Here is a 71,101-nt window from a genome sequence, read left to right as displayed (position 1 = left end):
TCTACAATGTTTGTGTTAGCTTAAGAATACTATTAACAATTCTAGCAAAGGACCATTGCAGAGCTTCATGACATATTCCCATATGGATGTCATTAAATATAATGCAACAGATTCGTACTGTATGTATTTTATTGTCTGCATCTTGGTTACTGTGATCCGCTTTAAGCAGGGAAGGCTCAGTGGTAGAGCGCATGCTTTGCATGCAGAAGATCCCTGGTTTGCTCCCTGCAATCTCCAGGTAAAAAACCTGGGGGGAAAAACACCCCAGTCTGAGGCTGTGGCAAGCTCCTGCCAGACTGTGCTAGCAACACTGACCTTGCTGGAGCAAGGGCCTGGCTCAGTATATGGCAGGTTATAAATGGTCTTAAAGGACAATGAAACATTTTTGCATTGTTCAAAACATCCCCTCAGTCATTTCTCATTTTCTAAATTCTGCCTCATTCCCTTTCCATGGTCAACAAATGTGCTGCTCAACAGACAAAATTTGCCATTAATGTTGAACTTTATTCTATGCTGCTATCTCTCCTTTTTTCAAGCCCAGTGGTACCCAAATTGGAGAAGCAACCATTTGGAAGAGATTTCCACCAATATCTCCTGCTGCCCCATTTCTCACAGACAGAACTTACTATTGTTCTTTGTTCACGGAGCACAACCTCCCTTACACAGGTTGTTCACGATGGACAATTCAGTTGCCTCTTGTTCACCAGGCCGTGATTCCACTAATTCTTGGTAAATGTGATGAAAAATTTCTCATCTCCAAAAAGGAAAGAAGAACACTGGATGAAGGAAAGAGAACAGAAAAGCTGGGATTTTATGTAAATGTGTCAGAGCAACAGAAAGCAATCCCAAGTGCCTCAGTCTTCTTAAGCTATATCCCTGCATTTCATAATTAAGCATTACATCAACAAGCAATGTGAACACAATCCCTCCAGGGCTGGAATGTCTGTTCTATTGTTATTTTTTTGTTTGTTCTTTAAGTTGGCAGACTATTCTCAACAGGTTCATATTGCTTTAGTGTTCTATGTTTTTAAAAACGTCTGCCGTTCTTTGGGACAACCCACAAATTATAGTATCTCTAAAGTTCTGCTGCATCATGCATGAGCAACAAGTGATCCAGTTTGCTCTTGAATTATAAAGATGGGAAGTCACTTAAACTTCATGTTATCCTCCCCCCAATTTTTCTACTAACTGTGCTGAAGAGATGCAAAACCAAAATAAAAGGTGCTTTCCAGTCTAAACATAAGAACATAAGAAGAACCCAGCTGGATCAGGCCAAAAGCCCATCTAGTCCAGCTTCCTGTATCTCACTGTGGCCCACCAAATGCCTCAGGAAACACACAAGACAACAAGATCCCTGCATCCTGGTGCCTTCCCTTGCATCTGGCATTCTGAGGTAGCCTACTTCTAAAGTCCAGAGCTTGCACATACCCATCACGGCTTGAAACTTGTTGTGAACTTTTCCTTCAGAAATTTGTCCAATCCCCTTTTAAAGGCATCCAGGCTAGATGCCATCATCACTTCCTGTGGTATGGAGTTCCATAGACTAATTTCATGCTGGGTAAGGAAATGTTTTCTTCTGTCGGTCCTAACTCTCCCAACACTCACTTTTAGTGGATGTCCCCTCATTCTGTGTTGTATGAGAGGAAAAAGAACATCCGACTATTCACTTTATCCATCTCCTGCATAGTTTTGTATGTCTCAAACATGTCCCCTCTCTGGAGGCTTTAGACTAAAGAACCCCAAAGACTGTAACCTTTCCTCATAAGGGAGGTACCCCAGCCTAGTAATCATTTTGGTTGTTCTCTTCTGCACCTTTTCCATTTTCACTATATATTTTTGAGATGTGGTGACCAGAACTGGACACAATGCTCCAGGTGTGACCTTACTGTACAAGGCATTATAATATTAGCCGTTTTATTCTCAATACCTTTTCTAATGATCCCAAGCATGGAATTAGCCTTCTTCACCGCCATTGCACATAGGGTGACATTTTCATCTAGCTGTCCACAAGCACCCCAAGATCTCTCTCCTGATCTGTCACAGACACCTCAGAACCCATTAGGCTATAGCAGTGTTTCTCAAGCTTCCCGGGAGATTTACTCCCTGGGATAAGTCTTTGCGGAGGCGGGGGCAGAGGGGCAGCAAAGCGATCCCTAGGATCGCGCCCCTGCGAGGGAAGGGGGGGCTATTTTTCAACTAACCTTACGTGCTCCCAGGGTCCAGGGGGTGTGGGGAGCCCTACAGAGTGCTTTCAGGGTTCCCTGTGGGCTTCTAAACAGTGAAAGTTCCAAACGCAATTGTATTGTATTGGCAACCTTCAGTCTCGAAAGACTATGGTATCGCGCTCTGAAAGGTGGTTCTGGCACAGCGTCTAGTGTGGCTGAAAAGGCCAATCCGGGAGTGACAATCCCTTCCACAACGGGAGCAAGTGCAGTCTGTCCCTGGTCTGTCTCCCTGGCTATGGGCCTTCCTTCTTTGCCTCTTAGCCTCAGACTGTTGGCAAAGTGTCTCTTCAAACTGGGAAAGGCCATGCTGCACAGCCTGCCTCCAAGCCGGCCGCTCAGAGGCCAGGGTTTCCCACTTGTTGAGGTCCATCCCTAAGGCCTTCAGATCCCTCTTGCAGATGTCCTTGTATCGCAGCTGTGGTCTGCCTGTAGGGCGCTTTCCTTGCACGAGTTCTCCATAGAGGAGATCCTTTGGGATCCGGCCATCAACCATTCTCACAACATGACCAAGCCAACGCAGGCGTCTCTGTTTCAGCAGTGAATACATGCTAGGGATTCCAGCACGTTCCAGGACTGTGTTGTTTGGAACTTTGTCCTGCCAGGTGATGCTGAGGATGCGTCGGAGGCAGTGCATGTGGAAAGCGCTCAGTTTCCTCTCCTGTTGTGAGTGAAGAGTCCATGACTTGCTGCAGTGCAGAAGTGTAGTCAGGACGCAAGCTCTGTAGACCTGGATCTTGGTATGTTCCGTCAGCTTCTTGTTGGACCAGACTCTCTTTGTGAGTCTGGAAAATGTGGTAGCTGCTTTACCGATGCGCTTGTTTAGCTCGGTATCGAGAGAATGAGTGTCGGAGATCGTTGAGCCAAGGTACACAAAGTCATGGACAACCTCCAGTTCATGCTCAGAGATTGTAATGCAGGGAGGTGAGTCCACATCCTGAACCATGACCTGTGTTTTCTTCAGGCTGATTGTCAGTCCAAAATCTTGGCAGGCCTTGCTAAAACGATCCATGAGCTGCTGGAGATCTTTGGCAGAGTGGGTAGTGACAGCTGCATCGTCGGCAAAGAGGAAGTCACGCAGACATTTCAGCTGGACTTTGGATTTTGCTCTCAGTCTGGAGAGGTTGAAGAGCTTTCCGTCTGATCTGGTCCGGAGATAGATGCCTTCTGTTGCAGTTCCAAAGGCCTGCTTCAGCAGGACAGCGAAGAAAATCCCAAACAAGGTTGGTGCAAGAACACAGCCCTGCTTCACTCCGCTTCGGATGTCAAAAGGGTCTGATGTGGAGCCATCGAAGACAACAGTGCCCTTCATGTCCTTGTGGAAAGATCTGATGATGCTGAGGAGCCTGGGTGGACATCCAATCTTGGGGAGAATCTTGAAGAGGCCGTCTCTGCTGACCAGGTCGAAAGCCTTTGTGAGATCTATGAAGGCTATAAAGAGTGGCTGTCGTTGTTCCCTGCATTTCTCCTGCAGTTGTCTAAGGGAGAATACCATATCAGTGGTGGACCTGTTGGCTCGGAATCCACACTGCGGTTCTGGATAGACGCTCTCTGCAAGTACCTGGAGCCTCTTTAGTACAACTCGGGCAAACAGCTTTCCTACAACGCTAAGGAGAGAGATGCCGCGGTAGTTGTTGCAGTTAATTGCAAACGCAATTTAATTGCAGTTTAATTGCAGTTTAATTGCAAACGCAATTGCATTAATTGCAAATTAAATTGCAGTTTAATTGCAAACGCAATTAAACCAGTTTAATCCTCAGGGCTCCCCACACTCCGTGGACCCAGGGAGCAAGTAAGGTTAGTTGAAAAATAGCCCCCCTTCCCCCACAGGGGAACGATCCTAGGGATCACTTTGCTGCCCCTGCCGCCTGCCCCCGCCCTTTAAAGGGAACGGGGCATCGTTACACAAACTGGTGGGTCGCGACCCACCAGTTTGAGAACCACTGGCCTATAGTCTTCCTGGACTATTTGCTCATGATGCTCAAAAATTACTGTTGTATATGCTTTGCCACAGTTCTGATGTTAACCCAGGGGTTCCCCATCTATCATACACTATAGCAGCAAATTCAATTCTTGCATGCTGATCAGATTGTAGCGAAAATGAAATAACTCACAAAGAAGATGAAGTTTTCTCAGCACTCATTGCAGGGCAAAAACTTTCCTTGGGACTGTAAGGGTTAAGGGAAAGGGTACACAGAAGCTTCCCAGAGAGGCATCAGTGTTCTCCTTGTGGACTGTGAAAGAGAAAGAACTTTTTAAGTGAAAAAAACTACAGTTGAGTAAAAATGAAAGAAAAGAGACCCACCAGCCTGAGAAGTACTGTCCCTTTCTCTTTAAGAAGCAGGGAAGGGGGGGCGGCAGCAATGCGACCCCCAAGTTTGTGCCACCTCTGGGAGGCAAAATGGATTCATTTACTTACTGTGGGTCCTGCAGGTCCTGGAGGGGGGCCCAGGGAGCCTGCAGAACCCTCTGCACCTCCTTCCCTGCACCTCCAAACAGCTGAAAATACTGATGAACACCGGAAGCGGCTATTTTACAGTATTTTCAGCCATTTGGAGGCACAAGGAGCCTTGCAGAGGGCTTTGCAGGCTACCCGAATCTCACCCCCTGAAGGTGTGCAGGGCCAACAGTAAGTAAAAAAAACAAAACAAAAAACCTTTTGCCCCCTAAGCAGTGGAGTAATCTTGAAGATTGTGTTGCTGCCTTCCCCCCGTGCCCACGAGGACTTACTAGGGTTCTCAAAGTCCCTGGGAGTTTAAGAACCACTGCCCTAGAAAACTGTGGCTGCCCTGCACAGTGGCAGAGGTTTACAACTTCCATTGGGAAAAGGAAGTGCTTCCCTTCTAGGACAGTTGCCAAGGGAAGTTTATTTCTGCCTATTATGTGGACATAACATCTGGAGCTCCTCTTGAAGGACACTTTCCCACCCACCCCCAGTTTTGCTTGTTCTTGTTTGAGCTGAGGGCACTTTCCAGCTCTGGACCCATTTCTCTGTCATACAGTCATTCTTGTCATCCATGGTGGGGTGCAGTTGCATCTGTTACAGCTCTCAGGACAGAGGCAACCCAGCGACCGGATGCTTGAGCTATCAGTATCAGCTTCCCTTCTATCTAAAAAGCCACAGCCTTCTTAACCTCTCTTTGTTCAGGGGAAAAATATTTATTACTAGGTACGAGCTACTGGCCAACATGACTGGCCAACATAGCTATGAATGTTCTGATTTCAACATCTGCAATAATGAACCCATATTAACCTGATTGCAGAACACCAGAAATCATGTCAGAAGCTTCCAAAGCTACCAAATTTCCAAGTTCAGATTCCTTTACTCTATGCTAGAAAGATAAACCCATTTCAAGCTTGTTTAACGCTCTAGGAGCTCTGGGAATTGTAGTTCTGCAAAGGGGCTGGGCATTACCAAAGAATTCTCATCACATCTTTAAAGCCAGAACAAGCATGTTGCCCATAGGTTATAGATGGCCTTTCTGACTTCACCCCACTGTTCCTACTGGTGAGATTGTGATTTATTGGGAAAAATCTATTGCTTTTGCTACCACCACAAAGACCTGACAGTCCAAAAAGGATGAGGCCATCATAGGGAGCCTCCCTCCCTCTTAAACAGGGAGCCCCAAAATTTAAGCTGTGTCCTTTCTTCTAGAAATTACCCAGTAGTAAAATTTAATGCTCATGGAGAGATGGTAAACCCATTCTTTCTCAAATAAACTTGGATCAGATAAGTAAATTCCTTGGAGGCATTTAACTGAACACTGTCTCTGTTCTAGTTTACTTACTCGTACATTGTTTCAGAGTCTTGTCAATGCATCCATGATTCTGCAAGGGGTGTGTGGGTGTGTCATTTCTAAAACAACACCTGTTCGCAAGTGATGGATTAGGGAAAACATATTTGAGCAGCCTTGTATGTGACCTTAAAAAACAGGGGGTTGATGATGTCTTGAGTCCAACCAGTTGAAGGGTTTATGGCCACCTGGAATCCCTACCTTACTTTTTGACCTGGTTAAAGGACTTGTGCTTGGATGCCCATTCAGCTGTGGTTGGTTACACTCTAGTGTTCTGGGAGAAGCCAGGCTATGATGATAGGCAATTCACAAACTGCTTTGTCTGATGTGTCACCCAAGTGGCATCATGGGAATGGGGCTGAACTCAAAGAGTCTCAGGACCATGGCTCCTGGGGCAGGATGTCTCAGCAGCTTTTTGGGAAGCAGAGATATAACAGAAGACTTGGGGGGGGGTGGAAAAAGTCAAAGATAGAGAAGAACAGGCAAAACATAGAGGGAAATTGCAAATATTTCTCACCACAGGAGCTATACAAGATAATTTCAGACCAATATTTCTTGGTTGAAATGGATTATCTGTATTCATTCAATACCACTTTAGTCTTGGCGTTAGGCACCAGGAGGTGTCAAACCTAGTCCCCTTGCAGTCAGTCTCCCAAAACCCCCTTTAGCATGTCAAGTAGCCTGGCTTTTCAGCCAAATCTCCAAGAGAAAGGGTACCCTCTAGGAGTAGTGCTGGGTAATATGGATGTCAGCTGACCCAGCCTAGATTGGTCACTCAAAACTCATCCTCACTCAAAACTCATACTTCCTTCTCTTGAGATCTCCTCCCTTAGGGGTAGATTGGTATTGTAAAGGTTGGGTTACATTTTGCAGCGAGTAATGTTGTCAGGATTTGCAAAACACAACCTCTATGCCACTATCTCTTGTCTATTTTCTATTGCGTTCCTGGCTGAATGGTTCTGGGACCTAGGTCACTAATGTGCCAGTTGGCCTGATCCCTAGCTGCCGTAAGCAGCCCTGTGCCATGCAGGGCAGCCTACGACAAAATTGGGCTGTGGATTTATTTACAAGGGCAGCTTTGGTAGTAATACTTCCCTCAGTTAATGCAATAGTGCAGTCCTGCAGAGGTACAGTTCCATGATTTAGCTCTTTGTTGACCCCCATACTGAGTGGCTTCCAATACTGAGGTGGCTAAGAGCTTGCCCTTATATACGCTTTGAGGCTGCTTAGCTCCTTCCCCCTATCAGTTTGGGAGGGACTTTCAAACCAAACTGCCCTTCCTGAACTTTCAGGAAACCATGTTTAACCTCTGCTCATGAGAGGACTTCTCTGCTTTTTCCATGTAGAAAAAGATCAAGGTAGTTCACTGCAGTCTCTCAACAGCCCTGCATGTCATCATAAAATACATGGCTACTGTGGCCACCTATCGTCACATCATGGTGCTTCTTTACATTGAAGATTGGTTGTTTGTGGGCAATTCCCACACCTACCTCTCGTGAATATTCACTTGCTCAGAAGCCTAGGGATTTTTGCCAACCTCAAAAAATATCAACTTATCCCACCAAGGAACACATTCAGTTCCTTGGGCCAATCTTGAATTCCTTTGGGACAGTTCCTTCTGACCTTGAGACCAGTTGGTAGCATTTTACCATCTTGCCAGAGATGTAGCAGATTTTTCTCCTCATCATACTATGATGCTTTCTTGCCCTCTTGGCCACTACTACATCAATGATCTACCTAGCCTGCCTCAACCTGAAGGCACTGCAGCCTTGGTTCTTCAACCTTTGTTCAACACTGTGCCCTCAATGCCTATTCTAGATTGGATGCTACAGTTGGTCAACCAGTCCTGTGCTCTTTGTTCAGCTGATGCACCCACTCTGCTTCCAAGGTAAGGAAGCTGGCAGTCTCTCATGTGTGTGATTGCACAGAGACCATGAAGAAGATTGATTACCTGCAGCTGATGTTCTTTGAGTGGACAGCTGACCAATCCATCCTCCTCCCTGCTGCAGCAGATTTTTATTGTTCATTCCTGCTTGCCTTTCTCTGCTGTGGTGGCTAAGAGAGAGAGAACTGAGAGCGAATGCACAGACCATGTCCATCTAAGCTTGCCCAGTTCATGAGGATGGTTGGGGTGTGCATCAAAAAACGGAGGCAGAAGAAGATGCTGTATCTGCACAGGGGTAGATCCCATATTGTGACTACCAATGACTTGTCAAATGATTGGGCAGGAGGTCTGGCTCAGTTGGTAGAGCTGCCGCCTTGTATGCCTGAAGATTTGAGGCTGCCAGTTCGAAACAACTGGAAGTACCTGAGAACTGACGACATGCTGATATACTGATGAGCTGACCCTCGGAGCTGGAACGAGGAGTTCTATGAAAGACTAGAACTATTCAATTGTAAAAATCCCTACGGGGGTTTAGAACAGCCTGCCTATGTAAACCGCCCTGGATTAAAGTCTGAGAAGAAATCTGACGACCAAAGAAAGGCGGTATATAAATACCTGTATAAATATAAATAAAAAATAACATTAGGTACAAAGAAGCAACCTGTTCTTGCTGTTTCCCTGCTTTGAAATATTGATGTAGTTTTTTCTTCTGTTCACCTTGCATAGTCTTTTCAAGCATTTGTCTCATAACCCTCAACTTTCCAATGGTCCGTTAAACTATTAGGCTGCAATCCTATCCACACTTTCCTGGGAGTAAGTCTCATAGAACACAATGGGACTTACTTCTGAGTAGACATGAATAGGATTGGGCTGTTAAACCCTCACAGAGAAAACTTCATAAACCAGGGGAAAAGCATTATTTTTATTTTTATTTTTTGCATAAAAGAGTTCTGTCTCTAGCTTCAAAAGGGAAATACAGTTGCTTTTCCAACTCTGATGAACTTCTTTGCTACTCACAAGAGAGTTGTCTTGCTCATAATTACTGGCTGTGACAGTTCCACAGAGAAGGGAATAGGGAACACCCAGAACATCTCATCCAATAATTTATCTCCAGTTGCATCAGATGTAGCAAGGGATGAGCAATCTTCCACTGAATATCACAAACATCCAATTAATAAATATACTGTATCAGAAAATAATTACCCACGAGAGCTAAAGTTCTGAAGTTGTATTCTTCGGGTTAAAACAATAAAGGCTTTTCAAATTCACGTATCTAATTGAACTACTGCAGAACTCCCCATTACAAAACTCTGTGTAAACTGAAGTGCTTACATACTGATTACATGTCAATTTGACATTCAATTAAAATTATTCCCATGCATCCAACTTTTTCTCAGATTTGGCTTTAGAACTACCTTGATTTAGGGCTATTGAAGAGCTTGATAACCATGTGGGTGATCATTCTCACCTAATGGTATGGTTACCATGGCACTCATTGGCTTTTTGTAGGCAATTCACCACTTAACCCACATGAACATGACTTTGGGTTCCATCCATAGGCGGTGCCACAGGCAGCAAGGGGAGCAACACTTTTTAATACTTTATTTTTTTTTTATTCTGTGTAAATAAAAGTGACAAAAAGAAGCATTACATAGATAGGTTCTTATACAGTTACATATTTGAAAAGAAAAAAAGGGGAAGCAACACTTGGGAACATTCACACTTGCGGCTTCGGGTAGTGTTGTAGTTCTTGAAGTGGCAGGAAATGCCTTAGCACTTACTATGTTAAATGAATAAGATTTCCATCAATAAGGATCAGAATACTAGACACTAATAAAAGAAAGGTATTATTGTGGTTTATTTGAAAAAGAGTAAAGCATTTGCTTCTCAATGACACGTAACACAGTGTAAACAAAGTATCAAAGTAACCCTGTTACAGGCAAATATAGTTCTTAGGTTAAGTAGATCTTAAATTGTGTAAGTTTGAATGTTAAAACTGGCCCAAGTTGTTTTGTGGCTTAGATCTTAAATCCAGTTATATGTCAGGCCTTTGACTAAGGTCCCAGTCCTATTACAGCTTTGTGTTGCTAGAACTAGCATTCAGGCACCACAAGGCCTTTTGATGCAAAAGCCAGGCAGCCAACACACACTTCCAGGCCACTGCCACAAATGGGCAATGGTGAGGATGTGCAGCAGCTCCTGAAGTCTCTGCCAACACCAGAACATTGGCAGTGGAGGTGTGTCCAGGGTGCAGAGGGGAAAGGCAGGAGAAATTTCAGGGCGGGTCAAGGGAAGGCATGGGTGGGGAGGAGTGGATCTTGGTGGCAGAGGTATGAGCCAGATATTACCCCATCTTTCCCAGGCTGTCCTGCCCCTTTTCTTGGACCTACACCAGTAAAATGGCTGGCACAAGCTCGAGAAGACCCATAGGCAATCAGGCAGCCTATTGGGGGTAAGCCCAAAGCATTTTTACTTACCTCCCGGCTTTCCAATTGCCCCACCACCACCACCATTGGTGCAGCACATGCTCTGTCAGTATAGCTGCATTGGCACCAATGGTGGGGGGGGACAGAATTGGGCAGTAATTTCCTTCCCTGTCACCAATCTAAAAAATTAATTGATTGGATATCTTCCATGATTTTATGGATCTTCTGTAGATGGCACATGGTAACTTTTAAGACATCTTCTTGCAGAGCACCTGGTGTCTAGACAGTGTACCTACATGAAGCATTGACGCTGCTAGACAAACCTGTAATGGGTATATTTGTCACTAGCTACTAGCCATGCAAAACGTCCACAGGTAGTGTACCTCCGAGTCTGGATGATTGGGATAGAAAACACAGAGAGAGGCTGTAACAGTCCATCATTTTCTGCTTTTGGGCTTCCTACAGGCATCTGATTGGTCCCTGAAGGAAACAGACTTGTGGACCAACTTGACCTTGCTGTCATTCTGCAAGCTCTTGTTTCATTCTTAAAGGCATTTTGTAACTGATTCTGCAGTTGAAAAACCAAAAAGAAAATAATTTCAGTGGAGCAAAAATGGTGATTTCAAGACTCAGACAACATATCTGTTCCTTTCACAAACTGCAGTAATGTTGCTCCACCAGGTGGAATCTGCAACTTGCTTTGCAATTGCATGATGGGGGTCAAATTAGCCATCATTCAGGTTACATTTCTCTGAATCCCATGATCTGGAAAAGTTAAGAAGCATTTGTGACAAGTTTCATGCTAAGAGAGAATTCCACTATACGGAACAGATAATGAAGTTGGAGAAGAAGCACTCCCTGCCCTTGACTTGGTTTCTGGTTTTGAGACACAGAAAAGTAAAAGACATAGGAAATATGCCGCATGAGAACCTCTTGTTTGCAAATAACATGGTACTTTAATACAATCAGTCAGTGGTTAGATGCAATCTTACTTTCAATGATATTAAAGCATTGTCTGCAAAAAACGGAGAAGTGAATATGGACTATAGTGGCAAGTACTATATCCTGTCCAGTGGCATCTCTAGGGGTGTGTGGGCCACACCAGGTGATGCGCAAGAGGGCGGTAACACCACTACTGGCCAAAATTGTTAAGATTGTGAATTTTAGGAATAATATCCTAAATAGGAATAGTTTAGAATAGTTATTTGATTTTTCTCTGTAAACCACTTTGTGAACTTTTAGTTGAAAAGCGGTATATAAATACTGTTAATAACAATAACAATAACAATAACAATAACAATAACAATAACAATAACAATAATGCTATATATTATTTGATGTGTAATTTAATTCAGAATGTAATGGAACAAACAATGTTGAAATATATCTATTCTATCAAAAATTATAACAAAAAAGCCCAGCAGAGGTGGGGTGATGATGTGTTGCCATGCCCACCACCTGAGGCATTGCCATGCCCACTACATGGGAGGAGGTCCATCATGGGGGGTTACATGCTGGTTTCCTGCACCAGGTGATGCAAACCCTGATGATGCCACTGATTATGTCTTTAGACCAGTGGTTCTCAAACGTTTAGCACCGGGACCCACTTTTTAGAATGACAATCTGTCCAGGGCCCACTGGAAGTGATGCCATTAACCTGGGAGTGATGTCATGGCTGGAAGTGACATCATCAAACAGGAAGCGCTTTCCTGAGAATACAGCAAGTACTGAAATTGCCCATGGCAAGCACTGAAATTGTGCCATTTTCCCTAGATAGGCAGGCTATAAATAAATTAAAATGAATAATTATGAATACTTAAATTCAAGTAGAACAATTAAATAAGGAGAGATGAGATGGGAAAGCAAGCCCTGTTCCACCAAGTGAATTCTCTCTGTAGCCTGCCTGCAATAACCTCAAGCCCCACTCCCCCCCCCCCAAATCAGTAAGTTTTTCAGCCCTACCCAGTGCCCTGTTCAATTTTAAGTTCTTATATTTAAGCCAGTTCAATGTGATGTGGGACAAAATCAATTTTAAATCCAACATGTTTTTGTTTAGGTTGGATTGAGATTCAAAGCTTCCCTCTAAACAGCATAAAAGCCCCAGAATGAGGAGGAAAGGAAATGAGGCTCCACTCTCTTGGGGAGAGGGGGAAAGGGAGGAATCTGGAAAAGATAAAAACCCTTTCCAATAAAGCAGTGGTTCCCAAACCTTTTAGCACTGGAGCCCACTTTTTAACTTACCACAACACCAGGACCTACCTAGCTTTACAAGACTAAAACAAAGTAAAAGTCTTATGAGATCAAGCCTCTTTTTACTGTACTATCGGGGGGGGGGGAATGGGAACTGCCTTCTGGAACACCTTTTGAGCTCCACATTCATTGGGTTGGGACCATTCTGATAACCTTGTACTTCCCTTTGCCTGATCTTCAACACAAGCCAAGGCACATTTGCTTACTCACGAGTAAACACAAATATGTAGCTTAGGGCGCAATCCTAACCCCTTATGTCAGTGCTTTTCAGCACTGGCATAGCGGTACCAATGGGACATGTGCTGCAACCTGCAGTTGGGTTTCACTTACGGAGACCTCCTCAAAGTAAGGGAATGTTTGTTCTCTTACCTCAGAGCTGCATTGCCCTGATGTCAGTGCTGGAAAGCACTGACACAAGGTGTTAGGATTACACCCTTAGTTTTGTTAAATTTGGAAGAAGGAACTTCCTTCTCGGGTGTTTCACTTTCCATAGGGCTCAATGCAGTTTCTTCGTCAGCTATCAGTTTGTCAGTTGCAGCTTTGCAACCCACCCACAATTAGGTGGCTACCCACCAAGTGGGTCACAACCACAGTTTGAGAAACCCTGCTTTAGATTTTATTCTAAAGACTATGCACCCTTATTCAGCATTCATGTTCATGTGTTCCTGAAGACATGGAAGTCATCCAATCATACAGGAAACCATTCCGGTACCATAGGAACAATTTTATTGCTTTGTTGTTGTAGCTTGCGTACTACTGTAACTTTGATTTTACTGAGTTCATAAGTAGCAGTTTTATTGTATTTTAATGACTTCTTTGGGGACACATATAATATTTTTATTAACCCAGGTAAAGTTTTCCAAAGAAAAGTAGTGGCATTTCTCATTGAATATCTCCCAGCCACCTAGCGACTCTGTATAGCCTGCAACACATGGACCCATGAAACAATACAGGGCAGAAAGAGTGCACCCTAAAAAATCCCAGAATCCATGGGGAGCTTTCTGACTAGAATCACAATGGAGAGAGGTGAAAAGCGGTGTGCCCCAAGGATCTGTCCTGGGACCCGTGCTTTTCAACCTCTTCATAAATGACCTGGAGACAGGGTTGAGCAGTGAAGTGGCTAAGTGGCTAAGTGGCTAAGACGACACCAAACTTTTCCGAGTGGTGAAGACCAGAAGTGATTGTGAGGAGCTCCAGAAGGATCTCTGCAGACTGGCAGAATGGGCAGCAAAATGGCAGATGCGCTTCAATGTCAGTAAGTGTAAAGTCATGCACATTGGGGCAAAAAATCAAAACTTCACATATAGGCTGATGGGTTCTGAGCTGTCTGTGACAGATCAGGAGAGAGAACTTGGGATGGTGGTGGACAGGTCGATGAAAGTGTCGACCCAATGTGCGGTGGCAGTGAAGAAGGCCAATTCTATGCTTGGGATCATTAGGAAGGGTATTGAGAACAAAACGGCTAGTATTATAATGCCGTTGTACAAATCTATGGTAAGGCCACACCTGGAGTATTGTGTCCAGTTCTGGTCGCCGCATCTCAAAAAAGACATAGTGGAAATGGAAAAGGTGCAAAAGAGAACGACTAAGATGATTACGGGGCTGGAGCACCTTCCTTATGAGGAAAGGCTACGGCGTTTGGGCCTCTTCAGCCTAGAAAAGAGACGCCTGAGGGGGGACATGATTGAGACATACAAAATTATGCAGGGGATGGACAGAGTGGATAGGGAGATGCTCTTTACACTCTCACATAATACCAGAACCAGGGGACATCCACTAAAATTGAGTGTTGGGCGGGTTAGGACAGACAAAAGAAAATATTTCTTTACTCAGCGTGTGGTCGGTCTGTGGAACTCCTTGCCACAGGATGTGGTGCTGGCGTCTAGCCTTGACGCCTTTAAAAGGGGATTGGACGAGTTTCTGGAGGAAAAATCCATTATGGGGTACAAGCCATGATATGTATGCGCAACCTCCTGATTTTAGAAATGGGTTATGTCAGAATGCCAGATGCAAGGGAGGGCACCAGGATGAGGTCTCTTGTTATTTGGTGTGCTCCCTGGGGCATTTGGTGGGCCATTGTGAGATACAGGAAGCTGGACTAAATGGGCCTATGGCCTGATCCAGTGGGGCTGTTCTTATGTTCTTATTCCTATACTGCAACAGTTGGACACTCAGCAAATGAACACACTTGGCCTGGCGGTTCCATATTTTACTGTATAATGCCAAACCCAGAATTTTGGAGCACTATTGGACCGGAAGCTCTGATTTCAGGCTGATTCACAATATTTTGGTGCATGGTTTAACACAGATTTGGGTAAGTAACTGCTACTTATGGAAATCTAAAAGAGAGACTTCTTCTGTGTGTGAAGTGTCCAGCTCCTTTTAACATTTGAACTCACGTATATCCTATTTCTGATGTTCACCAACATGAGGAAGTGAATTGTGGGAACAACATGTGGAGTTACAGGCATAGTTACTGTGTCTGTATAAAATGAGGAACATAAAGGTATGCCCGGGTATGCTCAGCTATGAAGGGAATGCATAACTACTAGGTAGCTTATTAGCAACAATTGTAATACTCTGGTACAGAATGTATTCAGTGTCCCATTTATGCCTCTCAAATACACAGAAATGCTGTGTATACAGGACAAGGTATAAGCTCCTGAGCTACACTTACATTTAAGACACGCCATCACAAGAGCAACTGTCAACATCACCAGAAAAATGAATAGCAGAGTAGCGATGATGAGCAAGGCTTTTCTGTCAATTCTTCTCTGTTGGTCAACCTTGGATTCAAACAGTGCTGTACAAATGACCAACAACAAGTACAGGGGTTATTGAAGGACCAGAGGACTCCAAAAGTAAGATTATTGCAAATTTAAATGGCACAGAACCCACCAACATGTATGAGAAAGGGAGGGAGCTCTCTCTAAGCGTATGAGTAAGGAGGGAAAAAACCGAATTAGGCAGAGAAACAGAAACTGGCATTCATCTGAATTACCCAGAAACTATTGAGGTCTTGGGAACAAATTCCAGGGGGATAGCAGGACACTCTTCTCTCATTATTCATACCTAGTTTATTCCTGAAAATGACCCTTGTAGCAAAAATCTGGATGAGTACAATTGTTACATTAATTTCAATGGGAAAAATTCTAACTTGTTCCAAAACCATTTCAAGTTCACCCCAAAATCACCCTAAATGCCTAATTCCATAAGGAAAGGTTGTGTGGCATGATAAAATGGAATAAACAGCAATTAATAACATTATACAGCATTAATAAAGTGTTAAAGTCAATGATAAAGAGGTTTCAGAACTTCTCACATCACATAATGAGGTTTAGCACCTCAAGCTCTTGTTTCAAACAATGCATAGTATGGATAAATGAAAATCCTTATATTAAGCGCACCAGTAAAGAGGAAAGAGTGTATTCAGCTGTTGCAGCAAAAACAACATTGTGGCACCTCAAAGACAAATATATTAATTTTCGGTAGACGCTTTCATGGACTACAGTCCACTTCATTTGACACATAAAGTGACGCCTGCATTAGGCGGTGCCCACATATACATGCCTAGGGATAAAAAAAGATCAGGTTATAAAAGATGGTTTCAATGGGCTATGACAGTGGTTCCCAAACTTTTTTGATTGGTAGCTCCCTTGACCTACTGGGTCATTGGCCACAGCTCTCCATTACAGCTACAACCCTATACAGATTGTGCCCAAAGAGCGGAGTCTTTATGGAGACCACCAGAACCATGATGCTTCAACTCCCAGTCCTTCAAGGAATCTGAGGCAACCAGAGGGAACTGAGGCATGCAGGGTAAGACTCTCTCTTATGCTACATTTTGGAGTTATTAAGAAGGCATGTTAGGAGATAGATAGGATAGAACCAGATAGGAGAAGCCATTATGTCAAGTTGACCTGCACAAAGAGAACATACATGTCATAGCTTTCCCAAAAGGAAAATTCCAGGATCTTGTGTAATCAAAGTTGTGGGACATAAACTTTGCCTTAGAAGGGTAAAATGACTTCCTAGTTAGAGCTAGAACCATGCACCAGTGTCATGATATGCCAAATAAGGAGATGGAAGTGACATACAGGGTCACATGCTCTGCCTTGTTTGTTTCAAGGTACTAATATGAGGTTCTGGGTGTGGTTCTCTGAGAAACTAGGAAGAAGCAGGGAGTAAATGTCTGTATCCAAAGTGCAAATTAAATTGTAAATAGCTGTGAATAAAGCCTCCAAAACGCTTTTAAAAGGTCTGTGACTGTTTGGCATTGCGTCAGTGAGAAGAATCCGAAATCTTGCCATCAAGAGAGAGTGGTAGCTGACAGACAATGTGTAGCTTGCACTGTCCACTAGAAAAAAATATGCTTATTGGATCAATCAGATTACACAAAATGCCCACATGTTTGAAGAAAGCATAATTTGACTTAAAATAGTTCTTGTGGATATTACATACTGCTTTAATAAAAAATTTTCAAAACATACTGCAAATGAACATTCATTCTTAATCTTGTTGAAAGTGCACTGAATTTGTTATTACCTATCTCTGTTGTCACTCCTTCCTCCAGCAATGTCCTCATCCACAAGTCAGGAAACATGTACTCATAGTCCTCTCCCTTCTCATTTTCATAGCTCTGGTCAGAAGACACTGAAAAGGTATTTTGTGATTCCAGTGTGATCTCAGTGGTCCTACTACATACTTAAGTCTGCACTAGATGAGCGTAGACTAGATATGAGAAACCCCCTGCTGGGACAATCCATTTTGGCTTACACACATTATGTTACTTTTCTATGCAGACAAAATTTCCACACAGGAATTTATTCTGCAAGTGCACACTTATGAATATTCTGCTGCATGTATATCAGTGTGCAACTGTGAGGTGTGAATGACCTATATACCAGCATGTTCTTTCCCATGGCAAAGGTTTTCCACTGAGGAAATGTGATAACATGGATGGGACTTGCAGCAAAATGTTGCTTCTCCCCAGCTCCTGTACCCAATTAGTTCAAGCAGGCCATCATCCACAGTGTTTTGCTTTTGTTTTGTTCCAAATGGCACCATTTGGAACATTCCATGGCTCTTGGGGCTGAATCTGTGTTTTTTATGAGAAGGGGGATTCCTTTTAATTTACCAGCTTATCTACTTTGTGGACCAGAAGTCTCCCAAGTACAAATAAAACTTTGCATGGCATGCAAACAGGAAGGCTGGCAATGATCTGCATCCACTGTTAATATATAGAATGCAGGTATTGAATGCACAAATTCTATACATACTGATCGAATTGTAAAACGTTGTCAAACTGTTTCCTAATAGTCACTTTGGCATGTGATTGCTGACCAGTAGTTTCTAAAGATTTTCAGGCCACCACCCCCTTAGTTCCATATACTGTATAAAAATGATTATTCAAATAGTGGTTTGCACAACCCACTAAGGGCACAATCCTAACCAGGTAATCCTTACTTCTACTCAGAAGTAAGTCCTATTTTGTTCATGGGGCTTACTCTCAGGAAAGTGAGGTTAGGATTGCAGCCTAAGGAAGATGACAACAATAAAATTCAAAACAGTAATAACTTGCACGTTTATTCAAAATCCAATTAAAACTTTTTTGTTTCAGAGGCCAATCCTATTAAACCCCCCACCCCACCCCACCCCACCCCACCCACACACACACCGATGCAGCTATGCCACAGGAGTGCAGTCCCGGAGGTCTCTTCTGGTCAAGGGAGTACATTTGTTCCCTTGGCTGGGAGTAAGCATCTTCCTCCCAAATGGTTTAGCTAGCACAAGAGGACCTGGGAAGATGGTTCAAATCAGAAAAGGGGATAGGATATCATGGCACTATCTAGCCTCCCCACCACCCCAGTTTCAGCCCTTGCTTGAGCTGACTTTAGCTAAGTGAAAATTTCCTTCTAACTATTAATTCACAAGGAAGATCATATCATCAAGTGCACTGGCTGGAAGGCATCCCCATTACACAAAAGGCTGGGAATCCAAGGGATGGAAGTCTTCTTAACTGATGTTGCCATTAAAAATGCCTGTGTTGCTTGCCTAAAGTTTGCAGAACTGCAACTGCTGAGATGTTAATTTGTCCACCTTAATCACTGCTGCTGCTTGTTGAAATCTTAATGAAGAGCCTCACAATGATTTATAAATTCCGTAGCAAGAGGTGAGACTGGCACATCTCTGGAGAATTGTGGCTGCCCTGCACAGTGGCAGAGGTTTAGAACTTCCATTAGGAACAGGAAGTGCCTCCCATCTAACAGTTACCAAGGGAAGGTTATTTTTGCCTGATATGTGAACATAATATCTAAGGCAGCCTTTCAAGAATACTTTCCCACCTTCCCAGTATTACCTGTTCTTGTGTGAGCTGAGGGCACTTTCCAGCTCTGGACCCATTTCTCTGTCATACAGTCATTCTCGTCATCCATGGTGGGGTGCAGTTGCATCTGTTACAGCTCTCAGGACAGAGGCGACCCAGCGACCGGATGCTTGAGCTATCAGTATCAGCTTCCCTTCTATCTAAAAAGCCACAGCCTTCTTAACTCCTCATTGGTCAGGGGAAAAAAATATTTTCTATTACTAGGTAAGAGCCAGTGGCCCACATGGTTCCCCAAGTTGGGTATATCATTTTTTGCAATCTAGCGACAGACAGCCTGTCACCAGCTTATGCACAAAGTCTGCTTCTTTGGCATCTGTCATTCTATTCTACCAGCTTGGCTATGAATCAACATCTGAAATCATAAACCCACTGTTGATGTGATTGCCAAAAACCAAATATGGTGTCAAAGTTTCGAAAGCTATCAAACTCCCAGTTCCAAATCCCTTTACCACTACAAAGGAAAACTCATTCTAAGCCTGTTTAACTCTCTGACAGAACCTGGGAATTTTAGTTCTGTGTAGAGATTAGTCCCTAATTCTTAAAGAATTATAAACTCCTCCATTAATACTACAATTTCTAGGGTTTTCTTGGAGAGAAGCCATGTCATTTAGGCCAAGTTTCAAACCTATTTATCTTTCTTGTTTGAGGAGTCTCTAGATGCATTTCAATATAGGTTGAGTCCTGACATAAAGTACCAGGCAGTCTCAAACTGGTTCCCCCAACAACCAGTCTCCTATACCACCAGGCCCATCCCATCAAGAAGCCTGGTTTTCAAGCCAAATGCCCAGGAGAAAGGATGCCCTCTAAGGAGAAGTTCTGGGTGAGATGTAAGCCAGCTGACCCAGCCTGGATATGATCAGCAGAAACCTCCAGTCCTTGGCTTCCAAGCCAGTTGAGCAGTATGACTTATCTGGGTAGCCAGACTCCCTTGTTCTCCATTGGGATCTCCATGGCAGGGTCTGTTGCATCCACAGGATCCTGAGCCCCATGTCAGGCCTTGTGGCCTGACACAGGGACTCCTTGATCCTTTCCTCCAAGGAGCTGCTGTGGGCTGCCCAGCATGTGCTGGATGCTGTGGTAGCCATTTCGGTGCCGCGGCAGCCTCATGTGCTGGGCAGCTCAGGATTGGGCTGTACGTCTCTGAATCTTGGCACAGAGATTGGGTCATCTTCTGCCTCTGCTTCTCTAACCAGTGAAGGGGGACCAAGTGTCCTGTTCTCCTCAGGATCTTATCAAGCCCTATTCCCATTTAAGCCCATCTTGGAAGCAGAGTGTGCGACGCCATCTTAGAAGAAGCATCCCTCCAAATTGCTCAGTAAGCATTATTCTCAGCCTCAGAATACTCTGCAAACCCTGAAGGTGTCCACAGTTGATGCTCCCATTGCTGCCTTGTCTTCACATGCTGTGATACCATTAGACAGCAAAGGGGGACCAAGGGACCCTTGTGATAAAAGGGATCAAATTGGCCCTCAAGAGAGAAACCTCTTCTTAGGCTCTCAGGGCAGCTGCTACTAACTTTCTGGTGTCTAGAGCTACCTATTTTTTGGGCAGAAGAGCTGGCCAAGACAGACTCCAACCTATCCAAGAGTGCCAAGGATATCCTGAAGAAAATTGCTCTGTGAACAGCCTTTTCCACAGATGCCTCTCCTGATTCTTTTCAATTTACTGTAAGATCCATGGCCTCTGCCTTAGTGACTAGGAGAAACATCTGGCTCCGACCTTGAGATGTTGACGCAGGCTCCTGGGCCAGATTGGCCTTTCAGGGGAATAAACTTTTAGGTGGGGCACTAGATCCCATTCTTGTTGAGAACAGGGATAAGAAAAAGGTTTTGCCTACCCTTCAAAATGACAAATCCAAATATAAACAACACCAGTCCTTTTATGGTCACAAGCAATCCTTTCCTCTTAAGAGTCAATTCAAGTTTAGATTGGTCCAAATTTAAGCCCCATCTTCCCTCATTAGGATGTTGTGACCCCAGAGTTACTGGGAGTCAGACTTGGGGTTTCAACCTGGCTGGGATTCAAACGCTGCATCCTCCAGGGACCAAAGTCTGACAGGGAACATAATGTCTGACACCAGGTTTACTTTGGAGTCAGCCCAAGTAGGTCAGTAGGACCCCATCATAGGTGTCTTGTACTGATGGGGGAACAGAGATTAATATGTGAATTAGTCTTCTGATGGCAATAAATGGGGTGCTTCGGCAGTTCAGGACTTTCTGGTCCTCAACCGTTCAGGTTGCTGATAGAAAAGGAGTGGGATACTCCTTCTAAAAGCAAAGTGGACTGGCCGAGTCACCGGAAGATAGACCAGACCAAATAGCACCTTCACCCCAAGTGTTCTCATTGCTGAACAGGAGGTTCAGGCCACTGACCTGTTTGTGAGCCAGCACTACAACCAGCTGCCAAGATTCTTTTCCAGGGAGAGATGCCAAGACTCAGAGGGGATGGATGCCCTTCATCTCCCTTGGCCCAGAGGCATTCTGTATCCTCTCTCATCAGACTTCTTCCAAAGGTGTCACTAAAGATAATGCTAGAAGTGGCAAAGGTCCTTCTAGTGGCACCCCATTGGCCCTGTTGCTCATGATTTTCCAACCTCAAAGAGCTCTCAGCATACCAGTCTTCCCCTGAGATCAGACCCACTATCTCAGGGTCCCATCATCCATCCTCAGATAGCCATGCTGCAACTAACTGTATAGAGGTTGAGCAACAAACACTGTCCAAATTAGGATATTCAGAGCCAGATCACAAGACCCTGCTAGCTGATAAAAGGGCCTCTACCAACAGAGTTTATAATTCTACCTGGAGGGTGTTGGTAGGTTTGGTGTTCTGAAAACCAGGTCCTACCAGAGAAAATTAAGGTGAGAGAGAGTTCCTTCAGTCAGTTCTGGATAAGGATCTGAGTACAACCCACTCTAAAAAGACAGGTATTGGCAATTTAATCTGATTTGGGGTATTCCAAGAGTAGGTTCCTGTCTTCCCATCCTCATCAGCATGAAAATTCATCAGGGGAGTGACCTTGTTCAATTCCCCTCTAATGACCATGGCTCTTTTGTAGGACTTTGGTTTGGTTCTCAAGACACTAATATGGTCTCCTTTTGAGTCCAAGGCTACCTGTCCTTTATAGATTCTTTCTCAGAAAACTGTCTTTTTAGCAGGAATAACATCAGCTAGATGGGAGTCTGAGAGCCCAATCCTATCCAAATTTCCAGCACTGGTGCAGATGCAGTGCAGCCCAAGGCAAGGCAACAAATGTTCCCTTATCTTGTGAAGGCCTCCGTAAAACCCTCCCACCGCAGGATGCAGAGCTCACCCCTTTGGCCAGGGCTAAACCCTGGCTACCCCTACACCACCCCTACACCAGGGCCACCCCTGGCCACCCCTACACCAGGGCTGGAAAGTTGGATAGGATTGGGCCCTGAATTGGCAGATTTTTCTATAGATAGAACCTGTATCTGTTTCAGGAAGACAGTGTGATTCTCCACACCAACCCTACCTTCCTAACCCAAGGTTAATTCTGCATTCCATAGATCTAAAATAGTTGTACTCCCATCTTTCTGCTCAAACATTTATCATCCTAGAGAGCGGGATTGGTACACTTTGGATGTGTGCAGGGCAGTGAGTTTTTTATATCTCCAGAACCTCTGCCTTCAGACACACGGAAGCTAGGTTTGTGCCTTACAAGGAAAACAAACAGGGACTTAAGGTTTCACCATCCACCAGCTACAGATTGCTCATTCACTCCAGATTGCTCATTCACTAAGCCATGCTGCCCTGCACATGCCTGATCTTGTCTGATATCAGAAGCTAAGCAGGGTCAGGCCTGGTTAGTACTTGGATGGGAGACTGCCTGGGAATACCGGGTGCTGTAGGCTTATACCATAGTCTTTCGAGACTAAAGGTTGCCAACCAACTAAGACATGCTGCTACTTCTGCAACATTCAGGGTGTTTCTGTCCTTGGAGGTGGTGTATACAACCACCACCTGGAGCTCCCCCCATATCAGGCTTTGATACAGAGACAGCCTTGACATAAGAACATAAAAACAGCCCCACTGGATCAGGCCATAGGCTCATCTAGTCCAGCTTCCTGTATCTCACAGCGGCCCACCAAATGCCCCAAGGAGCACACCAGATAACAAGAGACCTCATTCTGGCACTCTCCCTTGCATCTGGCATTCTGACATAGCCCATTTCTAAAATCAGGAGGTTGTAAATGCACATCATGGCTTGTACCCCATAATGGATTTTTCCTCCAGAAACTTGTCCAATCCCCTTTTAAAGGCATCTAGGCCAGACGCCATCACTATTTCCTGTGGCAAGGAGTTCCACAGACCGACCACACGCTGAGTAAAGAAATATTTTCTTTTGTCTGTCCTAACTCTCCCAACACTCAATTTTAGTGGATGTCCCCTGGTTCTGGTGTTATGTGAGAGTGTAAAGAGCATCTCCCTATCCACTCTGTCCATCCCCTGCATAATTTTGTATGTCTCAATCATGTCCCCCCTCAGGAGTCTCTTTTCTAGGCTGAAGAGGCCCAAATGCTGTAGCCTTTCCTCATAAGGAAGGTGCCCCAGCCCAGTAATCATCTTAGTCGCTCTCTTTTGCACCTTTTCCATTTCCACTATGTCTTTTTTGAGATGCGGCGACCAGAACTGAACACAATATTCCAGGTGTGGCCTTACCATCGATTGTACACTGAGCCAGAGAGAAAAAATGCATTCATGCTGGTCCAGCCGCACCTCTCAGTGACTTGATACAATTGAGCATAGCATCCTTCTTGAACACCTGGCTGAGATGGGGCCTGCGGTTATGGAGCCTCCAGCTCTTCCCAGTGTGGTGATCCCACAAGAAGGTGCTGGGATCTTTGACCAATGGAGTCTCAACAGGGTTTTGTTCTTTCCCCATGCTGCTAATACCTACAAGAAACCACTGAAGTTGGGATGTGGTGTCACCAATATATGAATAATTCCAGGTCTAATTTTCCTTACCATCTGGATTTATTCAGGCTATCAAGATTTTGCATTTATCTCTAGGGTCAGTAATTGATAGGTTGGAGCCAAAAAACTGAAAATTCAGACAAGGCAGAAGTATTCCTTGTTATATAAAAGCCAGACTGCCACCATTTTTAGAAAGGAGCCTCTGGACTCAGTATTGCTCTTCTGCTACATTTTGCAGAGGTGGTAATTAGGGCAGGAATGTATAGGAGTTTGAGTTATGCAGGGTTTGGCCACGATCAGACAGCATCAAAAAGATAAAAGAGCAAAAAGATAAGAGCATGGAGATAAAAAGAGCCAACTTTATTTTCCCCAAACAGCCTATGTGACCTCAGCAAGAAACAGGGCCCCTCGGAGTTAGTTAACATAAAGAAAAAAGATATCTCTCACAACTCACTTTATCTACAATCTGAGAATCTTTCAAGAAGAGGCCCCAGTTACATTTTGCATCAGACCTACTGATGATAAAAGGGCATGTTATGTACCACCCAAAGGCAGGAGATGATGTCACCCATGACGTACATAAGGGGAAGTGGAAAATTCCATCTTGAAATTACTCCAGATAGGGTGATGGGAGGAGGTAGAAGGAGGGGCCCAGAAGACATGACTCAGGTCACAGCCAAACTAGTCCCCAAGGGGATAAAAGATGTGACCTTATGGAGGATGGGCTGAAGCATCATCATGCTTCTCCCAGGCTCAGTGAGTTCAGCTGTCAGCCGGTTTATGAATATAAGAAGTGCCCTGCTGGATCAGGGCAAGGGCCCATCTAGTCCAACTTCCTGTATCTCACACTGGCCCATCAGATGCCTCTGGGAGCACATAAGGCAACAAGAATACCTATATCCTTTTGCCACACCCTTATACCTGGCATTCAGAGATTCATTGAAGCTGCATAAATTTTAAATGGGGAGACAGTCTGGTTAAGGGTGAGTCTGGAGTTCAAAAAAGTTAGAAACAGTGGTGAGGATAAAATATTTGGATATTTATATCCCTGAATTAAGGTGTACAACCAATTTTTAAAAGGTAATGTCTTTGTTGCTAGACAAAGACCATTCAGATGGTCAAGAATGTCAAGCAATATCTGTCCGATATGAAGATGGAAATGGATGAGAAAATTCCAAATAATGTCACTTCAGTGCAAACTTGCGTACAGTGCTTGTAAGTAAGACAAGTATTCAGGCCAGTGGTGGAATGGGCTCTGATAGCCTGTAGTGTTAACTTGAAAGAATGTTGAATCTTTGAGATCAGTGGTTCCCAAACAGGTGGGTCAAAACCCACCAGGGAGCTGGAAGAAAGCCATTCCCCCTTAAGGGCAGTGGCCCAGATATGGGTGCCCCGATTGTGCCACCACTAGGAGCAAGGGCTTTTAAACATATCTGGGAAGGTCACACTGACCTCTGGGAGGCTCACAGCCCACTCTGCTGTTCCAAATACCTCTGATCATATTGGAGCTATTTAGAGCAGTGGGGAAGCCTTCAGAGAGAACTGCAAGCCTCCCAGACCCTCCCAGAGGCCAACGCAACCCCCCAGGTACATTTAAAATCCCCTTGCTGCCAGTGGTGGCACGATCCCTCAGCCCACCCCACCCCCACAAATATTTATCATTGTTCCAAAATCCCAGTAGGAGTTTAGGAATTGCTGCTTTATAATATACATTTCTTTAACATATATTACAGTCTGGTAAATTACTGATTTTTTAAACTGAAAGTATAATAGATCAATAAACTGCCTAAATATTCATTCCCTTTCCCCCTAAAATAGAAGTGAAACACTAGCGAAAGTATTAGACAATTTTGTTTCAAGCACTCATTCAAGTGATGAACGTATGTGGTGACTATTAACAGTATTAACATGTGCAGTATGGATAAGTGAAAATTCTTATAGAGAACATCCCAATAAAGATGGAAGAGTGTACTGTATTGTGTTCTTTCATAAGCCATCACTGAGCTGCATGGATCAATAGATTCATTATAAGGCAGCTTCCTAAATAGCACACATTCAAATATGAAATTTAAATGAATAGTTTAACTTCAGAGGTGAGTTAATGTTGCACAGATGGCAGCATGACAAACACTATACAGTGTTTCTCAAACTGTGGGTCAGGACCCACCAGATGCGTTGCGAGCCAATTTCAGGTGGGTCCTCATTCATTTCAATGTTTTATTTTTAATATATTAGACTTGATGCTGCCATGGTATGTGACTGCATTTGGGGAAATGTTACCTGTACTTTTAACAAGCTACTATGTATATTATTTTAACAATGATAGTAAATGGGACTTACTCCTAGGTAAGTGTGGGTAGGTTTACAGCCTAGGATTGTTAAAAATACTCCTGCTTGATTATGTCACTTCCAGTCATGACATCACTTCTAGTAGGTTCTGACAGATTCCCGCTCTAAAAAGTGGGTCCCTAAATGCGTGAGAACCACTGCACAAATCTTTAAATTTGCTTAATGCACTTCTAGAGGCTTTCTGTGGCATTTTATGTCACATTCACATATTTTGCTTCAACCTAACAGAATACTGAATCAGCTACTGAATCAGCAGCTTTATATGTTGCAAGCCTAAAAAATTAACCTCTGAAAAATTGCCTGCTGTAACAGCAAGCGCATATCTAGCCCACTGACTACTGAAAAGTCAGTGGGTTTTCCCATGTTTGGGAAAGTACATATTATTATTATTTGACAAAGGCTGCAATTCTAACCACACTTTCCTGAGAGTAAGCCCCATTGAACAAAATAGGACTTACGTCTGAGTAGATCTAGTTAGGATTGTGCCCAAATTCACATCCTGCCTTTCCCATGCCAAAGCAAATGCCCAAGGTGGCTTACAAATCTCTGAAATAAAATGTACAGTGTATCACAACAATAAGCATGGCCACAGTACAGTCCTATCCCAATCCTAGTGCCAGAGTGACAGTATCAAAAATAACCCTAGTGGCCCCAGGTAGCCAAAGCAAGGAAACCTTTTCTTAGCTGTGCACACAGTACTGCCTTCTACTATTTACCTCTAATCATTTTTCACAATAGGCACATGAAGCTTTGTGCTTACCTTGTTTCCTGGAGGCAACCCCTCCAATTGAAAGGGTTTTTTAAAGTCTGGTGATGCTGAAATTTGTGATCCATTTTTTTTATATGTCACGAACTGGGATCTTCATTTGGTACAGCTATGTATTCCCTTTTTTCTGATGCCTCAGTGGTGCATTTACACAGCAGCCTTTGTCATGATTCTGTGTGATGATGCTAATGACCATCAGTTCATGCTTCTGTCACGTTCTGCTTCCACTTCATAAGCACCTGAGAGCTGCACTTAATCACACTTCTGCTGTAGATGGACAGGTAGCAGCAGATTTCACCAAACTGAGCATCATGATCAGAACAGAAGCAATATAACTTCTGTGAGGAGTTAAGTCTGCCACCTACCAGAAAGCCGGGCACCTTTCTGAGGAACAGCACTAGAGTTTTCAATGTGCACCTCACTAGGTGACCAGATGAGCAGGTTGTTGTTAAAATATTTATATACTTTTTTCAGCCAAAAAGTTCACAAAGCTTGGAATAATATGGATTTGGAAATCCAAGTTGAAAAGCATTATGTCAGGAAAGAGTCTATTTGTTGCAGGATAGAAAGAAGGCAATTCAAGAAATCTTGGTACTCAGGAGTGACAGTTTGCAGGCTTTATTTCATTGCAAGCAATGGGCATCTCAAGGGACTCATGTCCAAAGCATTGAAAACAATTTCCCAATATTAACTGGACCCTTTATAGCATTCTGGGTTCTTTGTTTAAAAATTTAACTTCCCATTGGCTGAAGTTTGACATCATAGATGGGGCTGACGTTTAATAGGCTATAGATAACTTTAGAGACACCTGATAGGCTTGTTTCAGGTTACAGTTCACATAAAAGGTAAAATTAAACAATTAAACATATTGAATCATAAAGTTTTCAAAAACCAGTAGAGTGTGCTATAACATCATCTATCCAGTGTTGACCCATTGTTGACCCTTTTTCACATCCATCAATTCAATTAAAAATTGTTTTGACAAGGTTTAGACTACTCTCATTAAAAGAGATGACACGATGCTCAAAGACAGGTGTGAAGATCTCACCTTTGGCAGAACTTCAGACCCATTTCTTGGCATACATCCCCTTCAGACTCATCCTAATTAGGATGGCCTTGCTTGAGCCTTGCTTGAGCTTATCTCTTCTGCATTTCTTCTGCATTTCTTCACCTGGGTTTAGTAAAACACTGTGGGGCCCTCTGCAAACCTCTGCAAAGCAAAGACCTTTAAACTTCCTTTAACAGTTTCACTAAAATCAAACATTTTGACTTCTATGTCTTAATTCTATATAACTATTGTAACCTTTTACTTTGGGTATATACTTTGGTTTGGAATCAAGGGTCACCATATGTATACTTTTCCTCCTAAAGCATTACAATAAAAGCTACAGAGATACAGGCAATTAATTAGTGAGTGAATGTTTTTGCCAAGACATCTCTGTCTCTGCCAAGGTCGTCTGCCCAAAACTGGTATTTGCTTACATTCCAGACTCTGAGGCCCAAGCATCTTTAGTCAGACTAGCCTTAATAAAATCAAGCAGCTCTTTACCATTCTGTGTGTTTCCATGTTTTAGTCAGACTTTTAAAATGATTCTTTCTTTGCTTATACTTATACTGGGCTATCCCGTGACTAGGGTCAAGGGTCACTGTGCCTCATATTAGACCATCACCTGCTGAATTCAGGGGCCATTTCATTCCTATTATGATTCTGGAGTGTAATAAAATTCAAAATTATTTGGTTCTTTTTCTTCACCATATCAGTGACAAAAAATTAAGCAAGAGGCAAGGCAGAAAAGCATCCAAAATGTCTCCAATGCCTTTGAGGTCAGCAGGCCAGACTGCCAAAGCCTTCTTCATCAGCAAAATGATGACACTTTTATGGGTGCAGGTTCTTCTCAAAAGTCAGAAGAAGTAAATAACAAAAAAATAGGCAGAATATATCCAGGGTGTCTTTGCATTCCAGTTCTCCTGTTTCTCTCAAGGCTCTCCCCTCAAAGGTAGGAGCAGCCACGTGCCAGTCTCTATACTACACAAGAGCATTGCATTCAGAGTTCTTAGTTACTCCGCTTCAATAAACTCAGAGATGTATAAAGGAAATATATGTTTCATGGGGCAAGGAAAATAAATTTAATGCAAAAGGTCACTGTTTCTGAAAATGTTTTAGGACAGCTTTTAATGTTACTTCTTTTCCAGTCACCATAGGTTGTATCTGAAGAAAATTAATTCTGATAGGCATTGAAGTCAATAAAATAAATTAGTTATGTCTATCTTAAGTTCTGTTGATGTCAGTGATACTTAGGACCCAATCGTGTGCTGAGCCAGTGCAGTGGTGACCTCCAGTGCCAGCACTGGGTGTCATAAATGTGCCATAAGACACTCCTGCAACACCCTGTGCCAAGTCAGCACCCAGCACCAGTGCCAGTTGCTCCACGCTGCAATGAGGGCTTTGGGGGTGGGGGGGGAGGAGGTATACCAGAGAGGGGAAGGGTGGGGGGTCAGAGTGGAGGGAAGAACTAGGGCAGGAAGGAGTGGAATCAGTTGAGCTCATGGAGTCTCTCCAGTCTGCACCAGCAAAATAGCCAGCGCAGACTTGAGAAGCCCCATGGCAGGACTTGGGGCTTTCCTTGAGGAAAGGGGACAAAAGTACCCTTCCTTCAAGGAGACCTCCGGCTGCTGCAGGGTGTCAGGATGCAGTGGTAGCCACTTTGGCGCCACTGCACCTGGCGGCAGTGCCACCTTTAGGATTGGGCTGTTAGTAAGAATTCACTTTCTTTAAAACACAACCTTATATTTATATTTGATGTCTGACCTTGGACTTTGGGGCAATTGACAATTGCTGCTTTATGCTTTGGATAGCCAAGAGGTTGAATTTTTTCTTATTCATGGGATTAACTTTCCATGGGAAAGGTATTATTCTTGTAGAATAGTAGGTATATGTTCATTTTTAATGTTGGTTTTCAGTGTTAAAATAAAGGAACCACACGTGTGTCCTTTTGTTTGTTCCATTGAAAGGTTGCCAAAAGTATCCCTTGCTAGTATTCTTCTCCATAAACATGTGATTTTTGTTAACTTCCATGTAAATACATGAGAATTGCTTTGCCTTTTAGGGTGCAATGCTAACTGTGCCCATGGCCCGTACAAGTCCCTTGCTCCAGGCTGGGACAGTTGCAAACATGCCATAAAGCACATTTGCGCCTCCTTAGGAGAAAGCCGTGCCAGCACACAGAGGTGTGCCGGCCCACAGAGGCCAGATCCAATCTCTTTGGCCGTGAGGGAAGGTACGCCTGCCCGCGCTGGCAGAGCTCAGCCAGTGCAGGAGTCTGAGGGGAGTGTAGGAAGGGTGGGGAGGAGGCAGGAAGGAGGCATTTCAGGATGGGGAGGGCAGGCAGGGAGTGGAAGGTGGGGCTAGGATCTGGCAGTGCAGAGTGGCTCCTGGCTGCTCTGTTCTGCACCACCACTTTAGGTGGTGCAAATCTGAGTAGACCCATTGGGACTGCTGCAGCTGTACCTGGGGTAAGGGGAATTTTTTCCCCTTGCCTTGGGCCAAGGTTCAGCCAGCCCAAAACATTTGCTGGGTACAGCGCAGGCTGCCTGTTCCAGCAAAAGTTAGGATTGTGCTGTTAGTTAATTTCATTTGCTTGACTTGGTCCCAGGTTTTTTCTTTCTTTCTTTTAGAAACAGCCTTGTTCTGATAAAGGTAGCATTTACTCTGCTTTCTGTTAACATCTCAATACAGAACCAAAATCAGATGATCTGTTTTCCACCTAATTAAACACCTATATCTCTGTAACTATTTACTTAAGTGCAAGTTATATTCCCTTTTGCACTATGTACAAATACAACATTATGTTTAAAAAACAAAACAAAAAGAGCACTCCTTTCCTTGTCACTGTGTTGTTTTTTATGTTCCTTTCTTTGTACAGGTCCAGCCTATTTATACACAGATTTTTTATACACGGATTTGACTCAACGTGCTGATCCCTGGAGAAGAGAAAAAATGCACCCCTTTAAAATCAGTTTTCAAAACTGAACAGTCCTTTAACAATAGCCTCCTTTATGAGAGAGAGAGAGAGGAGAGAGAGAGAGAGAAGGCAGCTGGCTGACAATCCATCAGTCCTTCTCTCTCCTTCGGACCCCTCCCTTCCCCCAGCAAAGAAAGAAAGGTGATCATTCTGCATTGGTGAAGGGAGGGGCTGAGTGAAGTGCTGATGGATTGTCTTCTTAATGACTGTTATCTTAGAGTCAAAAGGTCAGCAAGTCTGTTTTTCAATCACTGGAGCAAAGAAACTTTGTTTTTTAAATTGATTTGCTATAGTGTGTTTTTTTTAATCCATGTGAGTGCTTGGAACAGAACCCACATAAATAATTAGTCTCAACTAGTAGTTGGTTACTGTCAGAGATCTGATAACTGCAACCAAATTAATCTTTCTGGCTCTTACTCATCACTTGCTAGTCAAACTAGCAACAAAAACAGTAGACAGCGAAGTTATGGAATAGGTGATTATTTGCACAACAAAATCCAGCAGATGACTAGCAGGAAAGTACTGCACAGAGAGAGATGATGCCGGAGACAAGGCAGATACTTTGCACGAGCCCAGGAAACGGATGATGTCCCTCGTTGGAAGAATCAGGGACAGGAGTTTCTCCAGGGAAAGACTAGCTCTCCTTTCTGTCCTGGAGGCAGAATGCATGCCAGAGAGGGACAGAAGTGACATAGATAGTAATGCGTTGCCTACAGCTAGTAGCCATGGAAACATACACTCTCAAATCTGTAGTGTCCACAGTTGATGTAGAAGACTGAATGACTCATCATTCAGCTGGTGTCAGACATAGTTATTCTGTTCATGTGCATTCAGATATGTTATATATGTTCTCTAGTTATGATTATGATTATTCAATTTTCACACAGTCAAGTTGTTTTTGACTGGATTTTATATATATCCACCTATCAAGTCCTTCCCAAGGGCCTAGGATAGACAGCTATTTTTTGTTTTTATAGTTACGTTACAAATATCACTGTAGTATATGTGCTGTTTCTAGTACATTTATGTAGGCAACCTTCAGTCTCAAAAGACTATGGTATCGCACTCTGAAAGGTGGTTTTGGAACATCGTCTAGTGTGGCTGAAAAGGCCAATTTGGAAGTGACAGTCCCTTCCACACTGGGAGCAAGTGCAGTCTGTCCCTGGTCTGTCTCCCTGGCTATGGGTCTTCCTTCTTTGCCTCAGACGGTTAGCCAAGTGTCTCTTCAAACTGGGAAGGGCCATGCTGCACAGCCTGCCTCCAAGCGGGCCGCTCAGAGGCCAGGGTTTCCCACTTGTTGAGGTCCACTCCTAAGCCTTTTGTATTTGACTGACGATGCTTGTACTTATCCCAATGGTGTCCAAATGCTTTTCCAGATGTTTTGGGATAGCGCCCAAGGCCCCTATGACTATTGGGATTACTCTTGCTTTCCTGTGCCCCAGTCTTTCAATTTCTATTTGTAGGTCTTTATACTTGGTGATTTTCTTCAGTTCCTAATCTGTAGTTTTTAGAAAAGTATTTAATGAAAGAGAAATATAAAATGTGGCAATTGTTCACCAAATGTGTATGATGTGCTACCTTCAAGTGAGAAGAGCAGTGAAGGAGGACCATGGCCACAAAAATAGTTTCAGAGAACCATGAGGGAGTAGCAGTGGCAAGGAAGCATATTACCCTATGTGCTGATCCCACAACAGGTGCTTGAAAGAGCAGGAATAGATTTCATATAGACCGCAGTCTCCAAACTATGGCCCAGGAGCCATATCCCATCTGTCACAAGATTTTATCTGGCCCGCAGTGTCCAGGATCCAGGCCAGGGCCCTGCTCAACCAGGCAAGCTCCCAGCCAGGGGGTTTTCCAGAGTGGCTGTAACAGCATGTGGGGCCTCCTACATGCTTCTATTTTATATTGCTCTCTTGTCCCCTTTGTCGTTTTCAGCTCAGATTGGCAGATGGAGAAAATTACAGTCTCTGGTTCTAATCATTCACCTCAGGTGCCTGCTGTGAATGGGACTTTATTCATCCTAGCCTGTTTACTCAGCAGGCATTCTGAAATGTTTTGGCGTCAGGGCATACAATTTCTCTTCCATTTGCAACACTGATTTATAACACTTTTTAAGTTTCCCCCTCCTTACCAAGAGTTCTAAATCTGTCTTGGATATGACAAGCTTTATACGCCAAACTAGCAGCAGAATAATAAGAGTACAGTAATTAAAAATATAATTTAAAATGTTGCTCGAGTCTTTAAGCCACAGATTAAAACTCATTGTAGGATCTAATCCCAATGTTTCACTTTCAACTGTGGAAAGCATCGTCAGGGGGTTATAAGGAATTTTTACCCTCTCTCATCTGTTCACTGGCAACTGGTTTAACTGCCAGCAACTGTTGAATTTTTAAAATCTTACTTACATTCTTTGCCTGTTCATTGTTACCACAATTTCCTATATAGGTTTCTCCTCAAAGTTTTTTTATTCTAGTATATTTAAGTGCTGAATAGAATCTACAGAGAGGCCACTGAAATTCAAAAACATAAAAACAATATGAAGAAAAAAGAAGAGACTTTCAGTATAAGTAATGCCTGGGTTCCAGCACTCAAATACAGGTCCAGCCTTGTTATACACGGATGTGACTCAACACGAATGGCCACTGCAAATGAGAAGGAATGTGCTGATCCCTGAAGAAAGGGAAAAATGCACCCCTTTAAAATCAGTTTAAAAAACTGAACAGTCCTTTAACAATAGCCTTCTTTATGAGAGAGAGAGAGAGAGAGAGAGAGAGAGAGAGAGAGAGAGAGAGAGCGCAGCTGGCTGACAATCCATCAATCCTTCTCTCTCCAGGCCACCCTTCCCTTCCCCCTGAGCAAGTGAAAGAAAGGTGATCACTTTGCATTGGTGAAGGGCTGAGTGAAGCACTTTTCTAAGAGCTTGGAGGATGACTGATTGATGGATTGTCTTCTTAATGACTCTTATCTTACATCACAAAGGTCAGTAATTCGGAGCAAAGAAACTTTGTTTTTTAAATTAATTTGCTATAGTGCATTTTTTGCCATTCATGTGAGTGCTTAGAATGAAACCCGCAGGAATAAGGAGGCTCAACCTGTATACTAGAATAAAAGATTGAGGAGAAAACTATATAGGAAATTGTGGTAATGATGAACAGGCAAAGAGTGTAAGTATGACTTTAAAAATTCAACAGTTGCTGGCAGTTAAGCTGGTGGCCAGTTACCAGATGAGAGGATACAAATTCTTTGCAACTCTTCTAGATGCTTTTTATAGTAACTGTGGCATAAAAAGGTCATTTGGCACCCCCATACAATGAAATCATAATTAATTAATATATAATATAATTAATTCAAATATATTACTAAGCATTAATACATTATCAATCTCTTGCTATGAAATTCAGCATGCTCTGACCTAATAATTGACAGCCCAAATAATTGACCTAATAATTGACAGCCCAAAGACAGCCCGAGAACAGCTGCTGCCAGATCCTGTGCACCTCGGGCAACTGTAGGTAGCACTTTGGGAGAAGGGGACCTATGTCCCCTTCTCCCGGGTAAGGGAAGCAACTCCACAATGGGGCTACTCACTTTACCTCCCGGTAAAGCTACCGCCAAGCCCCACACGAACACCTTGGATCCAGTGAAGCAGAGCTCCACAGACCCACCTCCCTCCCTCCCCCCAGTGCACCTCCCCATCACACCTCCCCTGGCCCTCCCTCTGCCCCCACTGGCCTCCCCCCTCCCCGGAACACCTCCTCCCCAACCCTGCTTACTGTGCTGCGGCTTGGCAGTCTGTGAGACCGCCGAGTGGTGGAGGCTGGGCACCCACCCCGCACTAGCCCAGTGCGGTGAGGCTCGCAAATGTGCCATAAGGCACCAAGGCACGAAGCCACGGCACCGAGCCCAGGATTGGGCTCCGAGACAAGGAAGCAGTGAAAAAATAACATGGAAAAAAAGCTGAAATATGAATGCTGACAGAGGAAGATGAATGTATAAACAGATTTAAAAACCTAGTGAATTAGACAACTTTTTTCATAAACATTTCCTAACAAAACTGAATTAATTTGAGCACTGGGTTGTAAGCAATAAAATCAACAATGACAAAATATTAAACAATTTTTTGTTTTATAGCAGCAAGTAGGGAGGCAGCATGTGCAGCTGAGCTGAGCTAAGCAGCTACGGCCACCTCTCCCCCCAAGATGCCTCGGGACGCCCCTGGGGGCTTGCCCCGCCTCCCAAGGGAGTCCTGGCACAGACTGAATACATCAGTCCCAAACGCTCAGTGGAACTGGTGCCAACATGATGCTTTTGGGACAGAATACCCCTGCTACTAGTCATCATGCAATGTCCTGGATACAGAACAGGGACATCATAAATAAGTTCCACTCTATTTAAGGACAGAGACAAAGAATACCCTAAAAAGACTTTTTAACAAAGTTTATTGACTGAGCAGACAGATTCTTCAGAATCTTTGGTGTAGTTATTTAGTGGAATAATTTGAAACTTATCGGTATAAAGAAAAATTCTGCAAGTAAGCTTCTATCAATGACATTTTCTAGGCAGTTAATCTTGTTCGTATTTTAATAAAAGATGCAAATCCTTAGGTTAGAGTTGCATTTTGTTCTCCACACAGCAATTTCTAGGCTATGCTCTGTGAGAAGGACAAATTGTACTAATAGGAAAGTCCTTTAGGCCTAGACTTTGAGACAGTTCTCAAAAGAAGATCTAACTTATGCAGCTTTCAACCCTGATACTGCTGCGGGCGGGATGGGGGAAGGCAGACACTGTACATTCTGGATTTAGAGGTCTGCTGCATTTCTCTGTCCAGATCAGGAATAGTGTATGTACCAGAGGGCACGCTTCACATAGAAAGATACAGCTCCCATCTTCTGAAGTGTATACGGCTCAATGACTTCAAAGACTGCCAGAGCAAAATGGCTAAGAAGTTAATGGAGTGCAACTGGGATTACCCCGTCCTAACCTATACTTGCAAGCAAGACAAGAAGCAGAACATAATACTCAGTGGTAAATGATCAGAGCAGTAACAGTGTGAGCACACAGGCTTCACAGATCATTCTAAAGAAAACAGGCCAGTTACGTACACCATTCATTCATATTTCTGAGTAGCAACTTTGGCAGGGCAGGGCAGGGCAGGAACAAAGAAATGCAACACAACAAAAACAAAGGGAAGCCTCACATCAAATCACCCATTTCTCCACACAGTTCAACTGCTGCCAAGAAGGGCTAAATTTCCTCTTGGCAAGGAAAACAATGATCTCCATTTTCTCCAACTCTAAATCACTGCCAAGAGAGAAAGAAGAAAATTCAAGGTAGATACCCGGAAGTAAAAATGGCCCAAGGTGATCTGTACCACTGCTGTAGAAAAAATGCACATCTGCAGCAGAATACAGAACACAAGTCATTTGCTCTGATACAGATTGGACCGTGTTCTCCCTCAGTATACACCACCCAAACACAGCCAGGGCAGTTTTTTCAGAGTCATTTTGAATACATACATACACAAACAACTCAAATTAGTGCCCAAATGATGCACTCAGCGTCCATCCAAGGCTTTGTCACGTGCTATAACAGACTCATCAAATTTGATCATGAGGGTGGTGCCCTTGTGCCAATGGGCTGTGACTTTGGCAGGGAAGCCACTGCAAGTGAGCATGGCCTCCACAATGCCAGCTGTAAAAGAAGCGCAGTTGAGTGTGCTGTTCTCCTTGGGGACTGAAATATAGGTGTTGATGAGGGGCTCCTTCTCAATGATGTAGTAGGTTTTGTCATCATCATTGGCTTGTTCCAGCTTGTCAGCTTCCTTCCCAAAGAGAGCTTTCCACACAGTCACTTTGATGAAGAGCAAGATATTAATGACCTTGGTTTCTCGTTTTCCATTTTTCTCCCGCATCACCAGCACATCCAGGATACGAGCTCCCACCTGCTGACCCAGTTCAGAAAGCTTGTTCTGAAGCTCAGAAACAGAATAGACCCGATTCTGGCAGTACTGCACAATCTCAGAGAACAGTAGCGAAAAGGCACTGAGACTGACATCTGTTTTGGGTCGGGTGAGTGACCGCTCAAGGATAGCCGACTTACCACGAGTAAAACGTGCATCCATGATACTACAAAGAGAAACCATAAAGACACAGAGAGAGTTATTTGAATTGAAAGCATTTGGCCTGAATCAATATTATAATATTTAAAATGGGTTTTCACCTTGTACAAGTGTTTCTTAATGTTACTTATTTTCCACAGGAGGTCAGACATATATGCCAGTCTGGTGTACAGTACAGGTTAGAGCAGAGAAGGCCAACCTACAGTACAGGTGCCACTTAGTGGCACACAGAGGTGTGTGGAGCGGTACAAGGGATACCCATGAACTTTTAAAAGCCTTGTAAAAAGCTAGCACCACCTAGAGTTGGGGGGGGAGTGGCTGCATAGCCCCACTCAGCATTATAGTTTGGGTGCAAAGAAGCAAAGCGGAAACTGCTGCACTGCATGTGTGCTGGATTGTTTATTTGCACTTTTGCAAGCCCACCAACTCTGCTGGTTCAGCCAGCAAGAAGTACTAGCATAAATTGACTGAACTTTGATGTTTGTAGAATCTGGTTTACAGATAAGTCAGAAGTGCTACACAGACTTTAAATAGCAGTTCAGAGGATTCCATTTACTTTTTAGAGTTGCATTTCTGCAGTTTGGGGGGAGGGGAGAGAGAGAGAGAGAGAGAGAGAGAGAGAGAGAGAGAGAGAGAGAGAGAATGCCACTCTCAATCACCTTACTGCTTTCGATCTGTGCCTATCAGCTGCCAGCTGCTGGTTGGGCTGATAAAACCCCTTTAACTTTAAAGGGTTTTGCAGATTGCTAAACATGATAAGGTACAGTAGCAAGCAGTGAGGCAATTGGGAGCTACCCACACATACACTCTCCCCCCTCACCCATTTGTGGGGACAGACAGGCAGAAGAGCTCTGAATTGCCTTGCTGCTTGGGGGGGGGGAAGGGGGTAGAATGTGTGTGTAGATTCCAGTCACCTCACTGCAGTTTGGGGAAGGAGTCATTTCCCATTAGTTCATTCAAAGACTGTGGCCTGATATAAACCAATTAGGAGAAAGGATGGCTTGAGTGGCATGGCCAAGATACAAAAAGCCTAAAGGTGGTACATGTCATAAAAAGGTTGGCCACCACTGGGTTAGAGTGTTATATCAAGATGGTGAGGCTTGGCAGATCCCCCCTCAACTATAAAACTCACCAGGTGACTTGAGCTAGTCACCACCTGTCAGCCTAAGCTGAGGTGGTAGGGAAGTAGCTCAGTCAAAAAGCACCTGCCCTGCATGCAGAAGATCCTGGGTTAAATCTCTGGCATCTCAAGAAGGGTGGAGAAGGATACCTGAAACTCTCAAATCCTCCAAGAGCTACCACTACAGACAACACTGGTCTTGATGAACTAACCACCCAATCAGTATAAGGCAGCTTGCCTTACTTCTAATTTACCTCACTGATTTTAGTGAAAGCAAAATCAGAAAGAAAAAAAAATTCTGTCTCTAAGAAAATCAGGCACAAAGAAAGCAAGACCTATTTTTATGTTTTGAACATCTAGGTGAGGCGACCAGCAAAGTCAGGCAAGCAGGTCCTGTCGAGGCCTCCTTCCACTTGCTGTACGTTTACCCTCCACTGAGCCTGACTCTAAACGTTGAGAGCATCACCCTTGTGGACGTTGACCCAGCACAGTCCAACGACAAGCCCAGGCCTGGCGAGCAACTCTCAGTCCCACGTCTCCAGCGCAGACACGAGCCCTTTCCGGGCTGGATGCCCTGCCTGGGCACTGCGCTTCCGGGAGGCCTCTGCAGACCCCCCACGCTGCTCCCCGCCTCAGGAAAGGACCGCAGCTGCAGCAAGCCCTGGACCTGGGTAGCGGTGGCGTGGCGGGAGGGGGGCGGAGCACTCAGCCTGGCAGGGAGGTGGGCGAGCGGCCCCTCCCTTCGGAGCCATTCCCGGCGGGGGGGACAAAACGGAGCCGTACGGCTTTCCCCCTCCACCTTCCGGTTCCGTTTTGCCCCCCCGGAATGGCTCCGAAGGGAGTGCTCCGCCCCCCTCCAGCTACGCCACCTCTGGGCAGTCCTCAGGCAGGCTAGCTATGGAGAGCAGGGGGAGGAGAAGCGCCCCAGGCGTGGCGGGTGCGGAGCCCTGCCTGTGCCCCCCCCCCAAGGCCCGCTTCCCGCTCACCAGCCCAGACGCGACTCTCAACCGATGACAGCTCCTTCCGCGCCACGCTTGACGGCCGTCGGAAAAGGGAGGCGCCGAGCGGAAGCGGTAAGAACCCGGAAGCGTTGCTGTGGCGACGGGCCCTCGGCCCCGCCTGCTCGTATCCGTCGTCACGTGAGAAGGCCGCGCCTCCTCAGAGGGCGAGTCGAACCCAGGTTCGAAGGGGTGTACTGTGTGGGCGTGTGCGAAGCTCCGGATGAAACAGGCTCGGCGGAAGAGGAGAGGTCGAGAAGAAAACTCTATGGCGACCCAGTGGGTAGACAGAACTTCCGGTGTCTTCTCCAGAACCACTGGCGGTTGTACGCATGCGCACTGGCTCCCCCGGCATTCCGCATTCCGCTTGCGCTGTACAGTAGGAGGAATTTCGTAGATGCGAAGACCGCCTGCAGCCGAGCGGAGGAGGCCGGCGCGTCTCTGGCTCCACCTGGTGGCCGCTCTTTGTAACCGCAGCCGTATTTTGGAAAACTGGCATTGAGTTGCAATGATCACAGTCAGGCTAGTCAAAGTGTCTAGAACGGTGGTTCCCAAACTGGGTCGGGACCCACTGGTGGGTCACAACCTGATTTTAGGTGGGTCGCCAGAGCCTTGTGGATGGATCAGATTAATTTCCTCCAGCCTTGAGGCTGTTCAAGAATCAGATCCTGTAGCAGCTCAGCTTGTGCAGTTTGCAAGGAGGTGTAAAGACAGGGAGAGAAATGCTGGAGAGCCCAGGCCGGGGCAGCTTTCCAGCAGGGGTGCAGCCATAAGGGAACAAGTGTGCCCATACCTTGGGGAGGCCTGTGTCTGCCCCCCATCACAGGGTGCAGCACACACCCCACTGGCATGGCTGCACCAGCACTGGAAAATGGGATCGGCTGGGCCCTGAGGCTCTTTCCTCTGGTTATTGTTGCTTATAAATAAATAACATGTTACCACATTTCTTTCTAGGCCTCCTTTTCTTTAAAATCTGGAACACCCAGGTGGAGCCTGACAGTGTTGTTTAAAAAAGTGGGTCCCAGTGCTAAAATGTCTGGGAACCTCTGAGCTAGAGCACTGGTTCTCAGATGTTTTAGCACTGGGACCCACTCTTTAGAACAACAGTTTGTCAGGACCCCCTGGAAGGGATGTAGTGGCCAGAAGTGACATCAGCAGGAAAACTTTTAAACCCCCCCCCCATACAACAAAATCAGATTAAGTAATTTTAAAAGTTATACAATAAGGATAAGTTAAAAAATTTATTTAAAATAAAGAACCCTTCTCACCTTGCCCTGCATGTAGGCATCCTTCAGTCTCGAAAGACTATGGTATCATGCTCTGAATGGTGGTTCTGGAACAGCGTCTAGTGTGGCTGAAAAGGCCAATTCGGGAGTGACAATCCCTTCCACACTGGGAGCAAGTGCGGTCTGTCCCTGGTCTGTCTCCCTGGCTGTGGGCCTTCCTTCTTTGCCTCAGACTGTTGGCCAAGTGCCTCTTCAAACTGGGAAAGGCTATGCTGCACAGCCTGCCTCCAAGTGGGCCGCTCAGAGGCAAGGGTTTCCCACTTGTTGAGGTCCACTCCTAAGGCCTTCAGATCCCTCTTGCAGATGTCCTTAGCACCTTGCCCTGTTGGTCTGTTTTTTTAAAAAAATCCCCCAAAGGCTGCAGTAAAAGCATATAGTTCGTAGCCTGTTCAATGTACAGATCTGTAACATTTCCCCAAATGCAGTCACATACCATGGTAGCACCAAGCCTCATATACTAAAAATAAAATGTGGCGTGCATGAGTTAAAATTAAAAAAATGGGGTTCCCCAGGGTGTATATTTGTGCACACATTCATGCACTGGCAGGGACAGTGCATCTTCTGGGACTTCTCCTGCTGTTCCTCTGTGCTGCCCTCTACCATTCATCCTAAACAAGGTAAGGGCACAATCTTAACTAGGTCTACTCAGAAGTAAGTCCTATTTTGTTCAGTGGGGCTTACTCTCAGAAAAGTGTGGTTAGGATTGCAGCCTAAGGTTTTGTTTTTTTTTAAACTAAGCTAATAGGGCTTTTTGAAATAAAAGCTAGAGCCCTAATGAGTTGTGGGTAAGGGAGTGGATATTTAAAATGAAAGGGAAGTATAAGATTGAGTGGGGAAAGAGGGTCAACTTTTGTGGGAAGGGATGTTTAGCAGGTTAACCTTTCATACACTAAGCACTTTGTTGTTTTGCCTGCTGCTTCCCTTGGTGGCTCTTTGTAAAACTTTTCTCCTCTGGCACTAGCCAAAAGGAGACTGTCTTTCCAAAATAGGATCATTGTATAGTGCTTGCTTGCTTATTTTTTAGGTTTGCAATTTTATAATGCAGAAATTAGTTGTTGAACTATATACATTATAGGAGGAGTAATATTGGTAAGTGTCAAAATTTACTTGATGTCAAAAGTGGCAGTAGTCTTTCCGTGCTTGGTTGTTGTTTTTTAACAGTAAAAAGTAACAGAAAGAGCTCTAAAGGGGGACAGTTTTTGACAGGAGGGAGGGAAGGGGTTAAATATCCTGTGTCTGTGCATTGTGGGCTTTATACTGGTTGGAGTTCTCCACATATGCTATTTTACTGTTTTATTTTAAAAGATAACTAATGACACATCTGGCACCATTCTTTATTGACCCTGAGAATCAATGCCCAAGGAAGAATCACATTTCCTTCTGTAGTCCCCTTCCTTAGAGCTATCATCGTTGTATATTCATTGTGGGAAGCAGACATAAAAGCAAGATTTAATTTCAATTATTTTCTTTCAGATTTCAATCAGATATGGGTTTAGTGTTGCTTTTCATGAAGTGTAGTTCAAACTGATTGAAAGAATCTGAACCAGTGATCAAACTACTTTTTAAAATTAGTGTCTGAACTGGAACCAAATTCAGATTTTTAATGATTCAGCTCTTGGCTTGTTCAAGGTACCAGTTAACCTATATAGTCCTAAATGGCCTGAATCTGTATTCAGCAAACCTGTGGCAGCACCCCTTCTCCTTTAACTCTTCCTGCCTGTTAATTAACATCATGGGGAGACTCTGTGGATGCTAGTCCCTCACAAGATATCCAAATTTTTTAGTTGTATTTATGTTGTTGTGGTATGGGAGAAGGATGTGTTTTTGTAATGCCATCAACACAGAGTATGCAGCTAGAAGTGAGATATCAATCTCTAAGACTGATTAAATGAACATACAGGTCCAACCTTGTTATACAGGGATTTGACTCAACAGGAAGGGCCACTGCAAAGGAGAAGGAATGTACTGATCCCTGGAGAAGGGGAAAAATGCACCCCTTTAAAATGCTTTCTTTACTGTTGTAGAGATTTTTATCTCAACAAGATGAGAAGGGCCCTTTAAATAAAAGGAAAACAGTACAATAGTAAGAGGGCAGCCAGCTGACAAATCCATCAATCATTCTCTCTCCAAACTACCCCCTCCCTTTCCCCTGAACATGTGAAAGAAAGATAGTCCTTTCTAAGCGCCTAGAGAGAGACTGATTGTTGGATTGTGGTCTTAACATCTTAACATCATAAAGATCAGCAAGGCTGTTTTTAAAACAGGGGAGCAAAGGACTTTGTTTTTTTAAATTGATTTGCTATAGTTCCATTTTTGCCATCCATGTGAGTTCTGGGAACCCACGCAAATAATGAGACTCAACCTGTATTCAGTAAACAGTCTGCTTTACAATATTTTTACTTTTCAGTGCATATTCATTGGAGTTGGGCAGTTTGGGAGTTTCCACTTTTCTCTGTAAAACACAGATATGGCTGTGGTTGCAAGTGAAGCTGGTTGATTCATGCGAATTCCATGAAAAATAGTTTTGCTCATCGCATTTTCAAAAGAGGAAGGAAGAGTTTATGGTTATAAATATTTTTCAGGAGTGTAATGAAAAATGAAAGCCCTTGACAAAAAGAAAATATTATTTTATGTGGAAATGTTACACAAGCAAAGAAGCTTGTGAACAAGATCTACTTTATTTTATCCAAAAGTAACCCCTACCTTTCTGCTGATGTCATGAAAATGTCTCTATTTTATGGCCTTGGAATTCTGTGTAGTTGCCTGTCTTTCCCCAAAAAGCTCCTATGTAAAAAGTAGTCCTTTGTTCAATTTACCTCTTCTTTTCCTTACTTTGAAATTAATTAGAAAACATCCTTCTAATACTTCTCTAACATACTTTGTATGTATGTAAATATATACACTATATATACATACTTTATATGTATATGAAGTATATGCTGTACTTATTGGAGGGATACATGCATGTTCTTTAGGGAAGATTGCTTGGTAGTCTTTTGCTGCAATCCCCACAAGATTTCCGGTAATTCTTTCACAAGATGGTAACGCAACAGTGTAATCAACTAGGTAAAGTACATTCAGTGGCTTTATTCTCCATCTCCATAAAATGTAACTTGTTTTGCATGTAGTGCCAAATCCTGGCCATATTATATGACTAAACTTTGGGTTTGCACACTTTCTATCCCCCTATCTCCTTCTCTCATACAATCCACTTAATTAGTTATTCTCTGATTTATAGAAAACCATAATTTGCCACTGCTGTACATGTGAATCTGCAAATTATGGTTGGTGCTTGTCTTCCAAACCAGGCTTGAAAACCTGAGTTTAACATATGTATAAACTCTCTCAGGTAAAGTGAAGTGATCTTAATTCTACATTCCAATGGTTCAAAAGACTCAAAACAAAGGGGAACTAATATGATAAATGATTTCTGTCTAGGGTTGGCATATCATTTATCTTTGTATAAAAAGAAAATGGTGGTGGTGTCTGCAGCACAGGTGAAACCATTAGGAATTTGTAATGAAGTGGCTGGAAATCTTTTTCAAATGTTAGATGTTAGGATAACATTTTTAAGAACCAGCCCTATATGATGCTGAAAGAAAAAAAGTTCCAAATGTTCACAGCCCCTCTGGTTGATTAAGAGTTAAGTTTAAAGTATTAAAAATCCCTGTAGTTGGGAGGGGATGTGCTGCTCTTTGCCATTCCATCATGGACGTCTGTTCGCATCAGCCATGATATGACAGGTAGAAGAACTACCCTTTGCTTATGCTCAGAAGTTGGAAAGATCCAGTTGAGCATAGGAACATGTAAGCTTAGGAGCTTAGCTTTATTGTTTTATCATTGTATGTGTAATGTATGTATTGTCTCAAATATCTTAAGTGCCTTTCAAATAATATGTATCCTATTTTTTAAATAAACTTAAAACTACAGGCCTGTATCTGTCTGAGTACAAAAGAACTGGATTCATCTAGCTTAGGCCACTCTGTAACTCAAATGAACTTGAGCCTTGGGAGTTCAGGGCTTGCAGGAACTGGGGAGTTAGCTTGTAGGATGTCACCTTCCCCTTGGCTGAAGGACTGGCTGTCTAGAGGGGGTGGTGGCAGTGACAGGAGGACAAGTTGTTCTGAGGATTCATATGTCCACTTGTTTGGTGTGTTTGCCAGTCAGGTGAACATGTGCAAGAACTGGTACTCAGTTTGTGGCTTTTGCCTCAGTGTCCTACACTCTTAAGGTGTGTTAAGACCCTTGAGAGGGTAGGATACACAATAAATTGGGAACATGCTTTTTTGGCTCATTGGGAGTGTTAAGTCAATGGGCCAGGAATGTGTAAGATTAGTCAGACTCGCAGTGGCGATGCTAGGGGAGTGCGGGCCACACCAGGTGAGGCTCACAGGGGGGCGACACCACTACTGGCCAAAATGTTTTAAATCTTGGTATTTTTGAATAATACCATCATGATATATATCAATCGATGAGTAATTTCATACAGAATGCAATGAAATAACCCGCGTTGAAATATTTCTATTCTGTATAAAAGTTATAGCCAGAAACAAGCGGGGGTTGGGCAATGGTACATCACTACACCCATCGCCCGGGGCATTACCCCACCTACTGCATGGGCAGAGGTCCGTCATAGGGGTGACACACTAGCCTTCTGCACTGGGTGGTGCAAACCCTAGTGATGCCACTAGGTCAGAGATACAGTGGACCTTGACAGTTTTCAAAACAGGACTGGGTTTGTGATGATAGTCTCATCTGCACTTGGGATTATGCAAGTTGGACTAGGAGTTATCAAATCTGGATTTTGCGCACACAGAGTCCTGTGTTGCACCTTAAAAACTAACACAATTAGTCTGGCATAACACTTTTGTGGATTACAAACCGTTTTGTCAGATGCAGAAGGTCTCACATTAATATCATATGTAGATAGGCCTGTGGTCAAGATCTTTAAATCAGATATAACCCTAAATTCAGACACTGGTGTAAGTGGATGCTCTACTAGAACAGTTACACCTCACATGTAAAAAGGCCTGTAGCCTATGGAGATAGATGGATTGTGGACTCATTCCTGTCCACAAGAACTGGGTCAAAGAACTGGTCAAAGGTCAGGCATCCATAACTTACTTTTTCCTTGTGATATTTGGTTTGTGCCTTGAAATCTCTGGCCATGGGCAATAATTTAACATGTGGGAGGATGGTAGGTGATTTTTAAAAAGGGGTTTTAGAAGAAGCAATAAACCTGACTGTGATTCAAGCCCAGCAAACAACAGACATGTGAAAGTAACAAATAGAACTCTGTTTTCAACAAGACAAAAATGCAGAAGCAACACTGGCATCTTGGCAGGATGACATAGGACACTTACTGTTTGTGAAGCTGTATGACAGCAACCTGCAAGATACATTTCTTTCTGTGGGCACCGTCTTGAGTTTCACTAACTTTTCTTTAAATTTCCCCTTTTCAAAAACTGTCTGATGCTCCCAGACTGACCTTGTCAGTGCTGCAAGTACGTACTCCCATAGTAATATCCCCCACAAGGGGAGCCAGTCTCTTTTACCCCGTCATTGCTGACCACAGTGGGCTATGCAGGGGTACAAGAACATAGATCTCTTTCCCCTTTCGCCATCTGATTATGATGCCGGGTGAAATGGCAACTTCAGCTGGTAGGTTGGGGTGAGTGGTGGGATATTCCAGTAGGGGTGCCCCTGAACATTCTGCCTCTGCCCAGACACTGGCTCACTCTTAGCCATCTGAAAGAGAGAGCAAGCCAAAAGTCAGCCAAGAGTGCAACCCTAGCTGAGTGCGCTGTCTAAGGGCCCAATTCTATCCAACTTTCCAGCATCGGTGCAGCTGCAATGCAGCCCCGAGATAAGGGAACAAATGTTCCCATACCTTGAGGAGGCCTCTGTCACTGCCTCCCCGCCACAGGATGCAGCACACACCCCATTGACATAGCTGCACTGGCACTGGAAAATTGTATAGGATTGGGCCCTTAGCCAGGTTGCCTCTCTTGGCTTATCACAGCTACTCAGTGGTTCTCTTGGCCATCCAAGAGAGGAAACCTGACCAAGAGTGCACTCTCCTCTGGGCTGTCTCAGGAAGAAGAGGAGCAGGAGCATCTTGCTGGGGCATGTTTTGCTCCTGGAACCTTATCCTTAAGAGAAAATGGATTTTTGTGTATGGTTAAGGATATGTGATTCTACCAGTTTTGTAGCCCCTTGTCATGAGTGACACAGGTCATTTGGGAACAGGACGTATTCAACATGGTGCCATGTGAAGCTGCCACCTTTCAGTACCTCTCACTCAGCAGGCAGAAGGAACTGAAGGGGCTGGCAAAGGAGTCATGATGGGAACCTGCTGCTTGTGGTTTCAGAATTGCAGAAAGAGCCGACGAGAGTTTTGCAAGACGCAAACGCTGTGCTGCAGTCACCCTTAAATCAGTGGCTGGCTTTGGGGAAGTAGTCATATCTTATTATACAACCATCTGTATCTAGTGTCCAAGCTGTTCTGGAGCACTGGAGCTACGCTACACTGTGAGAGAAGACATGGCACATTGGAAGCCAGGTAGGAACTGGGATGGGGACAAACCAACCCTTGGAGAGTCCTTCCCTTTTCTAGCTTCACCACATTGTTGTGCTGGAATATATTGTTTGCCCTAATGAGAGAAACAGCCTTTGAGAGGTGAGACTCATCCCTTATTGGAGGGAGAATAATTAACTCTGCTATGGGCAGAACGGAGCTTGCCTCTGAGGCTCAGCAAAGACCACCTGGCCAGGTTAAATCTGAGCAATTCTTGACTAAAAGCATCAAGAGGAGTTCTTTGCAGGCTCAGCAAAGGCCACCTGGCCAGGTTAAATCTGAGCAATCCCTGACTAAAAGCATCAAGAGGAGTTCTTTCAGTTCTTTGAAATGCATTACCATTTCAGTAATGGAGGAACCTTACATAGGAAGCTGGCTTAATCAGAACCCTCTCAATCCGGCTCAGCATGGACACAAACTAGCAGCAACTGCCTACAATTTCAGAAGCAATTTCCCAGCACTATCTGGAGATACTGATGATTGACCCTGTGACTTTCTGCATGACAGTCAGGTGCTCTGCTATCGTCCCTCCCCAGAATTGGTAGGAAGCCACTGTTCAGTTTTGGCACTGAGCTTTCTCACCAGCTTTTCTCATTGACTTGCTCCTATCCCAATATTTTCTTCCTGGTTTAATGGCCTAATCCTGTAGCCAATATCTTCTGACTTCCAGTTCAGAGCTTTTCCTAAAAGAACCATACTACAGTATTTAAGGACATCTCTGGGGCTGCCCATTACCACACTGTAGTGTTACATATTGTGCACACACCCCTCCAACTGTCCCTTTTGGTGTTTGTCTCTGGTAACATAATGACCTTGTTTCGCCCCTGTTTTACCTTGTGGGAAAATGTTGATAGTTTACACACAGATGTAGAGTTCTTCAAGTTGCAGCCCCTTCCCAAATTTCTGTAAGTTGCACATTAAATCTGCCATCTTGAATGTAGTTGATCACCCTCTCTTGCTTGGCTTCTGTTTTGCCCCAAGGCTCTGTGATTCTGTCCCAAGCTGTTTCTCCTCCAAACTGTCTAACTGCTCTTTTCCATACAGGGAACCTCTTCAACTGTTTCTGCTCTTGGCACTTTACTGTTCCCATGTACAGTCTCCCTGGGTGACCTCACCACTTCCTATAGCTTTCAGTGTGGCATAGTGGCCAATGCTGAAGTGCTGGAGCCCTTCATGATGCCCCCATAGCCCCATCCCATACCCAAGCCATGCCCCCTCTGTAGCGTCTGCTCTCAAGGTGGTGGCTGCAGGTAACACATATATAAGAGATAAGTATGTGTGTCTGTATATAAAGTTCTGGAAGCTCACTGGGAAAATGACTCACTTCTCGATATTCCATTTTTGAATCAGTAGTCAGAGCTTAGAAATAAAGTGCTTGTTGGTATGAGAATATGAGTCAGTGAAAGAAAGAAATTTATGACTTCCACCGTAGCTTAGAGAACTGTCTCCAATAGTTCACACTCCAGACAAGTGTGATCAGTGCTTTTTTTGTAAATAAAAAAGTGCAGGAACTCACAACTTGTTAATATTTATTTATTTATTTATTTATAAACCATTTTTTATTGGAGAAATAAAATATTTTTTATGTGCTTCCCCCCTAAAGATGAACTTACTTCTGAGTAGACATGCATAGGATTGGGCTGTCAATCTCCACATCCCCTTCCCCCTAGCTATTTTTTCTACACATGGGGAAAAATACTGTACAGGTGCACTTGTAGCGTGTAGTATGTAGTGTGGCACTACTTTGAGGAGAGGAAGCAGTGAATGGATTCCAAAAAATGGCTTACATGAGTTCCATGTAATAAAATTAAGCAACTGTGGGAGTAAGAACAAAAAAGGAATTCTTACACGAGAGGGGGTCCTTAGGTGCACATAGAAACAGCTATGTTTGCAAACAAGCGATTAAATATGGTTTAATTCAGGTATCAGAATACTCTGTGTCTTTGGGAAGGTGCTTGGCATGCAATTGTATGTTCTCTGCTGCCCTGAGCAGCTGCTGTGCATTGCTGGAGAGGATCTGCAAACGCTGGCTGGCTGAAGGCATGCTTGTGGGGGAAGGACGAGGAGGATCTCCGGCAAGGCTGGACAGGACATTGTACACACGTAGAATCCCTTTTCACCTGCCCTTAGCATGTGAAAACGGGTGCAGATATATATCTCTGTCAGGATTAAGAGCCCAATCCTAGGTATGTCTACTCTGAAGTAAGTCTTGTTCTAGTCAATGGAGCTTACTCCCAGGAAAGTGCCTAGGATTGCAGCCTAAGAGCCCAATCCTATGCATGTCTACTCAGAAGTCCACTTTAGTGAATGGGGCTTACTGTGGATAGGGTGGCAGCCTCAGGGCCCAATCCTGTGCCTGTCTACTCAGAAGTCAGTCCCATTAGAGGCAGTGGGGCTTCCTCCCAGGAAAGTGTGGAGAGGCCTGCAGCCTCAGAGCCCTTCCTCTGCCTGCCTACTCAGGCTGCAAGGCTATGAAACTTTTCTGGGAGTAAGCCCCATTGAACACAATGGAACTTAATTCTGAGTAGACATGCTTGGGCTCTCAGGCTGCAAGGCTATGCACCCTTTCCCAGGAGCAAGCCCCATTGAGCACAATGAGACATACTTCTGAGTAGACACGCCTAGGCTAATGCTGCAGATTGGCACGGGGGCTGCACCAGCCAGCTTCCTTCCCCTCCTCCTCTGCCAAGCCAGTACCTGGGCATTCCTTGGGTGCCACAGCCCGTCTCCCTGGCTGGCTGGCTGGCTGGCTGGCTGTCCGTCCTCCTCCTCAGTGTCGGCGCGTGTCCCCCCGCGCCCTCCACCGGCTTGGAAGTTGCGCTGGGAAGCAGAGCGCGGGAGGAGGGGAGGCAGGCTGGGCTCAGGCGAGAGCTTGGAGACGGGGCAGGAGGGGGTCGTTGTGCGGTCAGGCAGGGGCCAGGCGCCCGCCTACCCTGCACCCCCCAGCACCCACCCAGCAAATGCCTCTTATTTTGCTCCCCCCCTCCTGGAATGCCTCCAAAGGGGAGGGGCCCCTGCAAAAAGGTGCCAGAACTCCGTCCCCCCGCGTTCCATTAGAAAAAAAGCCCTGAGTGTGATAGTGACTATTCACTTAGGGCACAATCCTAACCAACTTTTCAGCAGCAAACTAAGGGCAATACAGCTCCAAGGTAAGGAAACAAATATTCCCTTACCTTGAGGAGGCCTTCATGATTGCCATCCAACTGCAGGATGCAGCACATACCCCATTGACATAGCTATGTCAGCGCTGGAAAATTGGTTAGGATTTAGGCGTTAGTGATCACTCCCATATCTGCAGAATTTAAAGTTCCAATGCAGATTGATCTTATGGTTTCATAGAAAAAACAGTGTATAACCACATAGGTTTCCCATGCTGAGTCACACAAGAATAGGATGATTTTTAAAATTCTCTTGTGATTGTGTGAATCACTGCTGAAAAGCTGCATGGTCCTGTTGGTTTATACATTGCTTCTGCCACACAGCTGAGGCCACAGATCTGCTTTGAATTGGCATGTATGGACATGAATTCTAGGATACTGATAGACATTTAGGGTCAAGTCACTTCTCTAAGGCCACTCAATTCTTCCATGCTATTGTGTCTGCAGGTGCATGCCCACATGAAGACGCATTAGTGTTTACCAAGCAGACACACAGACATAGTCAATAGCCATTTTCACAATTGTGGGCACACTGTTTCCAGCTGCTGCAGTCACAGGTGTCATAGCAATTCTAATTGTGTATTGTTAACTTGTACATTAGCCACATGCACAGTTGTTTTGAGGGGAGCATGCATGTGTTCGCATGAGACTGAGCTCTTGTTTCTTTCTGAAGACAATTCTGAAGACTGTGCTGAACAGGATTATGAGAATGTTATAGCTCCACATCTGCTGAGATGTCCACAGCCTGTCCCACAGCCCAAAGTGGAAGCAAAACCAGGTAAAGGATTATTAACAAAACAGGAAGCTCTTCTTGGGCCTAAAATTCAAGAGTCTTTGCGGTGGTTCTGATTGTGGAAGCAACGGAAAGCCTTAACATGCAGTCAGGAAATCTTTGCAAGGCCTCACCCTGTCATCCCTAACAGAGCTCCCACTAGAACCTCTTTAAACAACAGATTTATGCCTAATAAAGGTTTTGTGGACTGTTGACTGTTTAAACAACAGACGTGTACAAATCATGAGAAGCAGAGGTTGCCCGAGATGGAGGTTGGTGCAGCCCAGGAGCTGAGTCACATCACATTTTCACCTTTCTGAAGCAGAGCTGTGACATGAACTCACAATCCAGAGACAGGCCTCAGCATTTCAGGCACAATCCTATCCTGCGCTGGATAGGCAAGCCAAGAGGCTAGTGCTGTATCCAGCACAGGATTATGGCCATAAGCGGCTCAGCCAGAGGCAAGGGGAAACATTTCCCCTTACCTCCGGGTAAGGCCACTGGTGCCTATAGGTCTTCTCAGACTTGCGCCACCTCATGAGGTGGAACTGCCAGATCCCAGCCCCGCCTCCTGCTCCCCACCCACCTGCCCCCAGGGCTGCCCACCACCTGCCCTCCCCCATCCAGGAACGCCTCCCTCCCGCCTCCTCCTTGCCTCCCCTGCCTACCTTTCTTCGTTGCGTCAGCCCAGCTGGACTGATGCCCGGCTGGACCGATACAACTTGCGAGGAGGAAGCCGCCGCAGAGGTTTGCATCAGCCTCCGCAGGCCAGCGCTTCTTTGAGCGCCGGCCCAGCTTCTTCTTGAGGAGGCGCAAACGTACCTTATAGCACGTTTATGACCATCCTGGGCCAGCGCAAGGGACTTGAGTCAGCCCATGGGCACCTTTGAATTGCACCCATTATCTCTTTGCTCCACAAGCTGATGGGCTGTGGAGCAGGTAATTGGCAAGGTGTGAGGGCACATAAATTAGCCATCTTGTTGAAGCTAAGTAGATCTAGGTTTTGGGTAGTGCTTGGACCACCTGGGAACTCCACATAGAGAGTTCCAGGCAGCATATGAATGGAACACAGAAACAAAGAAGTAGATTTGGGGTCCCAGCATCATTACCCTGATATTCCCAGGTAGATAAGAAAAGCCACTTGGCAGCGGCAGCACTGCAATCTTGGCAGCACTGTCGCTGCCCCCCTCCCCACCTACGCAAACACTTACCTGGTTTCCAACTCCCCTGTGTTTGGGAACTTTAGATGCTTTTTGACATGCCCTCTCCTATACATGTGGGCTGACCGCTGATCTTTTATTTTTATGCTGGTTACATTTGTCCTGCTGGGTACCAATTATCCTATGCTATAACCACTTAGCTTGCTGTTGATTATTCACAGATGTGTCTTCACCCACGCTTACTGGTCAAACAGGATGCTGCTGTCGGAGAGCATCCATCATTGTCCTTTATGTTCTGGTGTGTGCTACCCTGTTAATTGCAACAGCTGCTTTGGTGCTGGCCATTTGGAAATGTGAGTTTAATATAAGACCTGGAACACTACAAGACAACAGCTAATGCATCGTAAGAAATTGTTAAAAATAATCCATTCTAATAAAAGAAGATGACAGATAGCAAAACAGGAACAGCAGCCAATAAATAGCACAAGAATTAAACATAAAACCACCACGAGTGGTTTAAAAGGCCAGGGAATCCGTCCAGGCCTTCAGTAATGTTTAGATTGTGCCGTTTGTTGGTATTTGTTTATGAATTTTTGTTTCAGATCTTCAGGACTGTAACTGTATCAGGATGTTCAATGGCACTATATACAAATTGCAAATCAATCAGGCTCTTTTAGAGCAGGCATTTCAAAACTATTAAAGTGAAATAAATAAAAAAACAGATTAGGTGGAAATAGAGACTGATGGCCAGATCCTTTCCCCTGCCAGCCCGTAGCACACAGTGCCACTAATGAAGCATGTGCTGCAGGCTATGGAGGGGGAGGCCCTGGAGAGGTAAGCAAAAATCTTTCTTATTTACCTCTCGATATGCCACCTGGCCTGCAATGGGTCTCCTCAGTTCCACAGCAGCTCTTCAATTGGCGTAAGTCCAGGAAGAATCAGGGGAGCATGTCAGGCCAGGAAAAGGTGGAATAGGGTCTTGGCATACACCACTGCTCCAAGATTCTCTTCCTCCTGCCCCCAAACAGCCCTCAGCTGGGCCTGTTCTCTTCCCCAGGCTGCTCACGATCCTCCTCCACCCCCCCCCCCAACAGCATGGGATGAAGGAGGAAGTTCAGCAGGCTGCTGTCAACTGTGCACAGCTCTGGCCATTTGCCCTGGGAGTACTGCCTATAGAACGACAAAGCGATTTTTACATCATCCTTCTGGATTACAAGATACATCATCAGGGGAGGAGAGCAGGCCAAGCTGGGGCTGTTTGGGGGTGGGAGGGGGAGGATCTTGGAGGCCCTGGATAGGATTGTACTGCCTGTCTCTTCTGGGTCAAAAACCTAAACACACTTTTCTGAGCGTAAGCCTCTTTGAACACAGTGAGACTTACTTCTGAGTAGAAATGCCTAGGATTGCTCTGTTAGTTTGCTTCCCATCTAATTTGCAAAGCATACATCATATTTTCTCCATATACACTATCAAAGCCTATTATTGTACTTTGGGGAACTAGTGGGGTCACTTGTGTTTCTCATGTACTTGCCAATAAGGACCACATTTGAAGTTGTCTTGTGGTTTTTTGGAGATCATTAAATGTGTGGAGCAAAATTAGGTCCAGCTTCCTAAGTATTCAGTGACAGACGTGGCTTTCACGGCAGAGAGCATTGTTGTTGTTCGCTCATTAAGTTGTGTCCAACTCTTTGTGACCCCGTGGACCACAGCATCTCAGGCCCCCTGTCTCCCAGTAACTTCTAGAGTTTGTGCCCTGTTTTTTTCTCAGGGTGGTTTCAATGTATAGGTGTGGCAGGTAGGGGGGGGGGAGGCAATACAATAGCCAGAATATTATGGGGAAGATGAGTTTAAAAGCTGAACAGTCCTCAGAAAGTAAAAAGGGTTGAATTATGTTAAAACCCAAGCCTGAAGTGGTGATCCACAGCAATAATTCCTTATTCCAGTTGGCAGTAAGGGCAAAACATTATGTATGTAGCCCTGAGCCCTTTGAGGAAGGTGTAAACAGATGATCCATGTCAAAATAATACAATATGGAGATTCCGGCAGGCGTTCATGGGTTGAATGGGTACAAAGCAGTGCTGGAATTCCATCTTTTCTACTGGTCCCTGTAGGTACGGAGGAGGGAGGGAGTCTGACTTGGCTGGGCTGGGGGAAGTCAAGGGATGGGGCTTGTGGATTGCTTTGTTCATTTGTTCATCAAGTACTGGTATGAAAAATTGACAATAGCAGTCCTGGAACTGCTAGGGCATGCATTAATTCTGGAGTTACAGAAGCCTTTCAATACCATGTGCAGTTATTCCACAGTGCCAAGATGGCTGGCAGAAGTTCCAGACAAAATGCTACTTCTTCTCTACTAAAGCAGGCTCCTGGACATTGGCAAACAACATCTGCGATAGTCTTGGCGCACAGCTGGTTGTGACCACTCAATCTAACACAGAGGAACAGGTGAACCATTCCTGACTTTCCTGGAACAAAGCGTTGGTATCTTGCACAAACCCTAAACCCTGTCCTTTTTCCCAGCCCCCCCCCCCCCCGGTTCTATTCTTCCAATATTTATAACACTTCACAAAAATGCATCATTCTTCCAGACCAACCCCTGGCCATTACCATTTTTTCAGTTTTGATAATGGCTTCTTAGTATAAATTATGGCCGCACTCTTTTCCCCTTGCCATCTGTTTCCTGATCATTGCCAAGACACATTTGGATTTTATAGTCAAATGTTCCAGATTCCTTCCCCAATGAAAAGGGTTATAAACTTTGTTATTTAAGAGTAGCTGAGCACTGGAAAGAGACACCCAACGGCATCATTATGAGAAGGATGACTGTATTCTGTCCGCTTGGCTCAAGATTCTTCATCAGCACACTCCCCAGACCCCAAAGCTGCCTTATCCTCCAGAAGGGAAAATGACTAGCCATTGCACACTCGCTGGTTAATTCATGTAAATACGTAAATTATGTGACGTATATAGGAAAAAAATGTGTTCTTCTTCTCAATGCTAGAATTCAGGGCCATTCAAGTAACTGACTCAGGACAAACAAGAGAAACTATTTCTTCATGCAACACAGGAATAATTTATAGAGCTTGCTGCCACAAGATGTGGTGATGACCACAAGGTTTAATGGCACAAATGCAGAATCTGACAAATGTATGGAGGAAAAGTCTATCAGTGGGTATGAGCCTTGATAGCTTAATTAACCCTCCAGGCTCAGAGGTGGTATTCCTCTTAAGACCAGATGCTGGAGAGCAACAGTGAGAAGCTGTTGCCTTCATGTTCGACTTGTGGGATTCCTGGACACATCTGGCCAGCCACTGTGGGAGACAGAATGTTGGACTTGATGGTCAGATCCAGCAGATGGACTCCTCTTACAACCTTATGTGTATGCACATTTAAAATGATCCATTGGGATTCAGACAGCCCAGTCAGCCATCTTTAAAAATCACCTAACCACATGCACACATGTGGTCCACAATCCAACACAGTTTTCCCTATGCTAAAACACATTGAAATAAGTGAACTTACATGTGCTTAATTCTGCACTAGATTATTATGGCCTTTATTTGGTCTTCACTAAAGAGTTGTAGCCTTGGAACTTTGTTCACTCTATGAAAGTAGGACCTTCCCAGAGTTTTTTTTTAATATAATCATGTGCAGTTGTTAGTGATATGTTGCTTGGCATCCTTCTTGATGAATTCCTTCAAGGGGGCTCTTCTGCTGCAAGAGAGGACACTGCATTTTCTGAGCATTAAAAGTGCAACATCTATTATTATTAACAGTATTTATATACCGCTTTTCAACTAAAAGTTCACAAAGCGGTTTACAGAGAAAAATCAAATAACTAAATGGCTCCCTGTTCCAAAAGGGCTCACAATCTAAAAAGATGCAAATGAATACCAGCAGATAGCCACTGGAACAGACAGTGCTGGGGTGAGGTGGGCCAGTTACTCTCCCCCTGCTAAAAAAAGGAGCACCCACTTGAAAAAGTGCCTCTTACCCAATTAGCATTTTACCCATGAAAATGTAGAAGATATCACTGTGCTTGTGATAAACAGCACAGTCCTTATTGTGGCAAGGTCAAAAGCAAACTCAGTAGGCAAGAGTGGTGATCGTCTGCAAGCTTTATTTCATTGCCAGCAATGGGCTTCTCAGGGACTCCTGTCCAAAGCAAAGAGAGCAATGAGAGCTATGTGGGAACTCTCAAAGCCCTCAGAGAAAGCGATTTTCCAGTGTGAGCCTCTCACTTATATTTGATTCTGGCTCCTTTGTTTGAGGAGTCTTACACTTCTCATTGGCTGGTGTGTGACATCAGAAATGGGGGCTTTCTCAGGGTTGGCCACAGATAACTTTACAAACATTTGATTGGTTGGTTTCAAGTTACAAGTTCCAAAAAAGGCAAAAATTTACATTAAGACATATAGAAAACATTGTTTCCAACAACCACTAGATGGCACTATTTACTCATTTACTAGCTTTGGTATGTCTTGTGCTTATTTCTGACCCTGACAGAGTTACCAGTGTTATCTTTCTAACATTCCTTTCTGTCTGGTCCCATCAATCACTGTGGGCTTTCTGCCAACCTCTGTTTAACTAAGCCTTTGATCTTTCCTCTATTCTATGTGTAATTCTCTATATGTAACCTGTTATGTATAGTGGTATAAACATATATTTAATACAAGACAAACTAACTTCTTATTGTAAAAAGGATTTTAAGAACTCTTTCTAACAAAATTCAGCTTTTTCTGTCAGCTTAGAGGCTCTTATTATGTTTTGGCTTAATTAGGGGACTTTCTCTGGAATGTTATTGCTTATCTGTTATCTTCTGTCTAGCTGATTGTTTGCAGGTGTCTGTATCTCTGTTATTTCCATCTGCCAAACAAGATAAACTGTCCGCTTAGATCTCCTCATTAAAATGCTTCTAACCTGTGTATAACCTTTGGTTTTTGCTTCTTGGTGCCAAGAGAGATATAATTCTTCCTAATTAATTGTTGCAAGGGCACTGCTTCCTGGCTCCTCCCTATTTGCTATCTAAATCTGTCTCTCTTTGAGTTGTAACTCTTTAGTTCCAATTAAAAGTATCTTTTGCCTAAGATAAGAGTCTTATGCCTCCTTGTCAGACTCTCCTAATTAACTTTTGCCAGACACCTGCCTTTCAAGGTTACATTTGAATTACATTTTCAAACTTGTGGCTTTAAGCCTTTTAATAGTTTTTCACCTTTCTGTGTAATTTTATGCTATTATTAACTTTCAAACAGTAAAACTTATTCCTAAACTATTACATCCTTATATGTGTGTGTTAGTTACACTTTATAACTATTAACTATTAAATATTGGAGAATATTTGGTATGCATGCTAACTTAGTGATTTATTTGACACTTCTGTGATGCTCTGGTTTAAATAATTCTCTCAGTGCTTATTAGACTGTATTTTTGATTTACTACTTGTTTTCATTTGGCATACTAGCAATTAAGCTTCAGATGAAATTCCAGCTTCATACTCCCTTTTTGAACCTTATCTGATGCCTTGGCAGTTTGCCCAGAAACATTCCTTGAGACTAATTTACAGCCTGCTTGCAATTTGCAGTTTGCAGACTTTCTCCAAGAGAGAGAGAGCAAAATGAATTTAAGCTTGTTTGTGAGCATAAGCATATGAACATTTTCTCTATTTCTTAAACATATAAACCAATAATTTGTTTTAAACTAATTTAGCTATAAACACCCATAAACATAGCATTAACATTTGCTTTCATGGCCTTGTCTCATAATCATTGTGGGGCTGCTGCCTAGAATCTGGTTGTGCAGGTGACAGAGAACTTACAGGACATTTCTAATGAGGAGTTTAATCTTCTTTATTTAGTTAAATACTTTAGGGACTGTGCCTCCCTGTATATCCCACTAGTATGCAAAATGTCACCTAAGGGCGCAATCCTAACCCACTTTCCAGCACCGACATAAAGACAATGCAGCTCAGAAGTAAAGGAACAAACATCCCTGACTTTGAGGAGGCCTCTGTGACTGCCACCCAGCTGCAGGATGCAGCACACACCCCATTGGCACAGCTATGCCAGCGCTGAAAAGTTGGTTAGGATTTTTGGGCCTAACCTTTTTTAAAAGGAACACCCTGCAGCAACCATTTGCCAGTTTGTGAAGCTTCTGATTTTATTGCCTTGATTCGGATTTGATTTACAGCCCAATCCTAAGCGGGTCTACTCAGAAGTAAGCCCCATTATGTTCGATGGGGCTTACTCCCAGGAACGTGTGCATAGGACTGTAGCCTTATGTCAGTGCTGAAGCCTTTTGTTGTGGGGGGGGGGCTGTTTTTTTTTTTAGGCCATGTAGCAGAAAAATTATCACCCTTCAGCAATATTGCTTTTCCTTTCTTTCGCCAATGCGGAGTGGACATGCGGAGTGGACAGTAATTTATTATCACTGATTCTGGTTTTGAGGGGTAGGCTATCAGCCAAATAATAAAATGTGATTGGAACACCAGAGAGAGGGAGTGTCTCTCCACCTCCCCCCAACAAATAGCTCACCCCCTTGTCCCCTGTAAAGGCACTGTTCACATAGAGTACTTTACTATATATCAGGGGTGCCCAAACCCCTGCCCTGGGGCCACTTGCGGCCCTTGAGGACTCCCAGTTCGGCCCTCAGGGAGCACCCAGTCCCCAGTGAGCCTCTGGTCCTCTGGAGACTTGCTGGAGCCCGCGCTGGCCTGATGCAACTCAGGCCAACTGTTTGACCTCTCACTTGAGCTGTGGGATGAGGACTCCCTCCACTGCTTGCTGTTTCACATCTGTGATGCAGCAGTGGCAGCAAAGGAAAGGCTGGTCTTGCTTTGTGCAAGGCATAAGAACATAAGAACATAAGAACAGCCCCACTGGATCAGGCCAGAGGCCCATCTAGTCCAGCTTCCTGTATCTCACAGCGGCCCACCAAATGCCCCAGGGAGCACACCAGATAACAAGAGACCTCATCCTGGTGCCCTCCCTTGCATCTGGCATTCTGACATAACCCATTTCTAAAATCAGGAGGTTGCACATACACATCATGGCTTGTACCCCATAATGAATTTTTCCTCCAGAAACTTGTCCAATCCCCTTTTAAAGGCATCTAGGCTAGACGCCAGCACCACATCCTGTGGCAAGGAGTTCCACAGACCGACCACATGCTGAGTAAAGAAATATTTTCTTTTGTCTGTCCTAACCTGCCGAACACTCAATTTGAGTGTATGTCCCCTGGTTCTGGTATTATGTGAGAGTGTAAAGAGCATCTCCCTATCCACTCTGTCCATCCCCTGCATAATTTTGTATGTCTCAATCATGTCCCCCCTCAGGCGTCTCTTTTCTAGGCTGAAGAGGCCCAAACGCCGTAGCCTTTCCTCATAAGAAGGTGCCCCAGCCCCGTAATCATCTTAGTCGCTCTCTTTTGCACCTTTTCCATTTCCACTATGTCTTTTTTGAGATGCGGTGACCAGAACTGGACACAATACTCCAGGTGTGGCCTTATCATAGATTTGTACAACGGCATTATAATACTAGCCGTTTTGTTCTCAATACGCTTCCTAATGATCCCAAGCATAGAATTGGCCTTCTTCACTGCTGCCGCACATTGGGTCAATACTTTCATCGACCTGTCCACCACCACCCCAAGATCTCTCTCCTGATCTGTCACAGACAGCTCAGAACCCATCAGCCTATATCTAAAGTTTTGATTTTTTGCCCCAATGTGCATGACTTTACACTTACTGACATTGAAGTGCATCTGCCATTTTGCTGCCCATTCTGCCAGTCTGGAGAGATCCTTCTGGAGCTCCTCACAATCACTTCTGGTCTTCACCACTCAAAAAAGTTTGGTGTCGTCTGCAAACTTAGCCACTTCACTGCTCAACCCTGTCTCCAGGTCGTGACAAAAATAGGCGTGACATTTGCTATCCTCCAATCTTCTGGCACCGTGGCCGTTTTGAGGGACAAGTTGCATACCTTAGTCAAGAGATCTGCAACTTCATTCTTCAATTCCTTAATAACTCTTGGGTGGATGCCATCCGGGCCCGGTGACTTATTGATCTTTAATTTATCAATGAGGTCTGAAACATCTTCTCTTTTAACCTCTATCTGACTTAACTCCTCGGTCAGGAGGGGCCGTTCGGGCAGCGGTATCTGCCCGAGGTCTTCTGCCGTGAAGACAGATGCAAAGAACTCATTTAATTTCTCTGCCATGCCTTTTATAGGCCATGAGCTATTGCAAAACCTTCATTCATCCATATAAGGTCCATCTCTAATGTATTCATTTATGTAAATTTATTCAAATTTGAAATGTAAATTCTTTTTTTCCCCCTGCCCCCGACACAGTGTCAGAGAGATGATGTGGCCCTCCTGCCAAAATGTTTGGACACCCCTGCTATATATAAAACATGAGTTCACTTCTATTGATGGTTTGGATAGGACTATTAAATGCGAAATGCATCATTGTTTTTCTTTCAGAAATCTAACATGGTCAAAAGCTTGCTTCACTTCCTAAACATGCAATTGCCCCCTTCTGTGCCCCTCAATGTTTTTGTTCTGTTTCTTTTCTGGCACCAACACTTCTTTTGCTAATCATTTGGATAAACTCTTGTAGTGTGAGAAACAGACACACATAACCCTTCCTGCTTTTATCACTTTGTAGGATTTTCTGGTTCGTGAAGAGCAATTTAATTACTGGATTGGCCTCCAGTGGTATACTGATGAAGGATGGAAGTGGGTGGATGGCAAATCCCAACGCAATACGTAAGTACCATGCATATACTGACGATTGGTGAGCTTCACATTTCCACCTGGTCAAGGCTTTATGACATGTTGACCAAACGCATTCCACTGACAGAGATGGAACCTTCATATCTTGGATCAAAAGTGCCCATTAAGCTCTAAAAGAGGGAGGCAGCAGAGTGTACACCAGAGTGAGATAGCTACATTTATGTTCATGCTAGTTTACATACACATTCTTTATGTGATTATTTTTCCAAGAGTGACTTGGGATGCTTTGACATGAGTCAAGAATGCAGCTCACTAGATCCTGAAAACCCTTAAGGTTGAATAGGTTGAGCCTGAAAATGGTGAATTGCAATTTTGACGCATCGGTACATTCAGAAAACTGTTTTGCCATATCAGAGGTGCCCAAAAGAGGCAATTCATGGGGTGTTCATCACATCAAAAAACCACTCAAGACATTTTACCCAACAACTTTCAGATTTCAATTCAGACTGCAATTTCATATTTGCAGTCACCAAAGCAAAGGAAAAAGAAGAGCAATTCTTTTGGCTGCAAGGGGAAACCAGTAATTAAAGCCCACCACCAGTGTAGGAAACAGGAACAGATTGATTAAGGACTCTGCATCAGGAATGATGCATGTAATATGATGGAACAGGGAACCTTTTTTAAAGGAGCAAGGAAGAAGCCACACATTAAGCCTTGTCTGCCCAAAGTTGCATATATGCAACAGGGTTCAAATGTGTACATGTGTGGGCTGGGCAAAAATGGGTTAAGGGGCACATCACATGCAAGAGAAGCAGGATCTTGGCTAAATGGGACTCACTTCTGACTACAGATAGTGGAATGGGATCTTCGTGGGCTTTATCCAATTTTTATGGGGAGAACTGGGCTGTATCAACTGCCATATGGAGTCACTATTTAATTCTATTTCCAGCTGATTATAGATAAGCAACATCTCCTCAGCTGCAGACAAGGGCCCTAGGATGAGAGCAATTGAAGTGACCTCATTTGTTACCTCATTGCCGCTTCTTGTACAAAGCGTTCCATCTTTTCCAGCAGATAGCTCATGTCTTTCTTTTGTTACAGGTCTTGGATAAAAGGAACAGAAAAATGTGCATATGTCACAGGACAAAGCAGAAGATTCTTGAAAACATGGTCTTGTGCATCATATTCCCGTTACATTTGTGAAAAATAAGCAGCATAAGGAACAATTGCATTTCCATCCAATTTTGTAAACTTCAAACTTTCATTTGTGAAAAATAGTGTAAGTCATAATTTGCTGCCATCTCCTTTGATTCTTTTGAAAGCATACCTAACCGTGTATGTGCCAGAGCAGGGGTGTCAAACATAAGCCCTATGGGCCCAATGTGGCCTACAGAAGCCATTTATCCAGCCCCCATTATAATTCTCACAGATTGATAATGTTCTCACATTAATAATCTGATTAATCTCTGATAATCTGTTCTCACAGATTGATAATAGGGCTCTCTCATATCTTGAAAATATGAATAAGAATTGCACATTTTCTCTTCTGTCATTTGCAGCTGATGAGTTTTAATTTGAGAACAAAGTACTTATTTCTGGTCATCATCTGCTTAATGATGTCACTTTCTATTTAATAATGTCATTTCCAGCTCTCAGCAGGCACAAAGAATGCTAACTGAGGCCCTCTGTATGGAATGAGTCTGACACCCCTGTACTAGAGATTATACAACAAACTGCTAATAAAGGGTCACCCAAGAAATATGACTTGCCTTCCTTGGCGCCATCTACAGGTTACTGGAGTATGGCAACATGCTTTAGGCTTTGATAGAGGGTCAATTCATGCACTCAATTTAACCTGGTGGTGAGAATGTTGATTTACAACCCAATCCTATAGGAATGGTGGCGTTCTGCAAAGTATACCAGCACATTGACATCTCCACCATCACAGAAGCGTCTCTATAGGCGTGGCAGCTATAAAATCGTGCACTGCCAGCAGTGCGGTGTAGACAGGCCACCAGCAGAACCCAACTGGCGGAGAGGCAAGAAAGGTGCAGGAATTAGAAGAGGCAGGATCAGCAGCCACCCAATCCTGAGCACCCAACCTGGGCTGGACACACCCCCAGCAACCTCCTCAGAGGAGCCATATTGGGGACAATGCAGTGGTTGACACTAAGGTATCTCTCCACCGCTGTCACCCAGCCTCTCCCCTGGGATGACAGGGTGGTTGCAGTAGACACTGTACCGGCAGTCCTGCATCCAGCAGGCCATCCCTAGATAGGTTTGGGTTGTTAGTGTACCTGGCCTTAGGTGTGTTCCCACTGGAGAAGAAATGCAGTTGCTTCACCACAAACACTACTTGCAACTCAGCTGAGTTTATTGTACCACCACAGAGTTGCCAAGAATGGGTCAAGTGGCAGCATAATAAAGTTGGTTGGTTAGTCAGTTGTAGTTCTAGTGAGGCTCTCACACAACCACTTTAACACAGGCCCATCTCACCCTTGACTGTATTATCTCCTTGCCAGTGTGATCATGCAAAGTGGTCCATAAAGCTCAATTTCCAACAGCCTAAGGATTGGTTAAGGGCTAGTGGAGTCTCTTACATCCAACAGACAGCTTGTATTTTACCTCAAGCCCCCTTCTTTCCCCCATATCTGTAGTTTGTTTTTCAAATCGTCTCCTTTTTATCCTTTCATCCTTTTCAGTCAGGCAGGAGCTTGCCTGACTGCTTGCCAGGAGCCTTACCAGTACCCCAGAAGGACTGCTAAGCCAGGACACTACAGGACTGCAGTGAGCTGTGGGGCAGAATTGGCACTGAGTGTTGATGAACATGGATTTAAATTGCAGGAAGTGGATTAGGATAATCATATCAAAAAGCCATGATAGGTCTAAGATGATTTTGAGCATAGAATATAAAAGCAAATATATACCAAGGAAGAGTCTATTTTGACGCATCTTTGCCAAAGAAGCTAAATGAAAAGCAAATGTGCTTCAAAGGCAGTAGGTAATCCTAACAGTTTTGCTTGGCTTCACAGTGACAAGCTCCCTTTGAAACTATCAGTGCAAACATGCCTGGCTGGCACGAGCCGGGTAGCATTTCAAATACATGAGATAACTGCAGTAATGATTGGGTTTTGAGCATTTCATAGCTCCATGAGTGTCTTTCATTTCCCCTATCCTGCTTTGAGAACTGAAGACTCTGTGTGTGTGTGTGTGTGTGTGTGTGTGTGTGTGTGTGTGTGTGTGTGTGTGTGTGTGTCAGTCCATCCATTAGGTGAGGTGATCAGTGACCAATTGTGGTAGGGGTGTGAGAGGGCCACAGATTTAAAGTGCCTTTTACCCTGAGCGCTGCCACAACCCAGCCCGCTGTGGACACAAGCCATACTGATGAATTTTCCACCTCCTAAAAGTAAGCAGAAAGCAGATAACCCACCTTCCTTCCAGCATGATTTCTTCAAATGCTGAAGTGCAGAAAAGGAGTTCATTCAGACAGTCCCTTTAAGTCTGCAATCCTAACCTCACTTTCCCAGGAGTAAGTCCCATTGAACAAAATAGCACTTACTACTGAGTAGACCTGGTTAGGATTGTGCCCTAAATCAAGTCGGAAGTCTTAAACTTCCACAACTGAAGAAACCACACAAAGAGTGCAGTGAGTGGTTGCTTTTCTAAAAGTACTGTGCAGAAGTGTTGAATCAATCATACACATTCTTTTTTATTGTCCTCTGCACACTAGATCCTGCCACACTTACTTGACTCCACTTCTCGGCATAATGAATGGGCTTTTGGATGAGGCAAAACTGAAGTGTCTCCTAAATGACTGCTCACCAGATGTGCTAGAGGGAGTTTCTAAATTTTTACTTTTGGCGATTTCTAAGCCTTCTTAATGTAATTTGTCAAAAATGTTGATATTTTATGTTGAACTGTAAATGTTTTATTAGTAATTTAGTATCTTAACTCCGTTTTTGATAAACGGGATTAGGACTAATTATGTTTGCTTTTATGATTTCTCTATCTATGCCTAATAAAGGTTTATTCATTCATTCATTCATTCATACTGTGCAGAGGCAGAGGCAGCAAACCAGAGGCAGCATCGAGCAGCATTCCAGGTTGCACCTCACCTGTTGGGAAAGAGTGTGTGGCAAACAACTGGCCAGTATGGCACTGGCCCAGCCAGAATGTCATTCTCCTGGTCTGTTGTTTGAACAGGAGGCTAAAAAGGCAGTGGGAGGTGGACTGTACATGCAACTTTAACTCCATGTATCATCATTAGCTTAAAGGCTTTTGTAAGGTATTATTACGAGAGCATTGCAAAGAAGTCATGTTACAACATGTTACAAGTTGGTTAGTATTAAAGGCGTTGCAGATCTCTTACCTTTGTTGCTACATTCTGTGAATTGGAAGGAATCTATGATGGAAATTAGGGCAGGTTTTTGGGTTTGTTTTTTTTTAAGAAGTAGTGTCCTTTCATGAAATAAAAGCAATTTGTACATGTTAGAACATCATGCCTCTGTCACTTCTACTGCCTCAAAAATTTTAGAAACATTTACTAAAAGAGGGCTTGGGCAGGTTTGCTTAATGAGCAAGAAGCAGTTGGGAGTTGGAAATCAGAAGGTGGTTGTCCTGTCTGACTCTGGCATTCCAATACAACCACTAGTGTGCCATTAGCACAACATTATGCATATGAGATAAACCCTACTGAACAAACATATTATTAGAAGACCCCTGAAAGCATCATGGCTCTCTGGTATAATGAGTACCTCGATACTCATAGATTTGTTTAGAAATGTACTCTTATAATTATAAATAAAGCAACCATTACAAATGCTACAGAAATAGGGTAGGTCTCCAGTGACCTCTTGCCCAAAGGGAAGTGAATCCAGCAGTGCTGACCACTTGGGGAAGTGGAGAGCACATGAAAATACTTATTAAATGGAGCAACAAACATGTTATTGGCCAATGCCGTTCTGCATGTGACCATAGTTTACAAGGAATCACACAGTACTCTATGATGACCTACTACTCGTTAATAAGGAACTGAGAAAGCAGAAGACAGAGGTGGATAAGTTACAACAGATGTGCAAATCGGATTCATCAGTCTTCCTGTGCAACTTCAGGAGAGCTTCTCCTTTTTTCCAAGAAAGGGCTCTGTCCCAAAGCCCATTGCCCCAGCATGACCCAAGTGAGGTTCCTCTCTGTCCCACAAGCTTATACTGTCAGCACCCTGAAGTCTGATTTCAGTGAAATCCAGAACAGGAGTAAGAACAGTTGAATCACAGTCCAAAGTTGGGCAATACCTTTATTAGGACCAACCAAAAAGTGTCAAGGTATCATCGGCCAGCCTTTCCAATGCTTTCCACTAAAAGTCGGTTGGCTTTGCATTGTGAAATAACAAGGCTATAGTGGGGGCTGTGCTCAGTTAAATGGTCCTCATTTCCACTCAGCTGTAGCTACTAGCACTCTGGTGCTCCCAGGGCTCCTGGCCTAATTTCCCTGTGATCAGAAGGGATAGGCATGCTGCCTGGATCCAGCCTGCCTTTTGTTGCCTTGGGAATGGTGGGAGCAGCAGCCCTTCACTAATGGTACCTCAGCTGCCAGCTAAGTGGTGCTGGAGTTTAACTAAAGGCACGCTGTGAAATCACAAGTGCCTTTCCAGAATTCAGCATGAGATGGGAGGTGTCAAGATTCACAGCCAGGTTTAAAGTGTCTCTCTTGGACATATTCTAGATGAAACTGAAGAAAAGAACTCCATTTTTTGAAGATAATTTGGGTCAGTTCAGATAATAACCGGAGGACCATTTAAGCGCATGAGGGAGTAGTGTGAGCATGCGCTTGTCCCTCACCCAGTGCACTGGTGCACTAATGCTTAAGCAGGCCTGGCCAAACTCAGACACCACCTGAGGTGCCCCAATTCCACTGCTCTGCCCTGCTTTTTGTGGGCCTGTGCATACCTCCATTGCCATCGCTGCCACCACGGCCCCTTCCTAATCTCCTCTCTTCCCAGCATGTCTTTAAAACTGGCCAGTACAGTGGGGGATTGTAGGAAATATCCCCCAGTGCCAGCCTGTTTCAAAGAAGCATCAGCAAGAAAGGAGGTAAAGAGATGGTGATCTCTTTCCCAAAGGTCCCTCAGGAACATCAGTGGAAAGAGAAGTATCCACAGCACCCACTACTTCCTTCTCCAGCACTGCAGCACAATTCTTGGCAGTGGCATTGAAGAAGAAGGTGGGCACTGCCACTGCTACCTTCTTCTGGCTCATTTTCCAAGAAAAAATGAGCAAAAAAAGGATGGAGCACAGCTGGGCATGTGGCAACCTGAAGGAGGTGGTAGGAAGAGCCTCCAAAATGTGAGGCTCTTCCCAGCAGTTTGCCCCTTCCTTCAGCCCACCACCCAAAGCAAGCACTTTGGTTAAACTCATGACTGGGTCACCCCTGTGCCTAATAACAGAGTGGTAATATTAAGTCACTTTAAAGTTGGCATTCAGGAACGGTTGGTTCAGACAACCCCCCTTCCACTCTGCATGACTAGATGTCAGCACGGCAGAGAGGTGGGCACCTGTGGGCCCGCAGTCCGTGCATTTAAGTGAACAAGTGAGAATCACTCAAAGTCATCCTTTGCTGGGGTGACTCTTTACATTGCATAATAGCCAGAGCTAGAAGTGTTTCTGAAGAATCATCACACATGGTCTGAAAAGAAAGGGGGGAGCTCTACCCCCTGCCTGCTCTCCCTAAATGAGAAATCACATCCTGCTGTCCTGTTGACAGAGCTGGGATTCTGGTCAAACAGAGACACCTAACAGTAATCCTTAACAGCAGCTTAGTACGAATTTTCAAATGCTGAAAATACAGTACTTCCCATGTATCATTCTAACCCACACAGCAGTCCTGCAAGGTAGGTATTATTCTCCCCATATTGCGGCTAGGAAGCTGAGGCTGTGAAGAGTGGTTGCCTAAGGTCACCTAGAGATTGCATGCAGCAGTGTAGCTAGGTCATTTTACCCCTGGGGCCCATAAATTTCTGACACCTCCCATATGACAGAATTATTTGATTAATTAATTTAGGGCACAAGATTGTGCCCTAAAGAGGCTTGTGCTGTATCTAGCGCAGGATAGGGGCCCAAGGCGGCTCAGCCAGAGACAAGGGGAAACTTTTCCCCTTACCTCTGGGTAAAGTGCCTTTGCCCCAATGGGTCTCCTCGGACTTCCACCACCTTCTGAGGTAGTGCAAGTCCGAGGAGAGTGGAGTGGCTTCACACCGCTCCAAACTGCCCAGGAACAAGGGTTGGGATCCAGCATAAGTACTGGATCTCAGCCTAGCCTCCTGCTCCCCCCTGCCCACCCCTGGGGCCGCCCAACGCCCACCCTCTCCCCACCCAGGAACGCCTCCCTCCTGCTTTCTCCCCACCTCCTCCCCGTCCACCCCAGAGGCTTGCGTCGGCCCAGCAGGGCCAAGACAAGCCAAGCCAAGGAAGCTGGCATGGAGGCTTGTGTCAGCTTCCACGGGCCATCGCACCTCTGAGCGCCGGCCCAGCTTCCTCCCGAGGATGTGCAAACGTGCCTTACGGCACGTTTGCAACCCTCCTGGGCCGGCCCATGGGCGCTTCACAATTGCACCCTTACATTTTCACATTTTATACCACCCTTCCTCTGAGGAGCTCAGAATGGTGTGCATAGTTCCTCCCCTTCTTTTGTCCTCACCACATCCCTGCGAGGTAGGTGAGGCTGAGAGATAGTAGTAGTCATGACATGAAATGAATAGTAATAACGGCCAGAAAATAAATGCAGTAAATATTTCCCCACAAGCAACTGATGAACATCAATGCCCTCCCCTGCTATTATCCCCCTGCACATAGTACTCAGTAACCTACTGCCCCTGCATCTGGAGGTTCAATGTAGCCATCATGGTTAATAACCATTGATAGACTAGTCCACCATAAGCTGACTCACAATAACATCTTATTGCTTCCATGCTGTATCATAATAACACCTTGTTAGCTCTCAGAACACTCAGAGTCATTGGTCAGTTATGAATTAAGGAAATCCACTTTGTTACATAAGAGAACTGTTTTTGGCTGTTTTTGGTTATTTGGCTATAACTTTTGTTAGAACACAGATATTTCAATGCAGTTTGTTTCATTACAATTCACATTACACATCAAATGATATATAACATGATTGTAGTATTCCTAAAATCCATGATTTCCACAATTTTGGTTACTAGTGGTGTCACACACACACCACTTACTCCTGAGATGTCATCTTACTAACACCTTATTGGTTCCATGCTGTGTCATCATAACATCTCATTGGCTCCTCAAACAATCAGTCTCATTGGTTCGTTTTGACTTGAGGCAATCTACTTTTTGTTACATAAGACAGTTGTATTTTTGTTTTCTGGTTCTTTGGTCATAACTTTTGACTTGATAGAATGGAGATATTTCACTCCAGTTTGTTTCATTGCATTTTGTTGTAAATTACACATCGAATGATATATAACTTGACTGTATTATACTATTATTCCTAACAACCATGATTTTCGCAATTTTGGTCATTTGTGGTGACACACACACACACACCCGAGGGTGGCACCTGGGGCGGCCTGTCTCTATCCCCTCTAGTTACGCCACTGATTGCGTGGAAAAGGCAAGATTCAAACCAAGGACTTCCTGATTTACAACTAGGATGCCAATCCAGCATGGAACATCAGGTATGATGCCATTTCCTATATACAGTGTACGATATTCTTAAAGCACAGGGGACATGTCAAATAAAAAGAATGGCAGGGGCAGCCCTTGGGCACCACAGGGCACCACAGGCACAGAACTGGCTACTGCCCCATGGGGGGGAGCTAACACACGTTAGCGCATGCATGTTGTTTCCACCATCCTTACAGATTACTGACTGGGGAGCAAGCTATGGCTCAATATCCTGCCACCTGAGACCCAGCAGGAGCTTTGCCATCACTACCATCCCATCACTTTCCCACTCACTCCCCCAATCCTAAAGAGAGGTTAGGAATGGGGGGGCAGCCCAGCTTGAGGCCAGGTGGGCAGCCACAGGAGTTAGTGGGCAGGCCCAGTGTGCAAAGAGTGTCCCTTGACAGTTCACTACCTCCCCCTACCTACTGCATGAATCGAATGCTTCATCCTGCCTCATGATTCCCTGAGGAGGGAATTACATGAACTTTGAAGATGTTCAGAGAGAGAGAGAGAGAGAGAGAGAGAGAGAGAGAGAGAGAGAGAGCTCTGTTGTATAACCTGTATTGATTTAGGATTGAGATTGATTTCTGGTGTGTATAGCGGCTGGAGAAGGAACAAATGTCATTACTAGGATCTTTTGTCACATCAGTCTACAAATCTTTTTCCACCAGGGCCTCATACACATTGTGGTGAAGGAACTTAGACATTTCTGCCCAAGGGATCAAAATGGACCAGCCCTCTGCATCATTAGCACATGAAATTTGCATTGTGCTGCACACATTTCACAGACCCAGCCCTTGAAAACTGACAAAAAAGTCATAAAAATAAGACACAATCCTGGACAAAAGACCTTGATATGACAATGACACAGTGGCTGTAACTTTGAGAAAGGAGGTGGCTGATGGCTCTATAAGGAAATAAGGTCCCAGAATCAGTCTGATGCAGCCACTGCTTTTGATAACCAATGCTCTTTTCTCTTGATTCTTCACTCAATTATGTGACTGAGTAGGGAAAGCGGCTGAGCAAAGACACCTTTCCCATTCATTTGGTGATCAATATGTCAGTAAATGGCATTAATTTATCCTTTGCACCTGATTACCATACAGCACACATTCCATTCCCAGCATCACTCTGATTAACAGGCAGGTGATCCAGATGCATTGTGTTTAAAAAACAAATTATCTTTATTCATTTTTCATTAGAACAGTACAGAACACATGCAAGGTCATTGGGCTGTGCAGAATAGGGATGAGGTTTTGCTTAGCCTCCTTATCACTATTAATTCATATGTTTTGGGGATTGAATAATTGCTAACTGCAGGGAATCTGGACTATTCTGCACTCTCTGGTCTCCCTGGAGCACCTTCTTTCCTTATAACAAGGCTATGGAAGATGCAAGACTGTTATGGGGAGGAAAAAAAGTCCAGAGGAGAAGTTCCTGCACTGCCATGGGTGCG

The 71,101-nt window shown here is 44.3% G+C and overlaps 2 protein-coding genes, 1 long non-coding RNA gene and 1 pseudogene across 6 annotated transcripts; 2 read left to right on the top strand and 2 right to left on the bottom strand.

Annotated features, from left to right (window-relative positions):
* Window positions 1-15,276: 15,276 nt before the first annotated feature.
* Window positions 15,277-19,013, bottom strand: LOC136640077 (uncharacterized). Its single transcript, XR_010793759.1, has 3 exons — window positions 18,936-19,013; window positions 17,123-17,230; window positions 15,277-15,380 (listed from the first exon to the last, which is right to left on the bottom strand). It is a non-coding gene; the product is annotated as an uncharacterized lncRNA (long non-coding RNA).
* Window positions 19,014-22,715: 3,702 nt separating this feature from the next.
* LOC136642470 (5S ribosomal RNA) lies at window positions 22,716-22,834 on the top strand (annotated as a pseudogene).
* Window positions 22,835-35,456: 12,622 nt separating this feature from the next.
* Window positions 35,457-39,363, bottom strand: TRAPPC5 (trafficking protein particle complex subunit 5). Of its 3 annotated transcripts, none has more exons than XM_066615314.1 (2): window positions 39,259-39,363; window positions 35,457-37,159 (listed from the first exon to the last, which is right to left on the bottom strand). In XM_066615314.1, exon 2 carries the CDS (start codon window positions 37,153-37,155, stop codon window positions 36,589-36,591), a length of 567 nt encoding a protein of 188 aa, XP_066471411.1. In that variant the 5' UTR covers window positions 37,156-37,159; window positions 39,259-39,363; the 3' UTR covers window positions 35,457-36,588. The 3 variants fall into 3 exon arrangements, with proteins under 3 accessions (XP_066471411.1, XP_066471413.1, XP_066471412.1); XM_066615316.1 differs by lacking the exon at window positions 39,259-39,363 and adding an exon at window positions 38,739-39,045; XM_066615315.1 differs by lacking the exon at window positions 39,259-39,363 and adding an exon at window positions 38,608-38,719.
* A 7,672-nt stretch (window positions 39,364-47,035) lies between these two features.
* LOC136640296 (C-type lectin domain family 2 member B-like) lies at window positions 47,036-63,109 on the top strand. Of its 2 annotated transcripts, none has more exons than XM_066615313.1 (6): window positions 47,036-47,118; window positions 50,965-51,069; window positions 52,445-52,576; window positions 54,583-54,668; window positions 60,885-60,985; window positions 62,054-63,109. In XM_066615313.1, the coding sequence occupies exons 1-6, from the start codon at window positions 47,100-47,102 to the stop codon at window positions 62,160-62,162; spliced, it is 552 nt and encodes a 183-aa protein (XP_066471410.1). In that variant the 5' UTR covers window positions 47,036-47,099; the 3' UTR covers window positions 62,163-63,109. The 2 variants fall into 2 exon arrangements, with proteins under 2 accessions (XP_066471410.1, XP_066471409.1); XM_066615312.1 differs by having other exon boundaries at window positions 54,517-54,668.
* The last annotated feature ends 7,992 nt before the right edge of the window (window positions 63,110-71,101 follow it).

Source organism: Tiliqua scincoides, chromosome 2, assembly GCF_035046505.1.
Source record: "Tiliqua scincoides isolate rTilSci1 chromosome 2, rTilSci1.hap2, whole genome shotgun sequence".
Classification (NCBI taxonomy): domain Eukaryota; kingdom Metazoa; phylum Chordata; class Lepidosauria; order Squamata; family Scincidae; genus Tiliqua; species Tiliqua scincoides.
Note: the sequence above shows the minus strand (reverse complement) of the source record. Positions and strands in the feature narration are given on the sequence as shown.

What these genes read in the sequence shown, in the direction of transcription:
- LOC136640296 (XM_066615312.1), top strand. An exon ending in GGTGCTGGCCATTTGGAAAT is followed by an intron (nt 52,577 to 54,516) that starts GTGAGTTTAATA and finishes TACCATGTGCAG; the next exon opens with TTATTCCACAGTGCCAAGAT. An exon ending in AATCTAACACAGAGGAACAG is followed by an intron (nt 54,669 to 60,884) that starts GTGAACCATTCC and finishes ATCACTTTGTAG; the next exon opens with GATTTTCTGGTTCGTGAAGA.
- TRAPPC5 (XM_066615314.1), bottom strand. Translation starts at nt 37,155, where the DNA reads ATGGATGCACGTTTTACTCGTGGTAAGTCGGCTATCCTTGAGCGGTCA.